Source organism: Triticum aestivum, chromosome 2A, assembly GCF_018294505.1.
Source record: "Triticum aestivum cultivar Chinese Spring chromosome 2A, IWGSC CS RefSeq v2.1, whole genome shotgun sequence".
Lineage (NCBI taxonomy): Eukaryota > Viridiplantae > Streptophyta > Magnoliopsida > Poales > Poaceae > Triticum > Triticum aestivum.
The window spans coordinates 19830376-19901433 of record NC_057797.1 but is presented as its reverse complement, the minus strand read 5'-3'; the positions used below and the strand labels follow the sequence as shown (position 1 = coordinate 19901433).

The following is a 71058-nucleotide window of genomic DNA, read 5'->3' as shown; positions in this document are numbered from 1 at the left end:
AGTGGTGCTTAGGCGAAGCCCTGCGTTGGTAACTTCATCATCACCGTCATTACACCGTCGTGCTGACGGAACTCTCCCTCGAAGCTCTACTGGATCGTGAGTTCATGGGACGTCACCGAGCTGAACGTGTGCTGATCGCGGAGGTGTCGTACGTTCGTGATAACCCACAAGTATAGGGGATCAATTGTAGCCTCTTTCGATAAGTAAGAGTGCCGAACCCAACGAGGAGCTAAAGGTAGAACAAATATTCCCTCAAGTTGTATCGACCACCGATACAACTCTACCTACGCTTGACGTTCGCTTTACCTAGAACAAGTATGAAACTAGAAGTACTTTGTAGGTGTTTTTGGATAAGTTTGCAAGAATATAAAGAGCACGTAAATAAAAAGTAGGGGCTGTTTAGATAAAGACACAACTAAATTAGTTTTAGTAGAGAGCTTTTTGTCACGAGAAAGTTATTTGTCCTTTGGCAATCGATAACTAGACCGGTAATCGTTATTGCAATTTTATTTGAGCGAGAGGCATAAGCTAACATACTTTCTCTACTTGGATCATATGCACTTATGATTGGAACTCTAGCACGCGTCCGCAACTACTAAAGATCATTAAGGTAAAACCCAACCATAGCATTATAAGGCATCAAGTCCTCTTTACTCCCTTACGCAAACAACCAAGCTACTTACTCGGGTATGTGCTTCTGTCACTCACGCAACACACCATAAGCAAATCATGAACATATTGCAAACTCTACAGCGGGGATCCCTCATGCTTGCGCGACACGGAGAGCACCATAGGACATCACCAATAATAAAACATGCAACTCATACCAATCACCAATAATAAACATCATAGGATAGCCATACATCATTGGGAAATAATATATAGCGTTGAGCACCATGTTTAAGTAGATATTACAGCGGGTAGAAGAGGGGTTACACCGCTGCATAGAGGGGGGAAGAGTTGGTGATGATGGCGGTGAAGTTCTTGGTGTAGATTGTAGTGATGATGATGGCCCCCAGCGGCGTTCCGGCGCCACCGGAAGCGAGGGGGAGAGAGCCCCCTCCTTCTCCTTCTTCCTTGGCCTTCTCCCTAGGTGGGAGAAGGGTTCTCCCTCTGGTCCTTGGTCTCCATGGCGTGGGAGGGGCCAGAGCCCCTCCGAGATTGGATCTTTCTCTCTGTCTCTCTCTGTTTCTACGCTCTGGATTCTACCCTTTCACCGTTTCTTATATATCCGGAGATCCGTAACTCCGATTGGATTGAAACCTTCGCCAAGATTATTTTTTTGAAAATTAGCTTTCTTGCGGCCAAAGAAGAGCAGCAACCGCCTTACGGGGTGCCCACGAGGGTCAGGGGCGCGTCCCCCTGCCTCGTGGCCCCCTCGGGCACCGTCTCGCGTTGATTCTTCTTCCCATATTTCACAAATATTCCAAAAATATTCTCCGTCCGTTTTTATCCCGTTTGGACTCCGTTTGATATGGGGTTTCTGCGAAACATAAAACATGCAACAAACAGGAACTGGCACTGGGCACTGGATCAATATGTTAGTCCCAAAAAAAAGTTGCCAAAAGTATATGAAAGTTGTAGAATATTGGCACGGAACAATAAAAAATTATAGATACGACGGAGATGTATCAGCATCCCCAAGGTTAATTCCTGCTCGTCCTCGAGTAGGTAAATGATAAAAAAGATAATTTTTGATGTGGAATGCTACCTAGCATAATCTTGATCATATATCCAATCATGGCCTGAATATTAAGACATGAGTGATTCAAAGCAATAGTCTATCATTTGACATAAAAACAATAATAGTCAGGCATCCCAATAAACAATCATGTCATTCAAAATATCAATGCTAAAGAACGCTATCCCTACAAAATCATATGGTCTTTTATGCTTCCTTTTCTTAACAAAAGGTACCCCTCATGCCCATCCCGGTGTCAGCCAAGCAATTGTTCATACTTTTTAACGCGCTTCAGCTTTTTCAACCCTCACGCAATACATGAGCGCAAGCCATGGATATAGCACTATAGGTGGAATAGAGTATGATGGTGGAGGTTGTGTGGAGAAGACAAAAAGGGAGAAAGTCTCACATCGACGCAGCTAATCAACGGGCTATGGAGATGCCCATCAATTGATGTCAATGCGAGGAGTAGGGATTGCCATGCAACGGATGCACTAGAGCTATAAGTGTATGAAAGATCAAACTGAAACTAAGTGGGTGTGCATCCAACTTGCTTGCTCATGAAGACCTCGGGCATTTGAGGAAGCCCATCATCGGAATATACAAGCCAAGTTCTATAATGAAAATTCCCACTAGTATATGAAAGTGATAACTCAAGAGACTCTCTATATGAAGAACATGGTGCTATTAGAAACACAAGTGTGGTAAAAGGATAGTAACATTGCCCCTTCTCTCTTTTTCTCTCATTTTTTTCTCTCTTTTTTTGGTGGGCATCTTTGGCCTCTTTTTTTTTATTTGGGCTTCTTTGGCCTCATTTATTTTTCACAAAGTCCGGAGACTCATCCCGACTTGTGGGGGAATCATAGTCTACATCATCCTTTCCTCACTGGAGCAATGCTCTAATAATGATGATCATCACACTTTTATTTACTTACAACTCAATATTACAACTCGATATCTAGAACAAAGATATGACTCTATATGAATGCCTCCAGTGGTGTACCGGGATGTGCAATGATCTAGCGTAGCAATGACATAAAAAAACGGACAAGCCATGAAAACATGATGCTAGCTATCTTACGATCATGCAAAGCAATATGACAATGAATGCTCAAGTCATGTATATGATGATGAGGGAAGTTGCATGGAAATATATCTCGGAATGGCTATGGAAATGCCATGATAGGTAGGTACGGTGGCTGTTTTGAGGAAGATATAAGGAGGCTTATGTGTGATAGAGCGTATCGTATCACGGGGTTTGGATGCACCGGCGAAGTTTGCACCAACTCTCGAGGTGAGAAAGGGCAATGCACGGTACTGAAGAGGCTAGCAATGATGGAAGGGTGAGAGTGCGTATAATCCATGGACTCACATTAGTCATAAAGAACTCATATACTTATTTGTAACATCCCAATTTTCAATTTGGATGTTTATAAATAGATCATTCATATGCATCCATGATTTATGCATTTTTGCCCCATTTGTTTGATTTGATTTTTGATCCAAGGAACTTTGAGCAACTCAAGGACCAAAAGAGAGAGTTGGAAGTTTCCCCAAAACTCACTTTTGAAATTTCAAAGTTGGGATATGGATCAAATTTGATTTCACCAAAAAATCATTTCCATTATATAAAAAATAAAATAAAGAGAGAAGATAAAATGACTTTTTCAAAAACAGAAGGAAAATATTGGAAATTGAATTTGGAATCAAAATATAATTGTTGGGTTTTATTTGCAATTTATTTTATCAGTTTAGCAAAAATATTTTTTAAAAAAACTTGCATTTTAGGCCGGATAAATGTTCACAAGGTCATATATAAGACCATATATATGTTGGAAATATGCCCTAGAGGCAATAATAAAAGCATTATTATTATATTTCCTTGTTAATGATAATTGTCTTTTATTCATGCTATAATTGTGTTATCCGGAAATCGTAATACATGTGTGAATACTAGACACCAACATGTCCCTAGTAAGCCTCTAGTTGACTAGCTCGTTGATCAATAGATAGTCATGGTTTCCTGGCTATGGACATTGAATGTCATTGATAACGAGATCACATCATTAGGAGAATGATGTGATGGACAAGACCCAATCCTGAGCATAGCACAAGATCGTGTTGTTCGTTTTGCTAGAGCTTTCCAATGTCGAGTATCTTTTCCTTAGACCATGAGATCGTGTAACTCCCGGATACCGTAGGAGTGCTTAGGGTGTACCAAACGTCACAATGTAACAGGGTGACTATAAAGGTGCACTACAGGTATCTCAGAAAGTGTCTATTGGGTTGACACGGATCGAGACTGGGATTTGTCACTCCGTATGACGGAGAGGTATCTCTGGGCCCACTCGGTAATGCATCATCATAATGAGCTCAAAGTGGCCAAGTGTTTGGTCACGAGATCATGCATTACGGTACGAGTAAAGTGACTTGCCGGTAACGAGACTAAACGAGGTATTGGGATACCGATGATCGAGTCTCGGGCAAGTAACGTACCGATTGACAAAGGGAATAGTATATGGGGCTGCTTGAACCCTCGACATCGTGGTTCATCCGATGACATCATCGAGGAGCATGTGGGAGCCAACATGGGTATCCAGATCCCGCTGTTGGTTACTGCCCGAGAGCCGTCTCGGTCATGTCTGCATGTCTCCCGAACCCGTAGGGTCTACACACTTAAGGTTCGGTGGCGCTAGGGTTATTAGGAAGACTTGTATGTGATTACCGAATGTTGTTCGGAGTCCCGGATGAGATCTCGGACGTCACGAGGAGTTCCGGAATGGTCCGGAGGTGAAGATTTATATATGGGAACTTGTCATACGGACACCGGAATGGTTCGGGGGCATATCGGTATTGTACCGGGGACACCGGAGGGGTTCCAGGGGTCCACCGGGAGGGGCCACCTTTCCCGGAGGGCCTTATGGGCTGTATGAGGAAGGGAACCAGCCCAAAGTGGGCTGGTGCGCCTTTCCCCAAGGGCCCATGCGCCTAGGGTTAAAGGGGAAACCCTGAGGGGGGCACCCCCCTTGCTTGGGGGGCAAGCCCCCTCCCCTTGGCCGCCCCCCCCCCTCTAGATCCCATCTAGAGGGGCCGGCCCCCCTTGCCCCTTCCCCTATAAATAGTGGGGGTGAGGGGAGGGCAGCAACACCATCCAAGGCGCAGCCCCTCCCCTCCCCAACACCTTTCCTCCTCCGTCACGCGCTTAGCGAAGCTCTGCCGGAGTACTTCTTCTCCACCACCACCACGTCGTCGTGCTGCTGTTGGAGACTTCTTCCTCAACCTCTCCTACCCCTTGCTGGATCAAGAAGGAGGAGACGTCGATCGTCCCGTACGTGTGTTGAACGCGGAGGTGCTGTCCGTTCGGCACTTGGTCATCGGTGATCTGAATCACGGCGAGTACGACTACGTCATCACGGCTCCCTGAACGCTTCCGTGCGCGATCTACAAAGTGGTATGTAGATGCAATCTCTCTCCCATGACTCGTTGCTTAGATGAACTCATAGATGGATCTTGGTGAAACCGTAGGAAATTTTTTTTTTTTTTTGGACGGGAGAAAATCAACGTGAAGAGATGGTGGTGCGAGGGGAGAAAAGGGAGCTCGCTGGTCGTGTTTTTTTTTGGACGGGAGAAAATCAACGTGAAGAGATGGTGGTGCGGTAGGACAAAAAAAACCTACGAAAAAACCAGCAAAAGTGGGAGGAGGGCGAAAATAAACCAGGGAGGTGGGACGAAAATTAAACGGAGGTGGGAGGATGACGAAAATAAACCAACGAAAATAAACCGCGCAGACTATTCACCAACTGCTCCATTAGGAGTAGAGACTCTGGTTTATCCACGCCTCACCAACAAGCCCCCTCCCCCCTCCCGCCAGATCAAAATGGGAGGAAATCATTCACTGAATCTGACTAAGATATAACACACTCCTCGACATAGAACTGGAAAGAGAAAGTGGCATCACCATTGCCCTGCCTCCTAGACGAATGGTCAACCGAACATACTATTTGAGCTACGAAACATTTCCAATAACAAAGATAAATAGTACGCAAAAGGGGTGCTTCCCCCCGAAATTGCCCCACATGACCACCCCACCAAGCCAAGGCAAAGGGCCTAGCCATACCGACAACCTCACGAGACACCACTAAACAGAACAAACATGATCTAGCAAAGAGGAGTACTCCTCGTCCATGCCTACAAAGAGGAGAAAGTCCCCCGCAAACACCATCATCGCCAGCATCGATCCGTAGAAGATTAAGCTGTAAATCATGTTAGAATGGATAACAAATGATGTGGAATAAAACATGGACTGACAATGTGATTCGCCGAACTGCACAAACTCGGGTACTCCAAGTTAAAGTGGTTATATAATACTCCCTCCGTTCCTAAATATAAGTCATCTTAGATATTCCACTATAGAGACTACATACGGACGTACCACTACTGGAATTTCTTTATATGCTGGGTTTCTGGCTCTTCCCAAGTGCCAATCCACGAGCATTCGGCAAACATACATACGCTGAGAGCTACACTCGGCAATTACGGGTTCACGGCAACTACATAATTTTGCTGACACAGCATCATGGCGAACCAAGCATAATCGGCAAACGACACAGACACCGAGAGCACCACACCGCAAAGACTAGCCACATGGCATGACCATTTGTAACTGCGGCTCCGTGACTTTCTGTTATGTATACCGAGAGCCCGGTCGGTAAAATACCTGTCAAAGAAACATTCTGACCTGACAGGTGGACCCACTGAACCCAGTTATCAGTGAAAAAATTATTTGTTAAATTTTCAAAAAGAATAATATGACGCGCTCTTTACCAATAGCTATCTGGTATCGCTCTGCATTAGACCGTTGACTCAAACCTTTGAACCTGACGTGTTGGCCCATGTGTCCCACATGGCAGTGGTACATATACCGAGTGTCACTGGTACTCCAGTGGTTAAAGTACTCAGGTGACCCCTTTTCTGAGAGAGGCCCTCGGAAAAGAATGGCACTCCAATACTTAAGTGATCAGGTGACCCCTTTTTGGAGCGCCCCGCTCGTGAAAAATGAGTGTTTCCGAGTGTTGTATGAGTGGGCTATTAAGTTGGCTACAAGTACCATGGCTACTTCATATAGCTGGTAGTTGGCTATACTCTAATAATTACAAGTTGAGGGGGACCGAGAGACGACAGAGGTCGGCGTCGAAGGGGGAATCTTCGGAGATGCCTCGGCCACGACGTGAACAGCTACGGGCAGCAGCCGCGTTCCCCCTACTTTTATCCCTGACGTAGGTACGCACGCCTCACCGATCCAAATCGGGTGCAGTCACAGGTAACCAAAACAAGCCTGAAAAAGAAAAGTTTATGATATCTCATCATAGGTTCATCTGGACAGTGCTACCCATCTATGGGCGACAAACACACGCCATCTCCGGACAACTATTTTTCAGCTCAAGTGGCTGCATTATTATGCCATTAGTGCTAAGCTAGCTCATGATTATTCCATAACTTCCGGTTTAAGCCCTAGTGTGTACACACAACAACACATAAAACAAAATCAAGGACTGGTGTATATCTAGAGAATGTTCTTTAGTCTCGCCCTTTTATGACATTTTGTTTATTTTCTCAACTGAACCATTTTCAAGGATGACCTGGTATCTCACTGGGCAGATAGGACATGTATCTTTCTTGGTGTCGTATTTTCCTTTTCCTAGTCTGTAATCTTTGCCCTTTCTTATCGCAATCAAAGCAATGCTACTTTATTTCGTCAAAAAGAAACTAAACTCAAATCTGATCAAACAACACCAAATGCTATTAGCCGGGCCCACATCGTGTCTAATACTCCCTCCGTCTCAAGTGTCATTGATTTAGTACTAAATTTGTACTAACTTGGTATTAAATTTGCGACACTTATTTTGGAACAGAGGAAGTATGATATTGGAAGGCAATCTATGCATGTACAAAAAAAAAAGATTCTTGGGGAACTAGAAATGGTCCGTTGAGTGCACACGTTGACTTCCTTGTTCTTGCTCCGTGAATTCTCTCTTGGTATGGCCAACGCTCAACGTTCTTGGTCACAAGGAGAAGAAATTCCCCATTCTTCATCTTTCTCCTACTCCTTTGAGATGAAGAACAAAAAAATAAAAAATTATAACCAAATATTCTTTGACCAACAAATGCAAAAGTATCATATAAATAACAGATTGCCCAAAAATACTTGCTCCCCTAGCCCTATTGGCCTCCGCCCATGTCCATCACGTTCAGAATTATTAAGACATGAAAAGGCAAAGACGACATGCCAGTGAACAGCAAAAACATGAATCTGGTATTTCATGCAAGTATGGATGCAAGCGGACTCGTCCGCATCGTTCATGACCGTCTGCGAGATCTAAAAGAAGCTAATCACTACTTCCTTAAAATATAAGCTAATACAAAAACCATCAATTCGAACGGTCACGGAGTTCGTGGAGGCATCAATTCAAACGGGAGAGATCGGAGTCGAAGGGAAGCTTCCGAGATGCATGCATGGCTGGGGTGGGGTGACGTTGAACAGCAGCCGCGCCTCTTCCTCCCTACTTTTCTCCCTGACGTAACGCACGTCCGATATTTTCCAGCCGCGCCGGTCCAAATCGAGTGCTGTCACAGCTAGCCAAAACTATCCTGAAAAACAAGGATTATGGTTTCTCATAGATCCAGCTGCCTGAAGCAATACAAGCAAGCGTGGCATATCGGGAGGGACAACTCCCTTTCAGGTGGGGCGGCTGCTGCATCATTCATTTAATTAGCTCATGATTATTCCAGTCAACTACTACTAGACTAACTTTAATATTCTGTTTATTAAACCCTGGTGTAGTTCGAACAGACAAAACACAAATTAAGGACTGGTTTATTTAGGGATGGTGGGCATCCACACCCTTTTTCTTGGAGTATTACTATATCGTATGGGTTTAAAGCATCTATAGTTAGACTTGGCAAATTAGACCACTCAAACGCCCACGGATGCTGATGGGGACATGTACTAAGGGTAGGGCAACATGCCTGACCTATAGATCCTACCCTAGGACACTATACTGGGCCCCAGGGCCAGACCAGCATCCAGATACTCTGCAACCAGATGATTCACTCGGAAGCTACCAACCACATGGAAGACAAGGTCTCACTTGACCAACCACATTCACTCGACCGAACTTGTCAGCACTCAGGCGATGAAGACCAGGAGTCCCCCCCCCCCCCCCGGAACCGCAACGTTCAGGACGTGCGTCCACCCTCATCAAATGTAATTAGTATGCCCGTTACCTATAACTGGCGCCCTTAAACTCCTCCTTAAACCCTTGGTAACGACAGCATTCATGGGGCGAGGGCAAACTCTATATAAGCCTCTCCCCCTGCTCCGTGGCAAGGGTTTGCATCTCTTATAAACCATACATTCAATCAAACAGCTCCAGAGCACCGAGACGTAGAGCTATTACCTCTACAGTGAGGGGCTTGACCTCGTAAATCCGAGTGTAACAACTGCGCCGTAGCTAGGCTCTGCCCTCTAATTCGTACCTCTATACACTATTGTCAGACCTACACCCACGACAGATGCGCCTGGCCGCGTCCGCGGACAGTGATCGGTCACGCCTCAAAAAATGCATCCCACATCCGGATACCTCAAATTAGAAACCTCAAACCCATATTATTACATGCAACATAGCGATCTTCAAGCGGAGCTCATCCGGTCACCGTGGCGATGTCCGGCGGCCGGCTGCGCTCCCCAGAGTGTTGGCCCGGTCGCCGGCAAGGTAGAGTAGGGCATGGGACATGAGCCGACTCATGGGACTCAAGGCACCACCGTCTCCCATGCCCTAATCTTCCTCATCGGAGCCCGGAACCCGTTGGGTGCCGGTGGATGTTAGATCGATGATGGATCCGTCCTGGGACGAGCCGCCTACGTCCATCACGATGCGGTTTCAGCCCCCGGATTGCAGCACCATACGGGACAACGGGGAATGCGACTCAACCTCGCTGACATCCACCGCTGCGAGGGCTGCCGCCGCATCCCGCGCCCGCTGCCTGCCACGGTGGGCACGTCGTGCCATGTTCTCATCGGACGAGGCCCATGGTGCGTCCCGATGCTCGCCGCGCCAATGGAGGGATTCCGAGTCCACCACCATGTTCGGACACTAGGCGGACCACACCACCTCCGGTGAGGCAGCGACGCAACGGATTCCCAACGAAAGGAGGCCCGTGCACTGGGAGTCCGAGCACTGTAGTGCACGGGCCTCCTCCCGGGCGCGGCGAAGCGCAAGCTGGACAACCATCTCCTCCTCGGGGCCGCGTGTGATGAGCTCGGGATTGACGGATCTGGAGGTGAGGGACTCGGATCCGCTACTCGCCATGCTGGAGACGGTCGAACGACGCCAGAGACGAGTTTGGGTGACGGAGGGGAGTGGAGTGGAGTAAAATGGCTAGGGTTTGGTCCGGCGAGCAGATGGGGAGGAATATATGTGGGGTCGGGTGGGCCAGTGTGGGCCGGGTCCGAAGTGGCGGGCGCACCCGGGCGCCCCCATATCCACCCCATATTTAGGCTGGATATGAGGGGTGCCGGTCAGCCTGGTCGTTTGAGGGCCATTTGAGGCAGCCGTCTCGGTTAAAATTTTGCGACTGGGCGGTCCGCCCGGGCGTATGATGCGGGTTTGAAGCACCCGGCTGTAGATGCTCTTATACATGCTGCCATGAACTGGACTGCATCTTATATACATACAAATGTGACTCTTGGTGAATTACAAATGTTCCGTTGAGTGCATATAATGACTTTCTTGTCCTTGCTCCATGAATTCTCTCTCGAGGCATAGTCAACGCTCAACATTCTTAGTCACATTCCCTGTTCTTCGTCTTGTTGTGCTCCTTTGAACCGAATAAACAAAATAATGATAACCGAATACAGATTTGGCCAACAAATTCAAAAATATGGCATGAAAAGGATTACACCCCTAACCCTATTAATTAGAATCCGCCCATTTCCATCGCGTCCATACACTACAAAATTGCATTTTCAGGTTTATTTATATGACGAGGAATGGAACCTGATATTCCATTTGTTTTTCTAGTTTCTTCATAACTACAAAACCAAAATTGAATATATATTATGTACCTCTGCTATTTCCTATCCTGGTGTCGCCTTACTACGTACGCTTCCACCAGACGGCACCATGGGCTTTTTATGACTGGTGGGCTACGGCCCTCCACGACTCCTCGGCAGGCCAGCACAAAGGACTAGCCTCTCTCATTGTGTTGACTGCATGGACCATATATGGAGGCATCGCAACGCTTGCATCTTCGACGGCGCAACACTTTCAACCACCCTCCTGATTCATGACATCAAGGAGGAAGCTCGCACGTGGGCCAACGCCGGTGCTCGAGGGCTTAGTTCGATCATTGGTGTAACCTGACTTAGTTGTTCGCGGGCTGAGCACCCCCCCCCCCCCTCCTCTGCTCATAGTGACCTCATAAGCGCCTCCCAGTGTATGCTTCATGAGGTCCGCCACTATATGTTCTCCCCTTTTATCAATGAAATGATACGCTCGGCGCGTATCCGTGAAAAAAAATCAACATCATTAATCAACAAGCTCCGCATGTACACAAAATTAGGAGGCGGTTGCTAGAAAAAGAACCTACCAGGTCAGTAACTTCTGACTTAAACTTTCCTCAACAGTTCCCCTACTCTGCTTTGATGGTTATAAAAGTTACAATTGTTCCCTCGCAGTACGCAGGCCACATTTCGAGTCGCTTATTAGGCTTACTGGTGTCGGCACCATATTCCGAGTGAGATACCCGATTCTGGAATTCGAATACGCAGAAGGCATTAATATCTTTTCATTGATAGAAGAATTTTTTTTTGATTTAGCTAGCGCTACATAACCAGTACACATAAGAGGCAACACAGCTGTGAACACAACCGAAGAGTGGATCGAAGAGGTTGCTTGGCCCAAGAAAAGAAAACTCGATGACCCCAATAGAAGGACCGTCAATCCCTTTGCATCTGCTCTTGCCCAGAAATGTGCCGATGGCCCTGTTTGGATACTCTAACTTGGTTAGAGGTTAGAGCTAGTTTTTAACTTGTGACTAATCCTGAACTAACTCTAGCTTTTGTGGTGTTTGGATGAGAGGGTTAGATTGACAATAAATGCACTTTCTCACTCATTTGGTCCTTTTTTCAGCCGGATTCGTTGTGGTCGGCTTTTGTGTGGCCTCCTCCCGCTCAGAAATGACATAAACAAATTATCTTTACAAATCAAGTATCAAAAACATGATAAATTTTATTTTGTCCATACAAAACATTATGGTCAGCTTGCAACCATCTATCTCAAATTAGGATATCTCATCGTTCCACTCAAAAAAAAAAATCATCGTAGCACGGCACAAAGTTAGTATATTACCAGTTACTAACGTAGACTTCGGACGGATTCAATCCAAAAATCATGTGAATAGCCTGTACTGAATAACCCACATTGCATGAGAGACGACTATCTGGAGCAACACACATGCAGATAAACAGAGATTGCTCACAGTAAAAAAACTAAGATGTGTTCAAAATAGAATACCAAAACTGTATAGCAGTAACTTATTTCCATCAGAGAGATACTACCCAAGACTTTATTTTGTAATCGCCGCCACGTCGATGCCCAGGCCCTTGAGCGTCTCCGGGACCCGCGCCGCCCTCGCGGGGTGCCCCAGCGCCGGGAGGAGCTGCGTGAGCGCGATGAGGCTACCCAGGCCCGCGCTGGCCATGAAGGCGAGGTAGAAGAACATGCGCACAGACCGGAAGGGGGACAGCACCTCGCTCCTTATCTTGCCATGGAGCTGCTGCTGCCGCCGCTGCAAGAATCGAACGAGGCCATCAACGACAGGCCCAGAGCCGAGAGCCGCTCGGCCCCCAATTCCAGAGGAATAAGAAAGACGACGGGGCGGCTACCTTACCTCGTTGCCCGGAGCGGCGGAAGGGGGAGGGGAGGGCTTGTTCGCCGCGGAGCATCGGGCGCCGCCGCGTGCTCTGCCGCTGGAGGATAAGGAGAAAGAGGCCGACGGCTTCCGAGAAATCGGCGGGAGAAAGAGACGGGCGGGGCAGAGGGATTGGGGCGGAGGGGCAGATGCAGGGGGCGGAGGTAAACCTGGGAATAGTTTGAAACCCAGACTGAATCCAGCCCAAACCAAGCAACTCTAGGTCATTAGTCCAAACCAATCCAATCCAAAACTTTATAGCTATAATCCAGACCAAACCAAATTATATGGATTTTTCACCCAAACCGATCCAAACTATTTCCCCTTTTTGGATTCAACCCGCTGTTTCAAACCGTGGATACTAGAAGCTGGCGTGCTGACGTCCGTATACGACTCCACGCCTAGTGCCTACCACGTGCACAAAAATGCTAGACATACAAAGACTTACACGCTTTTACATGCTCCTTCCATCTAACAACCAATCACAAACCTCTCCCCCCCTGATTTTCAGGGGGGTGGGCCGCCCCGCTCACCTATTGACCAATCAAGGTTAAGCATCATGTAAAAGCCTGTAAATCGTTTGTACGTGTAGCATTGCCAACCACGTGCATGATGCCCCAATCTGCCGCGGTCTCGCGCACGACGGCCAGGCAGGCGGAGCTGGCGGGGTCCTAGTGGGATGCGTCGAAACCGTCCACGGCAACGACGGGAAACTGCGGAGAGCCGGGCGGCCAGCTTGCCGTCGCCTAGTCGAAGGCGTCGCCCAGGCCCTAGCGCTCCTTCACCGGCCGCACGTACTCTGTCGGGATCGCGGACAGGCCGCTCATGCTCAGCGGCTTGATGCTTGGACTGGATTGAGCTAGGAACATGTATATGATAGGGATTGGTAGCTGGTCTCTTCCCGTACCGTTTGGTCGAGAGACTGGATTCTGTGCATGGATTGAAACCATTTGAAACTGAATGGTTAGTGTCCAGACCAAACCAATCTAATCCGATAGTTGATAAAACCCAAACCAGACTAGATTGATTTAGATTCCCAGACTATTTAAACCAACCCAACACAGTCCAATAGCAAAACCAACCTGAAACTAAGGTTTCAGTCCAAACTATTCCCAGGTCTAGGCGGAGGGCAGCGGCGGCGGCAGCGGGATGCGAACGGGAGGGAGGTGGGATGCGATGCAGGATGGATGCGGTGCGGGATCCAGGTGCGGGATAGATACTTTTTTAATGGGACCCACCACATCTAACCCCAAATAGCACCTCCCCACCGGGTTGGTTTTTTTGCTGGGTTAGATGCAAATAGCTCTACTCTAACCCACATGTTTGGATGTTTTAGGGTTATTTCTGCCTCAACTAACCCATACTAGCTCTAACCCCCTGATCCAAACAGGGCAAATATTCGATGATATGCACAAGGCGCCCCTCCTAAGGGCCCTTGACGTTGAAGACACAATTGTTTGATGTTTCCAAAGCCACTAGGTGAGGTAAGTTATACCTTTCTCGAGGCTGCTAGGAGCTAATAGGGTTGAAGTAGCCTAATCCAGAAAATCCTCATCGCCTTGTGGTAATATAGCAGTGAAGCGGCACCAAGAGAGCACCTCATGCCACACTCAAGGGCTGCGTTCGAGTTTTAGGTTGTTAGCTATCTCAATAATTTATGGGTGCAACAACGGGGTGGCGGCGGGAGTGTTCGTGGCACATTTGGCGGCGGTTGGTCAATGATGAATACCGACCCCCTCTGATCTGGCATACATGGATGTCAACAGTAGGTGGTAGTGCCTGGTCCTGTAGTGATAGCGAGAGTGGCATGTTAGCGGTGGACATAAGGTGTGCGGCAGCGATGATCAGTGCTAGTGTGTCACATGGATTCTCAGTTTTGTTCATGATGAAGATGTACACGAGGCATGAAGTAGAAGTTGGATGGCAAGTGTCGCACATGGTGGCAGACGGCGGGTGGTGGGGCCTGACGAGGCCTCCTTCTCAGTTTTGCCTACTTGAATGCTCGACGTTGTGTCGTGAGCTGCCACGGGATGACTTCAGTGAAGACGGGGAAAGGCTGCTGAATGGCACCATGTGGGCTCTTGGTGGCACTGATGCCTTTATGTTTCTATTTTGTATCCAATCACTGTGGAAGACCGGTGACAGGTTGGCCCATTGAGTGGGCTCTGGGCGACGTTAGTGACCTTGTTGATGCTAGCAGACATGCTCCGTTCTGCTCCTTGTATATGTGGTATGTCCGGTTGTGTGATGATGTCTACATCAGGTATGTGAGCATGTGCGACTACCGAGGCACCTTCATCTAAAAGTGGGGGTGACAAACATTGTGACTTAAATTTGGAGGTGCTCTTGAGCATAAGGTCTCGATCCCCAGAGTGGAAATTCTAGGTTGGACCTGCATTGGTGGTGGCACTATACCCTTGTTGGAGGCATTCTCTAGAGTTTGCAATGACATCTTCAAGGAAACCCAAGATCTAGCTTTCCTTGGATGGATCTGGCGATGTCAGCGAGTAATGCACATTGGTCCCTTCTTGAAGGCGTCACTGTTGAAGCACATTTCTTATCGCCCGGGTGTTGTCCTTGGTAGTGGTTCATGTCAATGGTTGCTGTTGTATGTTGCGTTTCGCTTGGACCGGTCATGTTTTTTGCCTTCTTCCTTGTGTGGGTTTATGTTTTCTGCATGAATACTACTCATGCAGATGTTGGGTATGTGCCTAAGGTATTTGTATTACTTTAATGCTGCACTACGAGTTAATAAAAAGTGTTATTTACAGAGAAAAACATTGAGGAAAGAAGGGGACCTGGTCAAGGGTGTACTAGGCAAAACCTCTCATTAATTCATCTCAGAAATGGACAAAACTCATGGGAACTGAAAAACAAGCCTGTAAATATTCACACAAGTACGCTGCCCATTGCCCAAGCTTAGCCACAGCCTTACGTCTAGTAACTCTTGATAGTGCTACTAGTAAGCTGTACCACACGTAATCCTGAGAAGCTCGTCCAGGTAGTCGGCGCCGAGGTCCTCCAGCTCCACGACGGACCGCTCTTGCATGGCCATCGTCTTGTTCTTGCTCATCCTGACCGTCGCCGCGTCGTTGGCTATCTCGGCTTTGTTGCGCCTCCGTCTTTTGGAGTGGCGCCGTTTGAGCGCCAGAACGGGCGATCCGTCCATGCCCGTGGACGTGGCGTCGAGGGCGCAGAGCGACTCCTGGACGCGCTTCAGAGGGAAGTTGAGCGCCGTGGCCGTGCCGCGCGAGGACAGGGCCGCCTGGTCATAGGCCATGGCGGCGGCCTCGGCGGTGCCGAAGGTGCCCAGCCAGACACGCACGCCGCCCCGCGTCGAGTCCCGGATCTCCGCCGCGAACCGACCCCACGGCCGCGCGCGCACGCCGATGTACGATGGCGCAGCCGAGGCTGCTCGCTTCTTGGGCCGAGGACTCGTTTCCGCACCAATAGTCTCGCCACTGCTCATGTCGAACGGAAACAAGTCGCAGGGCGAGAAGGAGGAGGGATTAGCAGCGGCGCCCATGCAGCCGGCCTGGAAATGATTCCAAGAAACTGGAGGGTTCTTCGGCCTTGTTTCAACCATCTCACTGCTGCTCAAATCGTCGGGTGGAAACGAGCCCATTGATGAGATTGAGGAGCAGGAAGGATCGGTGCAGCCGGTGCAGTAGTAGTACATATCGCCGTGGTTGTCCATGTATGTGTTGTCAGCCCGGCCGGTGGAAATGGTGGTGTGCTTCCTCACCTCTGTGGATTAATATAGAGAGAGAGAGAGAGAGTCGGAGAGGTGATGGAGCCTTGGGGTCTGACAAATTAGCTAGAAAGAAATTCTGTGCTGATAAATAGGAATAGCAGGACGGACGGTGCCACTCCAGCATCGGTCAGCTCTAAAAATGACAAATACTCCTAGTTGGGAATGCGTACGTGGGGGAGTCGTTTTCTCTAGAAAGTGTGTGTGCTCGATTTGGGATTTTGTGCCTGTGCCTGAAGTGGGAGGGGGCGTTGAATGACGTGGGGCGGCTGAGTAAGACAAACCTCATGGGTTGTGGAAGCTCCCCCCGAAGGTGGTGAAATATCTATCCCGCTAACTATTTGCCCCTTATTATGATCATTGTTTTTTTAACACTGTACATAAGCAGACTCTAACATACATGACGCACACTCACCCCCTATGACGCATGTATACACCCTACCCCTATAAACAACCCCGAGAGCATCGTGAGCTGATCTTCAGAATTGATGAAGTCATCAGTTACCACACATACGCCACGTAGTTAACGGAGACGTCATAGCACTGAAAGAAAAGCACTCAAATGCCCTGAAGAAATTTAGAAAAATGCGACCACTCATACCCGGTCTGTAACATGAACCCGGCTCAGCATGTGCCCATCTGAGCTAACCTCTGTTCGCGTGATGACTGTAGCTTGTGTTGCCTTCTCAATCCAGAGTTTTTCCTTTTTCAAGGACGCACATATTAATATTCGATTTAGATGAAAATCTACTCTACGGCTTCGAATGAAAGGCCCTGCCCCACTGGATGATGTCCCCTTAGACGGTGCCCAGTGACAGCATCGACCAGCTCTGAAAATGTCAAGTTGGGAGTGAGGGCATCTCCAGCCGTTGGCCCCCCCAGGGGGCGTCTAAAACCGCCGCCTGGGGGTGAGCCGGCGAAAAATATGGCACTGGGGCGAGTCGGTCCTCAGCCGTCGGCCCCCAGGGCCGCCCCCAGGCGTGTATGTTAAAAAAACAGAACGTTCGGCGAAGTTATGATAAAAACTAGTTAAATTTGGGCCAAACATTACAAATTTCGGCGAAATTCGGCCAAACATTACATTAACCTAATCTAAAAAAAAGAAAGGGGCTGAAGTCGTCGCCGCCGTCGCCGCCATCGTCGTCGTCGGCCTTCTCCTCCTTGACGCGGGCGCCCCTGCTGGACCCCTCCCCGGCGTCGCCATGGCGAGCAGGCGGCGGCGCGTCGTCGTCGTCGTCGCTGTCGCACACGACGACGACCCCGCCTTCCTCGCGGCCGCGTCGGCGCTCCTCGAACTGGCGTAGGGCGGCACGCTGGCGCTCCTTCTCCTTCTCGCGGCGCGCCTTCTCCATCGCAATGGAGTCCTGGCGCGCCCACTCGAGGGCGGCGTCGTCGTCGTCGTCGAACTCGGCCTTCACCGGCGCCAGCCCCGGCTCCATCTTCACCGGCGCTAGCCCCGGCTCCGTCTTTGGCTTGACGAAGCGCGGAGGAGCTGACGAGGGGGCGCGCCGGCCGCCCTCGTTGATGACGATGCCGGCGCTGCGAGTGCGCCGGCCGAGCGGCGTCTCCGCCGCGGGCTCGGCCTTGACGCCGAGCAGCGCCGGAGATCTGGAGGAGTGTGAAGAAGAACGGGATGAGGAGGAAGAAGAGGAGGCGCCGAACCTCCTTGGAGCCCATGGCCCGGCGCGTCGGTGCTGCGCCGGGGCGGCCACCCTCGCCAGGTACGCCAACGGCGGGTCGTTGCTGCCCTCGAGGTACGTGAGCACGCCCTCGATTGTGCGGCCGGGGACGCCCCACCAGAGGTGGCGTCCCTCGCTGTTCTGCCGGCCGCCGACCACCGGCGTGCCGTTGGTGGACGCCAAGCGCTGCTGTTGGCGGCGCTCGAAATACGCCGCCCAGGCCGCGTGGTTGTCAGCGGTGTACTGGGGGAGGGAGAGCTCGGCGTCGGTGAGGGACGTGCGCACGATCTCGACCTCCTCGGCGAAGTACCGCGGCTTCGCCATGGCGTCTGACAACGGGGGAATGGGTACTCCCCCGGCGCTGAGTCTCCACCCCGTCGGCCCGGCGCGCATGTCTGGCGGCGCCGGGAGGTTTGCCTGGAACAGGAGTCAGGACTCCTGTTCGCGGAGCGAACGGCGGCCGAAGCCGTTGGCCGCCGCCTCGTCTCCGAGGAAACATTCTGCCATGGCAACGGCGACGGGCTCGGGAGAGGTAGAGAGGGAGAGGGAGGGGCTGGGCGGCGGCGCTCGGGAGAGGTAAAGGGAGAGGGAGGGGCTGGGCAGCGATGAGGGGCGGCGGCTGGTGTGGGCGCAGGTGAGTGGAGGCCGCCGACTTTTATAGCCGGGCCGCGCCCGTGTGTACGCGTGTGAGGGAGTGGAGGCGTCGGCGCGCCGTCCCGTGACGCGCCGCCTGTGAGGAATCAATGGCAAGGTTGACCGGCGGCAGCCTTGCCATTGATTCCCCGCGGGAACCGAGGCCGTTGGGGGAAGACGAGGCGCCGAGTCGCTGACGCGGCTGGCCCGCGTCTTTTTCACGCCAAAACAGCTCGCCCCAGCGCCCCCGGGCGCCCCCAGCGCGCCGGGTTCGGCCTGGGTCCGCCGGCGCTGTTTTCGGCCCAAGCCGGCAAAAATCGGGCTCCTGGGGACGCGACTGGGCCGTTTTTTCGGCGCCGGCGCGAAATAATCGCCTGGGGAGGCCTTCCTGAGAGCGCGGCTGGAGATGCCCTGATGTGGGGGTTGTTTTCACCGGAAAGTGACTTCCTTGATTTTGGGGTGAGAGGGCCTACGTAGGGCGGCTGGATAATACAGACATCGTGTGCGTCACCACTCATCAATCCCTCTATGTTTATGTTTTTATAGGCGCTGAAATATCCTGGCTAAGTTGCTGGACGAGCACACCGGCCGGCCGAATCCAGCCTCGATTCCGGCAGACCTACATGCATGTGCATTATTTCTTCATCAAACAACATTATGGAGGATTTAGTTTGAGGTCACTCTCAGTCCAGCCATAAACTAACATATGGCCAGAAGGCCTTGAGAAGCTAGCAACTACCAGCTTTCTCCTTAGTTTGCACAGCTCAACTTAACCAAGACCTACTGAAAAAGTAACCTGACGGTGAACGATCGGTCTAGGGTCATAGAGACTGCCCACGACGGGTCGAAGTCGAGGAGACCAGAGAAGCTTCGGAGATGCTCGGTCCGGCTTCGGAGTGTGACGTGACCAGCCGCCGGCGGCAGCCCCCCTAGTTTTCTCCGTCACGACACTTGCCATTTCCCGGCCGCCCCGATCGAGCTACCAGTGCGGTCACCTCACCGGTAGCTAAAACCATCCTGAAGAAAATATACAATGCTATCTCCCAGATTCACCCGGACAGTGCCATTCCGGGGCAGCTCTTTTCTCACCAGGCTGCGCTTACTCGGTGTTAATTAAGGGATTATTCCAGTCAACTGGAGTATCTTGGAATTTGTTAAGCCCAACCTGTACTCGCAATAGATAAATAAATTATCAAATTCAAGGACTGTACTACGTTGATGTATCTGGTGAACGTTCTGCGCCCTTTCCCTGGACAGTAATTTTGTTTTTCAAACTGAGGCAAAAGGTTTGCCTCATACATTATTTAAGAAGAGAGTAGAGCTTCAATGTTTATGTTACCACACACCCTTGTTTAAAAAAATAATTACTCTCGCGGCATTATATATGGCACCAATTGCTTGGCGCCCGCGACGACCCATCGCGCCACCTCCCTCTTGATGTGTTGGAGAAAGATCATAGGAGAGGCACTCTTGTGTCGAAAGATTCACGCATTATATTCACTCCAAATTGTCCTGGATAGTAATATAATGTGCAAGTTGGATAGTTCGTTCATGTTGAATCGAAAGACATCTGTAATATATATTGAATTTTTTGTTCTTGCTCCTTGAATTCTTCCTCTGGGGTCAATGCTCAACGTTCTTAGTCAGAAAGGGGAGAAACCAACCCCACGCCACCTCAATGAATTATTCCCTCTGTAAAAAAAATATAAGGGCGTTTAGATCACATAGCGCAAGACGGGCATACATGCCCAACCGAACCACGTATGTAAGATCCAGCAGTGTTGATCTTGTTCTTAGACCAGAGATTAACATTTATGGGTGGATGTCTCATTTACATATCTGCCTGTGCTTTTCGAGCGATGGAGACGAACCGGATCAAGAACATTACAAACAGATGAATCTTATTTCAGTCCAGAAGAACAAGAAACCGTTAGAGATACCCCAAGCGTCCAAACTGTTTTCTATGTACTACTTCATTTACTTATTTGCTGCTACAACATCTCTGGTAAAATTATTTTCTCAGTTCCTACAACCTGGAGAAGGGTTTGCCGTATCTATATATCCCGAGTCCCGACCAATGGCAAACCTCTTACGTATTGATACTACATACTCATGATGTTTTAGCTGTTCAGGATGTCGTAAAATGTGGACGACCAATTCCTTCTTTTCAGGTAGAGCTCCTGAAAACAGGGGAAAATAATATCGATATGTAATGCTTGATGGTGCAGAAAAAAGGACTAAATGGAAAAAATGCTCGCATTAATAATGGTGATACCATTCAATAGTGCTTTTCGGATTCTGTGGACATGCTAAATTTACCATGTTTCCCGTAAAGGATTCGAAGTAATACTCACATCTATTGCATGCTGAAGCCATGCTCACTAAGCTAGCCTCACCCCATGGACAGCCTATCCGTTCCAAGCCTGTAGGAAGGCCCTGTTTGTCATGACCAACCCGAGTACATAACAGGTGTACCACACATTAGCAAATAATACTTTCTCGGCATGTTTTTGAGATATATTATGCCTAAATCATGAATGTTTCCCCATAATTATCTGTAAACCTTTTATTCGGTTTGTAATAACACCAAGTTGTTTCTGAATGTACACTAATAATCCTAAAATTTATTATTTCAGAATGCTAATTAGAAGATACAATAAATAATTGTCATGAGCTGTGACGCCACTTACAGGGACAACAATGGCAGACAAGCCAAGAAGGTTCCCGGCAAAATATAAATTGCATCAACTTAGCTGCAATAAAGAGACAAAATCGGAAACAAAAAGGTGTATTTGATTTCTGTAGAATAAAGTACCAATATCAAGCTTGCTAAGCGAACTGCTAAACTCATATAAACATTGAACTCCACTCATGTACTTCCACATTGCATACCCCTTTATACTATTAACTTCCAAATAGCTTGTTATATTACATTCCACATTGCATATATGAGAACTTGTAACTCCAGGCAGAGATGTTGAGCAATTAGAAAAGATAATTAAGCATAACTTTATTGTTGAAAACTTGAACATTGTTCATGCCACGTTCATTGCCATCTCCATCAAACTCCCTAACACCGGGTTGTTAATAAAACAAAGGTTCCAGGAACAGATTGATAGGGCACAACTAATTGAGACCCCAACCAAAGCACAGATTGGCAGCATGGACTAAAAATCCATTGAATATAGTTAAAAAACTAAATAATTAACCATTGACTCCAATCTAACAAATAACTCACAAAACGAGCTCATTCAATACATACACATGAGTTCGACTTCATCGATACATACACATAACTTAACCTAACTTAATCAAATCACCGTATGTTCAGTACCATCCATCACTGTCCTCTACTCTTTCTGTTCTCATTGTTATGCTTGCCTGTGGGCTTGCACTCCTTACTGTCTTTGTCCATGAGATTGTCTTTCTTGATACAAAGACTGAATTATCTTCTGAAGTTCATTCTCGAGCTCCTTCAACGTCTCCTAGACATGAGCAGTTGTCTTGACTGAGCGACCTCGAGAGGAGAGTAGCTCCAAGATGCTGGAAGAATTGAGGATGACAAAGCAAGCCTTTAACGATATCAATTTTTAAACAAAACAAAAATAGTACTTATTTTTATAATAAACATTTGTACTTATTTAAACTAGTTGTACAATATTATATCTTTAATTACTACGCTATTAATTCACATAGTTAACAAAATACAAAAGTTGCTAAATAATACTTATGATGTTCTCTGTTTGCTCTGCGGTTTTAATGTATATCACTAAGATTTTGTTTCTCCTAAACTAAAATTGTACTGATATAACAAAATTTCTCTTTGAGTTAATTTTTTTAAATTGTATAAACTATATAGTATATAAAGATATATTTTCATGTGTGTGTGCTCACATATAATAATAATATTAAATATCATGATATAGATTTTTAAATCATATAATCTAGAAAAAATATTAGTAGTGGTTTCTAGTGTATTATTAGGTAAGCTTATATAAACTTCTAGGGTATGTTAAATATGTCTTGCAACTTGGGTTCAATAATAAATTGACAACATGTGCTTGATTTGTACATGTCCTTCAAATAGAACAATTATTGTAATTATCAAAGAACAAAAAAAAATTGTAGACTTTGGTCATCTAGAATGTGTCTTGCAACTTTGCACACATAGGACTTGATATTTGATATGCACATCTAGAATGTGAGTAATTTAATTTGGTGTATAGTGGAGCGTCCACTAGTTTATAAAAGAGAAAAGTATGTTTTTGGTCCCTCAAGTTTCCGAAAAGTACGGACTTGGTCCCTCAAGATTTTTTGGTATACATTTGGTCCCTCAAGTCTTAAAACCGGACAAGTTTGGTCCTAAACCAGATTTTGACCCCGTTGACTGGATTTGACCGCCACAAAACCGCCCAATGAACAGTAAATTCGAGTTTATTTTAAAAAAATCTTCAAAAAATTCTGAAATTTTTTGGAGTCCAATATGCTTATATGCGTAAGGTGCGACCAAATTTTTGTGGTCTTTCGACACTCGAGGAGCTCGTGACAAAAAGAACAAAAATATCTGTCCGATGAATAGTAAATTCGAAAAAAATAAAAAAATCAAAAAATCCTGAATTTTTTTGGTGTCCAATATGGTTACATGCGCAAGGTGTGACCAAAATTTTGTCATGAAATGACGTAGGACGGGCTCTAGCAAAAAAAAACAAATTTTGGCTATTTGTGTGAGCGAAAATTTGTTTTTTTTTCTTTTTTTGCCACGAGCTCCTCGAGTGTCGAAAGACCACGGAAATTTGGTAGCACCTTGCGCATGTAAGCATATTGGACCCCAAAAAATTTCAGATTTTTTTGAAGTTTTTTTTGTTGTAAAAACTCGAATTTACTGTTCATCGGCGGTTTTGTGGCGGTCAACGGGGTCAAAATCTGGTTTAGGACCAAACTTGTCCGGTTTTGAGACTTGAGGGACCAAATGTATACCAAAAAATCTTGAGGGACCAACTCTATACTTTTTTGGAACTTGAGGGACGAAAAACATACTTTTCTCTTTATAAAATAAGAAGTTGAGAATTAATTTAAACATAGAAATCTAGTTAACATATATTCATTATGACGTGCATGACGTTCATTGAGAGACTATCAACCAAATTAAATCCAGCTTCAACACTATGAGATTGGTTTGTTCCATATAGTATGCACTATTAGTATGTAGTGTGAATTTGCCCCCATGTGAGTCTTCTCTTAGGTTTCAATAATTGTTCATACATAATATATAACTATATGGTAATTACTCTCATAATTTATTTTTTTGCGGCCTCTTGCTATCAGACCGAGGCAGTTGCCCTTTTTACCCGGTGCATGGATCGTCCCTGATAATGCTTCAGTTATATGGAATTGGAATTGAAACCTCTGGAAGACTTTTTGGGTGACCACCGTCTGCCGCCAGTCTAGCATGCAGCACCACGAGGTGTGACGGCCATGGCCAGCCGCACATGGGTTGGCGACCCCACTCGTATGCCAGATCTGGGCAGGGGCGGCTTCAGGCTATGCTCCCCGTCCATGGGCGGGACGAGATGGCCCTTGACCATCCTGGCCCCGTCCACCCCATCCTAGGTCGGTCAGCAAACCAGTGCCTACGGAGAATCAGCACTCAACATCATCACATCTGGCTAGGGTTGAAGAAGCACGAAGAGGAAAGGGGTGGAGGAAGAAGACGATCGACCCCGCCACCACCAGTAGTCGCACGGGGCTTTACCTGGCGACTCCGGCCGGCGGCGACCAGGAAGAGGAGCATGGACGAGGTGGCCTGGCGATGGAAGATGGAGGCGACGCCCAAGGAGAGCGACGCCAACGTAGGATACCTAGGTATGACAATCTTTGTAGGTGTTACCAACGTTTATGTAGCACTTCCCAGAAGGGTAGAAACACTAAGAATGTGTTTGGTTACCTGCATATACCTCAAGCAGGCCCATTGGATGCAGCTATTTTCGGTTTGGGGCTGTTTGGTTGTGTGCAAACAATAGTGGGCCTACACGAGTCCTTAAAGCATCACTAGGCCTGTATCGGTGGGAACGGCCAAGTCGACCGTTTCCAGCGAGCCAGGCCCAATCGATGCTCTCGAGAGCTTGCGGGTGGCTCTGCAGTAGGTGGGTGTAGGTGGATTGTAGCTATTTTCCTCTAATCACCTTCTTAATCTGCTTCATCCCTTCTACACAACCGTGCTTTGATTCAAGATAAGTTGTACACGAAACAGATGCACCTCGATGTTCTGATTCCATTCAGGTGACCGAATCATAGTTTCATTCACTGTATATGTTGAATTTCGTGTTCATATTGCATCCTTTTTCGATGAATTTTGACAAATTCGTGTCACGAGGTCGACCATTTGAAGTTTCCTTAAACGAGTAGTTTCACCTTACTGTTTGACACGATTTTTGTATTGCGTGTTTTCTCTTTCACAAATCATGGATGAGTAGATCTACATGTGACCAGTGTACTATAATATGCATGTCATGCTCCTAATCTCCTTCACTCCTAGTCCTGTTCACTAGTCTCTTCTGATCTACACAACTGTGCTTCGATTCGAAATAAATTGTACATGAAAAAGATGCACACTGACGTTTATTGAGTGTAAATTTCAATTTGGTGTTTATGTTTGAAGCTATTTTGGATGAATTTCGCCAAATACATCGGGCACGGCCAACAGTAGCTTCATCTCTTCGTTTCACACGACTTTCATATTATATTTATTATATTTTGATAGTCATAGACGAATACATATACATCTCACTAGTTCCTTCTAATCTTCCCAGTGTATTGTACAACGGTGCGTCGAACTTGTGAGAGTTCTGTCATGTATGTGCTGTTCATGTGAGCGTGTGCATGGGTGTGTTGTTCATGCAAAAGTGTGGGTGTGCTGGCACGTGTGCGTATGTTGTCCATGCAAACGTGTGGGTGTGCTTGCACGTATACGTGTGTTGGCCATGTAAACGTGTGTGTGTGTGTTTTGTCACGAGTGTGTCTGTTTTAATGTAACCTCTATGTTCAATTATACTTGTTAACTCCTAATCACAATGCATGTATACAACCAGACACTGGAGAGAAATTGCTTTCACGATGCAGGCAACCCATAAACAACATAAATTGACATGTATCTTCTCAACCAGGCTCTACTCAGCCTGTCTCGTTTTTTCATGCAATATCTGAAAATTGATGCAGATAATTAAACACATCCTTTAACTACGGAGAGCGAGAGAGGTTAGGGGTCGGAGGGAAGCTTCCGAGATGGCTCGGCTGAACAGCTGACTAGCAAAATACTTCCTCTGTTATGAAGCAACATAGTACTTTTCTCCCTGAGTGACGTACGTGCACTTGGTCCTAATAGTACTATTTTTCCAGCCGCGCCGGTCCAAAAACAAGTCTAGTCACAGCACAGGTAACCAAAACTATCCTGAAGCGACACAAGCAAGCGCGGCATATCGGGAGGGACAAACTCCTTTTCAGGTACGGTTGGGTGGCTGTTGCATCATTCATTTAAGGACGCGTCTAGCGGGCAAACGTGTGCCCGCTAGCGCACCCTGGCAGCCTCCTGTATTAGGTAAGTTCTGGTCCCCCTCAGTACAGATTTGGAAAGTAAAGGGCAGGCGTTCTCCCACGTCCCCGTCCATCCAGTTTCTCTTCTCATGTGCTTCTCTTTCACCTGTCGCCAGCGCCCTTCTCACCCAACTCTCAACTGCCACTGCGCCCATTGACCCCCTTCCTTCTTCCTTCTTCTCTTCCACCTGTCGCCACGCCCTTCTTCTCCCTCTTCTTTCTTCTTCCACCCAACGGAAGGACCTGCAATGGAAAACAGAAGAAATTGATCTACAAACCTCCAGCCAAAAATGAGATCAAGAGAGAAAAGTGTAATTTCTTCTCGCCTTTGTTCATCATGGTTCTAATCTCCTGCAATGTTTTGTACTGGGCCCTGTTGCAAGAAAAACACAGGGAGAGGGGGGAAAGGTGAGCAACTATAGTGCTTTTTGTAGGCAGGAATAATCTATCTTGCCAACTACTGGTTTTGTTGTACATCTAGAGAAACCCCTCTTGTTTTCCTTAGATTTGCTTTGAAACCAGAAGTGTGTTAGAATAGAAAAGCAGCAACTTGTAGGGCTTGTTTAAGCAAAAACCGTGTTATCAGCGAGCAAGTCATATGTTCTCCAGGGTGTTAAGTCTTAATGTGAAAAAAGGTTCGTGCAACTACTTGAGCACTTTTAAGCCCAAAAAAAACAAGTGGGCTGAAGTGATCAAATCATGTGTCCCCCGAAAAAAACTGTAGGAAGGTTGTGAAGTTGTTTAAGAAAATTCAGTGATGCCATTAAGCAAAAAATTGTAGATTGATTGTCATGTACTAACCTGACCACTCTTGTTTTTCCTTAGATTTGTTTTGAAACAAGAAGTGTGTTAGAAATTAAAAAGCAGCAAATTATAAGGGTTATTTAGGCAAAACAAGTGTTACCAATGAGCAACTCCGTGTGTGCTCATGGGTGCTAGAGAAATTTATGTGAAGAAATAAAAATATTGTGAGCGACTACTTGGGTACTTTTAAGCAAGAAATTGGGTTGATGTCAGCATATCATGTATCCCCCTAAAAAACTATAGGAAAGTAATGAGGTTGTTAGCAAATCCATTGCTACCATTAAGCCAAAATTATGTAGATTTTGTTGACATGTACGGACCTGCTCGGCTCTATAAAAGAAAACAGTGGGCGAAAGTAGTTGGTTTGTTCAAGGAAAAATCAGTGCTATGATTTAAAATCAAAAAATTGGTTAAATATGTTGTCATGTACTGACATGTTGGGCTCTAAAAATGGGAAACTGTAGGCGAAAGTAGTTTGTTTAACTAAAAGGAACTTATATATGGGATGCGGAAGTAACTTTTCGGGTTTATTTTAGGCAACTTACTGCACCCGTGTAAGCAAATTTGGTCATTTTTAAATTGGATGTGTTATATGGCTAACTACTCATGTTGATGGGTATGTTTTAGGCAACATGTTGCAACTATGTAAACAAAACTTTGTGGTGCAGACAAAGAAATTAAAAAGATGAAGTTCTGGAAAAGCAACTTTATATATGGATGACAAAGAGAAACTTGATGGGTACTCCCTCCGTAAAGAAATCTAGGTGGGCAGTTTTATGCAACTCCAATTCTGCCATTAAGCAACTTATGTGTGCTCGTGCGTGCTGGTAGTGAGCAAATGATTTCCTACCAATTAATGACATACTCCCTCTGTAAAGAAATATAAGAGTGTTTAGATCACTAAAGTAGTTATCTAAATTCTCTTATATTAGTTTATGGAAGGAGTAGTACACTCTTTAATTCAGTTTTATGTTCATCACTGAAAAGAAACTGTAGGGTAGTGTTGAGGTTTCTTAAGAAAGTTTAGTGCAATCAGTAATCACACACAATTGATTTCTCTCTAGATAGTAAGCAACTAATCTACAGGGGAACGGTATTAAAATTACCTGGAGAGTAGTGGTGGAGGTTTCTCACTTGGTTATTCCTTGGATAGCTTGAAATTTTTTAGGTGGGTTCTACAAAAAATGAAATGAAAATACAAAGTTGTTCGCCATGGTTTGTGTAGCAAACAAAGCTATGGTGGTCTTGTATGCGACTTGCTAGAAAACTGTGGGGGACTTGCTAGAGTTTTATGCGTGACTTGCCTGTTGTTTAGAAAAAAATTGTGAGTTTTCTGTTCCACATGCATAGATTATCTGTCGCCCTAATCCTCCTTCATACCCCCCCCCCCCTAAAATGTGTGCCTAAGTCACTTACTCGACTTTTCTATATTTGATTGACTTCAATTTCTTCAAGTTGCTTGATTTGTGAGTACCAATTGCCTGGCCTATCTATGTGGAATTGCCTAACCTTGATGTGCATATGTTTTCTGAACAATCAGTATAGTGGGAAAAACTGGTATTTTACTTCAATTGTATTAAGTTGCTTGATCTGTGTGTATCAATTGCCTGGTCTAGATGTGTGGAGTTGCCTTGTAGCAAATAATTTATCATTGAATATATAAATGAAACAAAAAGATGGCAAGTTTTGCACCATTTTGAGGCAACTTCAAAGCAATGGTTAGGCAAGTTGAAAAAAATGGACAAAACACAGAAAAGTCCATACTCCATGATAGGACAGAGATTCGGCAAAAAAACTCGTTTTGCAAAACAGGAACTAGACCCGCTCACATATAGCAACTATTAATGCTTGTTCCTTTTTTATTCCTATGCTTGTTCAACACCTTCGAATTATTGTATGGTTTTTACATCATTGTTTTCCTTTCTATGGTTTTTGTAGTGCACACTAGTTTTATTGTCATCACTGGAAAAATTGTAGGCAAGTTCTATGGTTGTGCGCTCGAAGCTATCAAAAAGTGTTGAGTTTATTACTTGCTTGACATTTGAACGCGACTTGCCTGTTTTGCATGTGTGATTTGCCTGACAAACAACCCCCTACCCCCTAGGGCTATGCCTAACATTTGTACGTGAACTAACATTTGTGTTTAACTTGCTTGTTTTGTATGTCCATTGCCTGGTCTAGTAGTGTGGACTTGCTTAACCCCTGATTTTTAGTCAAATGATTATGGGTGTGTTGTGTTTGTGAACTTCGATACATGTGTGAGGTGCCTCAAAAAAAACAATGGGGATGCTCAAATAAGGGGGAGAAAGTGCTTACCCGCAGCTTGCCCTCTATTTCTTGGTCTTCAATGATAATAAATGAATCATGGTCAAGAGCAGTCACGGGTTGTTCATGCCAATTGCATTTTTTTGCTCCTCCCAGCCATCTTTCCTACTACCTCTCTCTTAGTTACAGGGCATGCACGTACCCCTAGGTCGTCAATTTGACCAACCTAATACAAGTCATATATTACAAAAAATATACCAACATAAATCAGTGTTTCTACTTTCAAAAGGTATAATTTTTGTGTTATATAGTTTATATTGGGGTGATAAAATTGGCAACCTAGGTATACGCGCAGGACTTGTAAACTGAAACGGAGGTAGTACTAAAAAAAGAAAAAAAACATCACCATAAATGCATATCCAGGTGTCTTGTATGAAACGTCCAATACACTAACTAAAAATAACTAGCAAAATTCTGAACCATATGATGAAATGTGAAGGGAAATAGCACATGCGCAAAGTTCATGTGTTAACCAAGGCAACTACCTACATAGTGTTGGGCAAGTTTTGGCAAAAACCTCAAAGTCAGCTAAGTAATAAAACCATTAAAAGCAAATTATGAACCATGTTAGGAAACTAAGTAACAAACATTAGGCAAGTTTAGCTGTTTAGGATTGTTCATTATCTAAAGTATTTCACCAAGACACAGAAAGGCTCAACCTCCACTTGGGACCCAAAACAGCTACGCATTGTTTGGCCCCTAATTAAATATCCCAAATGCTAAGTTCAAAATGTCGATCAACGCATTAGTGTGTGCGAGTTTTTGTACTCTAATTAAGCAAGGTTGGAAGCATTGGCTAGTAACAATAACTGTGAGCAACTAGTGGTAACGCGCCTGTCTGCATCCGGAAAACTACCTATCGAACCATTGGGCCAAGTCAGAAAGCAAAATTGAGAAAAACTAGTATCCTTTGACCCTGGCAACTTCCAACATCCCACCCTCTCAAACTCGCCCCGGTGTCCCATACTGTCTACTTTGAGGAAAAAGCCAATGACCACTAACCCCAAAACCATCACGTCAAACTCATCATGCCTATTGTCCTCTCCTTATCCACACCATAACCACACCCCTCCTCTCCCGCTCGTCGCTTGCTACCCACCTCTGCCACTGGGCGTGCTGTGGGGGTTAGGCCCTGAAAATCGCACTACCACCCCGCAACCCCCACGAAAACCTTCACTGCCGCCAGACGACCAACGGAGAGGACCATGAAAACCATTGGGCAAGTCGAAAATTGAAAACAAGCAACTATTTATCAATTGTTATGCAAATTTTGTGAAAAGGGGGGAACCACACTAGGAGTTGTGCTGCACTCAACAGATAATTCCGGTATAGATAATGTATGAAATAGCAATATTTTTTCAAGTAACTGTTATTTGTTAAATGGTATTGCAAGAGTTCAACGGTAACCTGCTATATCAATGTATTTGGCTAGACCAGCTCAAGCAGTACAGCCGCTTAAGCATGTGTATAACGCTGCACCAAAAAAAACTCAAGGGAAAGGAGCTTGAGCTTCTTTTGGTAATCCTCCCTGACAACAATGGCTCGTTGTATGGTGAGGATGCCTCCTATTGTACAGTACTATGTTGCAAATATTTCATAGTCCTCTGCTCGTCATTTCTGCTATTCTCGCATATAATGAGTATTAATTTCAGGTGACATTAAGCACATTTGTGAAACCAAATTGGGATTAATATGACAGTGCTGTTTAGCAAAGCGTATATACTTGGCGAATGTCTCACTCAAAATCAACATTAAGGTAGTTATTAACTGAAAAAGGGGGGAATCACATTCCCTAGAGGATTACCAAAACCATTGACGATGGTGCTCCTGGCTTCGCCGCTAGGAGTAGCATTTCACCTAATATTGCGCCGGTGCCATGGGTGACTCGAGGATTTGATTTTATAACCGCCGGCCAGGATTCCTGTCCCAGCGCCGGCTCCTGGCTCCTCTCGTTGGAGATGGTTGGAGATGTCCTAAGCAAGTTGACAAACCCTATTAGGCAAAAACCATGACAATAACAGGCAACTAAGGAAGCAACAATTAGGCAAGTTCAGAAAGGAAAGTATAAACAGAGCGTAGTCAGAAAACAATACCAAGGATACCAAATATGTCAACAGCTATATTGAGGACTCAATACCAAAAATGTACAGTGATATATCTCGTACCTATCTCATACCTATCCCCAAAAATTCCCCCAAAAAACTAACAAATAGATCTGGAAAAAATCACAAGAGGGATCCTGGCAAATTAGCACTGCAAAACGAGCAGAAGTACTGCAAAAATCACAGTAGCTAAACACTTGAAGCCACAAACCCAACCCCTCCCTCATTCCTCGCGCATCTCGCACACCCGTAACCAAAATCTTGCACACACACATCCATCACCGAAAAATCGAGCAGCTCCACCATCCCTCATGTCTCCCGCATCTGGCATCCCCATAGCCAGACCCTTGCATGCAGATATCCACCCAAAAATAGAGTGCATCTCCTCCACGAGCAACAAACACAAGCATAATCGAGAAACAAGATGCTTACCAGAGATTTGCAGCCACGAAAACACTGCGCAGCCCGCGGAATCGACGGGAGGTAAGAACACGAAGTGGGGATAGTGTGGAATCGTGGAGCCTTGGCTTCTGCTTCTCTTCGCGCGGAAAAGCGTCGCACCTCGAATGACTCCCTCCACTCCTCCACTTCGCCGCACGACCATGGCTCTCCTCCACTTCTCCTCCTTCAAAAAATAACGCACGCCTCTGTTCGCCGCACGCCCCTGGCCGCCACACGTCCAAGGTCGCCACACGGCCCCGCGGAATCGGCCGCAGATTCGCCGATGACGCCTCGCCGGATTTGGGGGAAAATGGGATGGGGAGAAGAAACTGCCGAGGAGCGCTCTGCCTGTGGTTTCGATTGAAGAGTCGTAGTGTGTGGAGGGGGAGGGGCATGGAACGATGAGAGAGTAGTGGTGGGCCCTGGCACCGCCGCTCCCACCCAACGGGCCTCGAACCGACTGGGCAACACCTGAGCGCGTCGTCGCGATCCGACCGCGCGGCACCTGGGGCTGGCGATCGCGATCGAACGGTGCCGAAGGGTGTGTGCTCGGGACGTCTAAACAGCACGCGACCACTTTTTAGGTTTTAGGTTCATTTAATTAGTTCATGATTATTCCAGTCAACTAGATTAACTTAATTTTATGTTTGTTAAACCCTGGTGTAGTCGTAACAGACAAAACAAAAATCAAGGACTGCTTTATTTAGTGATCGTGTGAATGCACACCCTTTTCCTTTGAGTATTTCTATATCGTTTGGGTTTATATAGCCTATCTGTAGTGGCCTGCATCTACATACAGAAAGTGACTCTAGGTGAACTATAAGGGTTCGGTTGAGTGCATATATTGACTTCGTTGTTCTTGCTCCATGAATTCTCTCTCGAGGCATGGTCAATGCTCAACATTCTTAGTCAGAAAGAGAGGAAACTTGCCATTCTTCGTCTTGTTGTGCTCCTTTGAGATGAATAAGCAAAAGAATTATAACCAAATACTGTTTGACCAACAAATTCAGAGGTATGGCATGAAAAGAATTGCGCCCGGCCCTGGCCTATTAGGATCCGCCCATTTCCATCGCGTACATACTAAAGCAATTTACGATGCTACAAAATTGCAATTTCATGTTTATTTACACAACGAGAAATGAACCTGATACTCCATGTATGTCCCACATTTTGAATTATAAGATATTCTAACTTTTTTCTGAATCAGATGTATAGGATGCGCTTTGTATGTTTATTCACTCATTTTAGTATGTATGTAGTTCGTATTGAAATAAGTATTTTTCTAGTGACCTCATAACTACAAAACCACGACGATGGGAATATGATTTAAAAAATGCAACGAGTGACATCGATTTTATCACACAATCCACTTAACGTTGGATGTATTAAATTTTGTCGCTTAATCTTGGTCGTCTTTGATGGAAAGCCTTCTATCTTTAGCATGATACGATATGATCCCCTGGTGAACAATGAAACATATATTCTAGTTACAATATGACCCCCTGGTGATCAATGAAACATATATTCTAGTTATGATATGATACCAAATATAACCTGCTCATCCTTATTCTTTCCTAGCAACTTTGGCACAGCTGGATGCGGGCCCCGGAGTCCCTAGGTACTCTTCTCTCGACTCGCTCTATCCATGCCCTAAGTTATGTGCCTCCCCTAATTCAACATGATTCTTCTTTTTTTGCGAGGGTAAGAGAGTTTTATTCCATAATTAAAGGGTTACAATCGAGAGGCAAAAGATCCTCCACAAACGGTGGTCCTCTACCTAGCCATACAACAATAGTACTCTTCATACGATACAAAGCCAACCACAAGCTCCGCCCTTCCACGAAATTAAGAGGTGGTTGCCTGAAAGGTATCTATCAGGTTAGTAACTTCTGACTTAACCTTTACTCAACCGTCTCTCTATAGTCCTTTGATGGTTATAAAAGTTGGAATTGTTCCCTTGGGGTATGCAGACCACATTTCGAGTCGCTTATTAAGCTTACTGGTGTCGACACCATATTCCGAGTTTGATATCCTATTCTGGAATTCGAATACGCAAAAGGCACGAATATGTTTTCACTGATAGAAGGAAAATTTTAGATTTAGTCAACACTACACAACCACTACACATAAGAGGCAACACACTGTGAATGCAACCGAAGAGGTTTCTTGGCCCAAAAAAGTAAACCCGAAGACCGAACCAGAAGGATAGTCATTCCCTTTGCGTCTGCTCTTGCCCAGAAATGAACCTCCAATTGGATGATATGCACGAGGTGATCCTCCTAAGGGCGCTCACCGTTGAAGACGCAATTGTTTTGATGTTTCCACAGCCACTAGGTGAAGGAAGTTAGACCTTTCTCGAGCCTAGTAGGAGCTAATTGGGTTGAAGTAGCCACTAGTCGAGAAAATCCTCATCTCATCGTGGTAATGTAGCGGTAGAGTGGCACCAAGAGAGCACCTCATGCCACACTGAAGGGTCATGTTGCAGTTGTAGGTGGTCCGCTATCTCTACCATCTATGGGGGTAGCAGCGGGGTGGCAACAGGAGTGTTCGTGGCACATGCGGTAGTGATTGGTCGATGACCAAGGCCGGCCCCGTTTGATCTAGCCTGCATGGGTGGCAACAATCGCCCTAGATCTGGGGTTGTGGTGCCTGGTCGTGCAATGGTGGCGAGAGTGGCATATTAGCGGTGGACACAAGGTGTGCGACAGTCATGGGTCAATGTGTGTGTGGCACATGGATACTCGATTTTGTACACGATGACGATGGATACAAGGCATGCGGTAGAAATCGGATGATGCGAGTGCGAACGACGGGTGGTGGGGCCTGACGAGGCCTCCTTGTAATTTTCTTCAACATGAATGATCACTGACATGTCATGAGCTTCGCGGGATGACTTCATCAAGACGGGACAAGGCTGTCGAATGGCACCATGTGGGCTCTTGGCGGCACTAGCGCCTTCATGTTTGTATGTTGCATCCAATCACTGACCTGCTCCGTTTTACCCCTCGTATCTGTGGTATGTCCGGTTGAGTGGCGATGTCTACATCAGGTATGTGAGTGTGTACGACCACCGAGGCATGACAATCAGACTTGTAGCAATGACATCTTCATCTAAAAGTGAGGGTGACAATACATTGTGACTTAAGTTTGGTGGTGCTCTTAAGCGTGGGGTCTCGTACCCCAGCTTGAAAACTCTAGGTCTGACCTGTATTGGTGGTGTTCCACTATTCCCTTGTTGGAGGCATTCTCTAGAGTTTGCACATACTTCTTCAGGGAAACCCATGATCTAGCTTCCCTTGGAAGGATCTGGCGACGGCGACGAAAGCACATTGTTCCCTTCTTGAAGGCCTCTTTGTGCACATTTCTTGCCATCCGGGTGTTGTCCTTAGTAGTGGTTCATGTCAATGGTTGTTGTTGCATGTTGCAATTCGCTTTGACAGGACTTCTGAATGTCATGTTTTTTGTCTTCTTCCTTTTTTGTGTGGGTTTGCATGAATACTACTCATGCAGGGTGTGTGCTTAAGGTATTTGTATTACTTCAATGCGGCATTACGAGTTAATAAAACATTGCTCTTTTTTGAGAAAAAAAATGAAGGAGAAGGAGCTGATTAAGGGTGTACCAAGGCAAATCTTCTCATTAAATCATCTCAGACATGGACAAAAATCATGGAAATAGAAAAAACAAGAAATATTCACACAAGTACGCTTCCCAGGCTTAGCTAGAACAACCGTACGTGTAGTACTGTTGATAGTGTTATTGGTAAGCTGTATAACATGTAATCCTAAGAAGCTCGTCCAGGTAGTCGGCGCCGAGGTCCTCCAGCTCCACGACGGGACGCTCCTGCATGGCCATCGTCTTCTTCTTCCTCATCCTCGCCATCGCTACGTCGTTCGCTATCTCGACCTTGCTGCGCCTTCTTCTCTTGGAGTGGCGCCGTTTGAGCACCAGAACGGGCGATCCGTCCATGCCAGTGGACGTGGCGCCGAGGGCATGGAGCGACTCCTGGACGCGCTTCAGAGGGAAGTTGAGCGCCGTGGCCGTGCCCCGCGAGGAGAGCGCCGCCTGGTCATATGCCATCGCGGCGTCCTCCGCAGTGCCGAAGGTGCCCAGCCAGACCCGAGCACCGCCCCGCGTCGAGTCCCGGATCTCCGCCGCGAACCGCCCCCACGGCCGCGCGCGCACGCCGATGTACGACGGCGCAGCTGACGCTGCTCGCTTCTTGGGCCCAGGACTCGTTTCCGCGCCAACCGTCTCGCCGCTGCTCATGTCGGAGGGAAACGCGTCCCAGGACGAGAAGGAGGAGGAGGAGGAGCTGGAGGAGGGATTACTATTAGCAGCGGCGCCCATGCGTCCGGCCTGGAAATGATTCCAAGAAGCTGGAGCGGCGGCCAAGCCTGCTGAGTTCTTCAGCCTTGTTTCAGCCATCTCATCGCTGCTCAAGTCGTGGGATGGAAACGAGTCCAGCGATGAGATTGAGGAGCAGGAGGGGTCGGTGCAGCCGGTGCAGTAGTACATATCGCCGTGGTTGTCCGTGTATGTGTTGTCAGCCGGCCGGTGGAAATGGTGGTGTGCTTCCTCTCCTCTGTGGGCTAGCTAATCCGATGGGTAAATATATATAGATCGAGCTGACGAGCCTTGGGCTCTGAGAAATTAGAGGGAATTTTGTGTTGACAAATAGGAGTACCAGGACGGTGCCGCTTCCGCCAATGATCAGCTCTAAAAATGAGAAATACTCCTAGTTGGTAATGCGTACGTGGGGGAGTCGTTTTCTCTGGAAAGTGTGTGTTCGGTTTTGGGGCTGTGCCTCAACTGAAGTGAGAGGGGGCGCTGACTGACGTAGGGCGGCTGAGTAAGACAAGCCTCATGGGCGTCACCTCCTAGCGTTGACGTAGCTCCCTCGAACTGGTGGACACAGGCTCGATTCCGTGACACATGCATGTTTATTTTGAATGAAGCATACATCAAGCCACGCAACATCTATTCTAAATTCTGCAAGAGAATTTTGCCCCTAATCATGATCATGCAAAGTATTACTGGTGGGCGGTGCCACAGAGCGAGAGCGTTTGTGTATCTACAGACTTGGTGTATCCGACCTTGTGGAAATTAGGTTAATGTCCTCTCAAATTCGTTCATATATATGTATCTGATGAGTTTATGTTAGTGTTTTCTATCGCTTTTGTTGGTGTTATCCATTGTGATTTTGGATTGTGCTTTGGCGTTCTATTGAAGATCTTGTGGTTCTACGACATGTACTTTTAGGAGATATCCCCGTCCCGGGCATATTAAACCCTCATGCATGGCTTCCTGTTCGATGGGCGACTCGAGGGTTTCTGAAACCTATCAAGGTAGTCAAGTTTGTGCAGGTGTACGAGGGGCGGTGTTGTTGCTTCAATTTGACTGCACTCACTTTACTAAAGCCTTGGCATTATTTCATGTTGCAAAGATTGATACCATGGATAAGATGATTTTGAGAACTTCACTGTAATTCTTAGTTATAAGACTTACTTTGTAATTTCTTGGATCTATGACGTGAAGCATCGTACCTGTGATTTTCTTGAAAGTTAAATAAATTTATAGGTCATTCTCCAAAAAGAAAAAGAAACTAGGTCAAGCGGTCAACATCGTAGTTTTTCTTTACATAGATGCCTTTCAGTTGAGTAATGCCAATATAGTTTTGCCAATTCCACAACTACTTTACTGAGGTCGCTCTCACTCCAGCTATAACCAAGACTAAGACCTCCTGAAAATTAGACAAGACGAGGTCGACGAGAACCGGAGAAGCTTCGGAGATGGCTCGGGGTGATGTGGACAGCCGCCGCCGGCAGCCTCCCAACTTTTCGCTCTGACGACACACCCTATTTCCCGGCCGCCCCTAGTCGAGCCAGTGCCGTCACCGATGGCGTAAACCACCCTGGAGAAAACAAATAATGCTAGTACCATCTCTCTCAGGTTCACCCGGACAATGCTATACTGAACCGATACATTCTCATCAGCTGCTGATGGATTATTAATTCCAGCAGTCAACTAGAAGAACTTTGGAATTTGTTAAGCCCCAAGTGTACACCCAATACAGATAAACTAAAATCAAGGACTCTACTACGTTATTATATGGAAGTGCAAATTTCACCCTGCCTATTATGGGCTTGTATATATCCTACTTGCTCAACTGGAAGGCATCTGTGTAGAACCGTTGGTCAGCTATAAAAGTTTGGTTGATTGCACATATATATATTGACTTCCTTGTTCTTGCTCCATGAATCCTCTCTCTAGGTATAGTCAATTTCAATATTCTTAGTCAGAAAAAGAAGAAACTCCCCTTCTTCGTCTTGGTCATGCTCCTTTGACACAAAGAACAAAAACAGTTTGACCAACAAATTAAAAAATACGGCATGAATCGTCCGTTTATGCCTTTATCCCTTATAATTCTAATGGATTGCTAAAGAAAAAGAAAAACGTGCACCCTAGCCGTATTAGGCTCCTCCCACGTCCATCATATACATAGTAAAGCAATTTGCAATGTTGCGCATCAACCTGTGGTTGGATGGTTAGAAGGACGGTGGTATCCCCAACCCACAAGAGTTCAACTCAGTGGGAGGAGACGTTCCCGTCAACTGCAAGGCACCTACGGTGACTTTGTACTGTGAGCGACTTCGATTGTACTGTGTTGAAAAAAAAAGCAATTTGCAATGCTACAAAATTGCAATTCTAGGTTTATAACTGATAAACAAACAAAGGCGACATGGGTATTTTTTTCAAGATTGCACATGTGTAAAAGATGGATTGATAATGTAACTAATATAAGTCACCATTCAGGACTTTGCTCTGCAGTTCCGTCGAGGACTCAAGGGTTTTGTCGTGCTGCCACCATTTCCTTGCTCCCTTTCCCCTCGGTTCCCCGGAGGTTGCGATTAATGAGCCCGTATGCCCGCCGGTGAGGGTGGCAACAAGGTTTCAACCGCTCTGCAGCTAGTGCAGAGGGTTTTCATTTGGCTATGGCGTCCAAGCGGCAGGGGCCTCCGCAGGTGTTGGTCAATCTCCTTAGTCAAGCCAGTCATGAGGCAGCGATGGGAGTGGGCCTTTGTGTGCCTGTGTACTACTGCATGTTTTCGGTTTACTCGTCTGTGTACTACTGCAGTACTCAACTTCTCGTCAAGGGATGAACAAAAAGTAAACAAACAATTCTACTTTGAGCCAGTCATGCTACTGCAGTAGTACACAGAGTACCACTAGTAAAAATGAGCGGTGGAAGAAAGAAAACATGTTTTCGGTTTAATCGTCTTCGGTCCCGGGTTTTTCGGTGCGGTTTTCGGTCCTCAGTCTTTTTTGCCCACCCCTAGTTGTCGCCCTGGCTCAACCACTCTGCATCATATTCTTGATCGACCTCTTCCTGTAGCGTATCCTTTTTGGCATGGTTGTACATAGGCATCAGGAGAGTAGCTGACGAGGTGTGCTCATCGAGTTACGGTGATCATCCGCAGTTGTTCTGCATGGCGGCCACGAGGCATGTACCACTCCTAGTTATAGGGTGAGCGCCTACTTTGAGCTAGTCCTGGTCATATCCCAGGTCGGGCTTTAACCTAAGATCTCAAACCCGAGCCTAGATCAGCCCAAAAATGCAAGTAGTGTCATTTTTTTCTATTAAAATCATTATTTCAATCATTTTAGAATATATACATAATTGTGCCTATGTTTTTATCTTAAAAATCCTAGTGTTAGGTGTTTGGTCATCTATCGAGTTTTCGGGCTCACATTGTGGGCCAAAAACTAGTGCATGGGCCTGCCCCACCATCGCTCTTTCAGGCTGCCCATGCCCAAGCCTGCTTCAAGCCTAGATTATGAGGTCGTCGACAAGGGAAAAGCGAAATCCCTAATTGAGGAGTACTCCATCCAAAGATCACCCCCACCTCCCTAGATTATGACAAGTGGTGCGCTACTGCCACTTGTGGCAACCTATGAGTTTTCCTTTTTTCGTAGATTTATTTATTAAAAAAATATTTCTTAAACTGTATGTCAAAATCTCGAACCGTTTTCACCGTTGAATTTCTGGCGTCAAAATCTTCAAAACTAGATCTCGTGTTGATAGGTTTTGACGAAAAAAGGAACCGGGAGCATGTTTCTTTTTCCCTTTCCGGAAGCCGATTCCGAGAGGCACGGCCATGCCTCTCGCGGAAGCAAAAACGTATCTCTCACAAAAGGAAAAAAAACATATTTTTTTCGTTTTTGATGGACACGGCCGTGCTCCGCGGAAGCAAAACTATGTCTCTCACGGAAGAAAAAAAAGAAAAAAAAACGTATTTTTTCCCGTTTACGAGAGGCACGGCCGTGCCTCTCGCGGAAGCAAAACCATGCCTCTCGTAAAAGCAAAACTGTGTTCTAAGGAAGCAAAAAAACAATACGCATTTTTCCGCACAAAAAGATCAAAAAAATTTGTCAAAAAACTAAGAAAACCCGGTGAAAACCGAAAAGTTGAGAAAAAGGGAAAAAATCATCTAAAAAGCAGGAAACGCGTACGAAAAAAACAAAATTCAAAGAAAGCGCCCAGAACGCGACACGTGGCGGCGGCTGAAGTGGCGCGCTCTCAGTCCACCGCAAATGACCATTACGAGGCTGCCGAAAGGGCGCTCGTTAACTAGTTGTTCTTGGGAAAGCAAGGCTTGGTGTCTTCGTTCCCTGAAGCAAAGCAGGCGTCAGCGAGATCAACTTCAAAGTGGGTTGGCTGCTGCTTTGTAGTTGTATTTCTTTATTCTACGATGCCCAAGCGTGTAGGTTGTCGTCAAGTTGCACTTTGATTTTCTATCAGTTTGTTTGCTTGCTTCGTGCAAAGTGTTATAGCCTTATAGGGTTGTTTGTTCATCGTCCTTGTACATATCATTCGGCCTTTTGGGGCTATAATTGGCTTTAAAAAGTTGGGCGTTTATCACGTGTAGTTAATTCACCAATTAACTGCACAAAACCCAGGTGCTCCAACTTGAAATGACACCGCCTCAAAGCTAGCTGCAAGCCTACAACCGACGTACTCCGTAGAGAGTACGTAGTAACTAAGCTGTATTACACGTGATCCTGAGAAGCTCATCCAGGTAGTCGACGCCGAGGTCCTCCAGCTCCACGATGAACCGCTCCTGCGTGCACGTGGCCATCGTCTTGTTCTTCTTCCTCGTGCCTACCGCGGCATCGTTGGCCATCTCGGCCTTGCTGCGCCTCTTTCTCTTGGAGTGGCGCCGTTTGAGCGCCAGAACGGGCGATCCGCCCATGCCTGTTGCGGTCGCGCCTAGTGCCTGGAGTGACTCCTGGACGTGCTCGAGGGGGAAGTTGAGCGCCGTGGCCGCGCCCCGCGAGGAGAGCGCCGCCTGGTCGTATGCCATGGCGGCGGCCTCGGCCGTGGCGAACGTGCCTAACCACACCCGCGCGCCGCCTCGCGTCGAGTCCCGGATCTCCGCCGCAAACCGTCCCCACGGCCGCGCGCGCACGCCGATGAACACCGGGGCTGCCGGCTTCTTGCGCTGACTCCTTGTTTCCGTGTCGATCATCTCGCCGCTACTCAAGTCGGATGGAAATGAGTCCCAGGACGAACTCAAGTCGGATGGAAATGAGTCCCAGGACGAACTCAAGTCGGGTGGAAATGAGTCCCAGGACGAGAGGGAGGAGGAGGGGTCGGCCGCGGCGCCCATGCAGCCGGCGGTGTAGTAGCACATATCACCGTGGCTGTCCATGCGCGTGTTGTCAGCCCGGCCGGTACTACGCGGAGACGGTGGGTGTGGGTGTCATCAGTGGGCGTGCTCCCTGTGCAGGCACAATTAGCTATTGCCGTGGGGGTTTTCGTTCAGAAGCTGCGCGGGTGGGTCACAATATATAGGGCAGCTAGCCGATGGAGCCTGGCGGTTTGACAAGAGTAAAGTAAACCAAACTTTGTGCTGACAAATAGGAGTAGTAGTGTATGTATACTGGAGTAATACGTAGGGCGGCGGTGGCAGTGCCACCATCGGTAATTCGGTATCGATCAGCTCTATAAATGACAAGTTGCGCTAGCGGTACGTGAGATGGATTGGGGGTCGTTTTCGTGGCAAAAAGGGCCTTCATTTTGGGGTTGGGTAAATGGGTGAGAGGGCTCACGTAGGGCGGCTGGGTGGGCGTCGCCATCGGAATATCCTGCTAATTTGGAGCTCCTCCGTCGTAGTCTCGTGGAGACGGCGAGCGGTCGACACCTAGAGAAGCTTCGCAGATGGCTCCGGGGTGGTGTGACATATGACCAGCCGGCGGCGGCAGCCTGCCTTACAACTTTTCCCCCTCCGACGACCGCCCAGATCGAGCTAGCTAGCTAGTGCAGTCGCCTCACCTGTAGACAAAACCATTCAGATTAAAATCAAAGGCTGCTGGCTTGCAAAAACGTTTTATATTATAGAACGGAGGGGTGGTATCTGGTGAACGTTCTTTAGTTCGCAAACTTAACTTTGATGCTGAATTGGAAGCCATCTACTATGTAGAAGTGAACCAGAAAAAGATCAGTGTTACCCTCTGAAAAAGAAAAAAGAAAATGGGTTCAGGGTCGTCCACCACAGATTGACTTCCTTGTTCTCGCTCCTTGATTCTCTTTCTTTCTACGCGTGTATGGTCAATGCTCAACGTTCTCGGTCAGAAATAGAACAAGTCAACCCCTCTTCTTCGTCTTGATCCGTTTCTTTTAGTATCTACTAGGGCGTAGAAACAAAAACAATTACCAACATACGTTGTATTTAATACTAGTACCGTATGGATCGCCATGATAGGTTTCTTTAACAGAAAATACATGAAGCTGACATTTCACGAATTCATCTCTTCTAGTTCCATCGCAAGCAGCAAACGAAACCACAACCATGGGAAGTGCTTTTAAACACGAAATGAGCAGTGTAGATTTTATTTTGCGTCGCATAACCCGTTTCATTTTGGACCTATCTCATGTTTTTTATTGAGATACAAATTCACGATCCACTCGCGTTTTATATATCAGCTTTTTTTCGACAGCGCAAGGCTAGCGTACATGTACAACTACTGAACCCGGGTAGGTAAAATCCAACAATGCATCGAAAAATTCCTTCGCCCCGTTTTATATATAAAGCAATGACCAACAACGATTCGATACAAACTCACGCCGCACCAACTCACGCACACACCCAAGGCTGATACAATGACGGTGTCCGCAGCAACACCACCCTACCACTAGAAGAGCTACCGGGGTTCTCAACCGTGAAGACACCACCATGAAGAAACGAAGCCGCATATGACAAGCCATAAGCTCCAAAGCGGCGCCTTCAGGAAGGGTACGACAAGAATGTGCCGCCACCGCCCGATCCGAGGATTAAGGTTTCCCCTGAAGCAACACGATGGGCAATGAGGACCGTAGCGACACCTTCAAAAAGGGCACGAACATCGCCGCCGCCGGCCTGCCCGAAGGCAGAATAGGTTTTCACCCCGACCCACTGTTGGGGAACGTAGTAATTTCAAAAAAATTCCTACGCACACGCAAGATCATGGTGATGCATAGCAACGAGAGGGGAGAGTGTCGAACACGTACCCTCGTAGACCAAAAGAGGAAGCGTTATGACAACGCGGTTGATGTAGTCGTACATCTTCACGATCGATCGATCCTCAGTACCGAACGTACGGCACCTCCGTGTTCAGCACACGTTCAGCTCGGTGACGTCCTGCGAACTCACGATCCAGTAGAGCTCGAAGGAGAGTTTCGTCAGCACGACGGCGTGATAACGATGTTGATGAAGCTACCGTCGCAGGACTTCGCCTAAGCACCGCTACGATATGACCGAGGTGGATTATGGTGGAGGGGGGCACCGCACACGGCTGGGAGAGATCAATGATCAACTTGTGTGTCTATAGGATGCGCCCCTGCCCCCGTATATAAAGGAGCAAGGGGGAGGCCGGCCAGCCCCTGTAGGGCCGCCATGAGGAGTCCTCCTCCTCCTAGTAGGAGTAGGACTCCCCTTTCCTACTCCTACTAGGAGGAGGAAAGGAAGGAGGAGAGGGAGAAGGAAGGAGAGGGAGGAAAAGGAGGAAAGGGGGCCCGGTCCCCTAGTCCAATTCGGTTTGGGCTAGGGGGGCGCGCGCCCTGCCTCCTCTCTTCCACCACTTGGCCCATGAGGCCCATTTCTTCTTCCTCGTATTCCCGTAACTCCCCGGTACCCCGAAAAATACCTGAATCACTCGGAACCTTTCCGATGTTCGAATATAGTCGTCCAATATATCGGTCTTTACGTCTCGACCATTTCGAGACTCCTCGTCATGTCTTCGATCTCATCCGGGACTCCAAACTACCTTCGGTACATCAAATCACATAAACTCATAATACAGATCGTCATCGAACTTTAAGCGTGCGGACCCTACGGGTTTGAGAATTATGTAGACATGACCGAGACACGTCTCCGGTCAATAACCAATAGCGGAACCTGGATGCTCATATTGGCTCCCACATATTCTACGAAGATCTTTATCGGTCAAACCGCATAACAACATTCATTGTTTCCTTTGTCATCGGTATGTTACTTGCCCGAGATTCAATCGTCGGTATCTCAATACCTAGTTCAATCTCGTTACCAGCAAGTCTCTTTACTCGTTCCGTAATGCATCATCCCGCAACTAACTCATTAGTTACATTGCTTGCAAGGCTTATAGTGATGTGCATTACCGAGAGGGCCCAGAGATACCTCTCCGACAATCGGAGTGACAAATCCTAATCTTGATCTATGCCAACTCAACAAGTACCATCGGAAACACCTGTAGAGCACCTTTATAATCACCCAGTTACGTTGTGACGTTTGGTAGCACACAAAGTGTTCCTCCGGTATTCGGGAGTTGCATAATCTCATAGTCATAGGAACATGTATAAGTCATGAAGAAAGCAATAGCAACATACTAAACGATCAAGTGCTAAGCTAACGGAATGGGTCAAGTTAATCACATCATTCTCTAATGATGTGATCCCGTTAATCAAATGACAACTTATGACTATGGCTAGGAAACTTAACCATCTTTGATTCAACGAGCTAGTCAAGTAGAGGCATACTAGTGACACTCTGTCTATGTATCAACACATGTACTAAGTTTCCGGTTAATACAATTATAGCATGAATAATAAACATTTATCATGAAATAAAGAAATAAATAATAACTTTATTATTGCCTCTAGGGCATATTTCCTTCACCCACACACATTGCCCCCGGGATTGGTACGTATGCTGCACCACGCTACCGAACGTCACACCCCGGCCGCCACGCCGCCCACACGGCCATGGCCACCGGGCACCACCTGAGCAACAAGCTCCGCCCACGAGACCTGTGCTCCAACCACAAGAGCCGCTGCCCCGGCATCCAAGACCACCCCAACCCCCTCAACATGGTCCACTAACGCTATCACTGGAAAAGCAGGCCCTTTGGGTAAGTACGGGGCCCTGCTGGCCGAATAGGGTAGGGGGAGGCCACCGGCAGCTGCCGGCAATGCCGCAACCGTCGTGCCATTTCTCAAATTGGTGCCAGATCGTCGTCACCACCCCTGGCAACAACAAGACCCGGAGGCACCGCTGCCACCTCCCCGAAGCGCTGCTGCTACCGAGCGGGAGGACTCTGAGGCCCCGCCGGCGGCGACAGCTGGGCTTTGCCCGCCGTGCCTTCAGGCGGCAGCGAGGGAGGAGGAGTAAGGGGGGAGCAAAGGCCGGCACCGATTTAAGGTTGGCCCCCGACCGCCTCGCGGGAGCGGCGTGGGGACGGGGCGGCTCCTAGTTGTGTGTTGTGCTCTCACCAAATCCAACAACGTACTAACTCTCACTTTGACCAGAGATTATCATTTGTCAGTAATGGATATCCCAGTTACATCTCTTCCTCTGTTCGACTGACAGAGACGAGCCAGAACAAGAACATTACAAGCAGATGAATCGCAATCCGAAAGAACAAGCAAACCAGCAGAGATATCCCAAGCATCCAAACGATATCGCAACGCTCTTACATTTCTTTACGGAGGGAGTACCTCGCTTAATTAGCTTAATTATTTGTTGCTGCAATATCTCTGGTAGAATTATTTTCTCAGTTTACATAACCTGGACAAGGGTTTGCCGTCTCTATCCTGAGTCCTCACAAATGACAAATGACAAACCTCTTACATACTATTGATATTACATACTGATGATGCTTCAGGTCTTTAGGATGTCAAAGAATGTGGACGGACGATTCCTTCTCTTCAGGCAGAGCTCCTGAAAGCAGGGGTAATGTTCTCAATTTACGAGGGTTCAGAAGCAGACAAAGGCAGTACAAAATATTTGATGAAAATAATGTTCGCACTCGTAATGATGATCCTACTGAATACTGCTTTTCTGATTCCGTAGACATGCTAAATTTACCATGTTTCAGAAATTATCTGCATTAGCGTCTCTTCCCATTAAAAATGCCCCTAGACAGCATAGTAGTGTAGATAAAGTTTGACGGCTACCAAAAATCTCCCGCGACTAGGGTTCCGCCCCCGCCCCCCGCCGCCGCCGCCGGCCTTGCGCGCTCCGCCTCCCTCTCCTCCTCCCCCGCGTCCCCGTCCGCCTGCTCGCCACCCCGCGGGCGACGGGCGGGCTCCTGCGGCTCTTCCCCTCCGGCCCCCACTCCCCGTCCATCTCCCTCCCCGCCGCCGCCGGCTGGGTCTGCCGGGCCTTGCCCGCGCGGCGCCGGTGTCGGTGGGCCGTCCCTTCCCCGCTCGCTCATGGGGGGGGCCTCCCAATGGCGGCGGTGCATCTCGGCCGGCTGCGGTGTGGCTCGGCGGCGGGAGTCCGGAGAGCCTCGTGGTCCTTGGTGCGGTGGTGCGGCCGTTGGCCGCGGGGCGGCGTGGCGGTGCTGGTGGCTGGCGGCGCCCGCGCGGCCCAGATCTGGGCCCTTTCGGACTCCATCTGGGCTAAGGCGGGCCGATGACTCGGTGCGCGGCGATGCTGCTCCCTGGTTGGTGGCGAAGAGGCAGTGGTCTGCGGGCGGTGGCGGCTTCGTCGGCCGGCGAGCTGCAGCGTGACGGCAGAGGCTGTCCAGACTCTTTTGGGTCCGGCCGGGCCTCGGCGCCTGGTAAGCCCCTTGTCCGTGCGTCCGGCCGGCCCCGCGGTGGTGGTTGTCCCCTCACGTCGGCGATGTTGCAGATGCCCCCGAGGCCACTATCTCTTCTCCCGCCCTCCAGGTCTCGTGTCGGTGACCTTTGGGAGACGGCGAAGTTGATTCGGTGACCGTGGTGGCACATGTTGGTGGGCGGCGTGATGGGCGGTGCACGATGATTCGTCTGGGGTGGTGGTGGGAGTTTGAGTTGGGAGAAATCTCTGGCAGCTCGTCCGGACCCGATGCGGCGACACCTGTGGGTGCCGCCGGACCTTCCTGAAGGGCGTCGGGTACACCCCTTCCCCCCACTGCCCCCCGCGTGCCGGGGGAAATCCTAGGACTAGTCCGGGCAACAGCGGTGTCGTCGTCGCCTCCTTCTTGAAGGTGTTGCTTGGTAGGCGGCGCTTCAGAGTGCTGGGATCGTGGTGGTACTTCTCCGGAGGGTGCAGCGGTCGCCAGTCATCTTCGTTTCATTGATCTACTGTTGTTGGCAATTATTTCTCTTTCTTTCTTCTTTGTTTTTCTTTGGGCTTGTTTGTGCTGCGGCTCCAGCACCTATTGTTGGATGTATCGGTGGTTGCTTTGTAATATAGAGTGGAGGAAAACCCTTTTTCTTAGTAAATAAAGTTTTCCCAACGCCTGAGAAAACTGGCAAATGTTCATAGATTCGCTCGGGTTCATGCAGGTTTAAAAGGCACATAGACTCCTATCGAACAAGAGTGCATTCTCAGGTGGCAAATCAAAAATACAGAACATTTATGATGAATGTGAACAGTACCTCTACTGCCGAAGCCACCCTCAGTAAGCTAGCCTCACCCCATGGACGGCCTATCAGTTGCAAGCCGATAGGAAGGCCTTGCTTGTCATGACCAACCTGAGTACAGCACAGGAGTAGCAGCTCATATTAGAAAATAATACATTCCCTCCATGTTTTTAAGCTATATTATACTACCAAAATTCTGAATATTTTTCTATAATTATCTGTAAACCTTTCATTATGTTGGAAATAACACCATCGTTTCTGAATGTACATCAATAATGGTAAAGTTATTATTCCATACACAATCTCATAACGTTAACTAGAAGATACAATAAATATTCACCATGAGTTGTGACACCACTTACAGGAACAGTTATGGCAGGAAAGCCAAGAAGATTCCCCGCAACAATGAATTGCATCAACTTAGCTGCAATAGAGAGATAGAATAAGAAACAGAAAAAGGTGTATTTGATCTCCGTAGAAGTACCAACAGTTGTACTTGGCAAGTTGGCACCAAAAGAGGCATATATATATAGTTTGCTTTGCAAACTGCTGAACTCATACAAACTATTAGATTCGTGAACTCGTGAACACGTGAACATACATATTGCATAGCTACTTTATACTAGTATTAGATTCCAAAAGGAAGAAATGCCACTTGTATATATGACTCCAACAAGGTTCTAAATAGCTTGTGATATTCCGTTACAGCTTTGTGCCGTCCCACCACAAAACCATGAAACCCGTGATCTAAATAAGGAAATAGCTAGTGATAGCTCAGCTTTAGCTTTTTAGGATCTTCGCGGCTAAGGTGTGAAAATTGTGTTTATGACCTCAATCTCCCCTGCAAATTTCACATATAGAGCTGTCGTTATTTTATTTTTCTTATTACAAACATTTTTCAAAATACTAGACAAAGACAACAGTTGCTGTGTCAAATAACAATTGGTCCAAATCAAGATTTCAGTAGTTTTTATGCAGGATGTTAGCATGGTTCAGAGCTGAGTTTGTGATGAGTTGTATATCCACATGTTGAATGGCTAATGAAATGCATAACATAATATAGTGAAAGAATCTACCTGATACAATATAATCAGACTCTCCTTTCAGAGCACTTGGTGGTATTCTTGGTGCAGTAATGCTGGGAAAAACAACACATCTCCTTAGTTGTTATAACTGGTGCAACCTGGTAAAATTAGGTATGCGGCATTCTAGGGAGCAAAGATAAACAGACTTATATCAGTTGCTCCGTGTAATCCCAAATGTGAAATAGTATTGTCAATTCAGTAATTCACACATAGTATCTCGCATTTAATTCAGAAACCACTGAGACCTCCTAATTGGCATGTTCAGTGCTGATTAAGCTACTTGGCCCTCGCACGCCTCTCCCGGCTCCCGCATAGGCCAGACCAACAAACCGAGTGTCCCTTTCGTTTCCTCGGTTTTTTTCTTTTTTTGAACAGCTTGATCGTTCCATCAGTTCATCGGTCAACATATGCTCAATAAAATGTTGATCGTTCAACAGTTGACCAGTAGGCCTGGTTGACCATGACTAGTTAGTAGTTAACTGTTGAGTTTCCCAAAAAATCATCAACCTGGAAGAATAATAAAATCCAAAAGGGTTTACAAATTTCGAACAATTTAAAAAAGTTCATAAAATGTGAAAGAGTTCACGATTTTCAAAATTAATCAGAAATTTGAAAAAGTTCATGAATTTGAAAAATGTTCACAAATTTTAAAAATATCATGAATAAAAAATGTCCATGAATTTTAAAACTGTTCACAATTTTCAAAAAAGTTCATGATCTTAAAAAAGTTCATGAAATTTGGAAATGTTCCCAAAATTGGAAAAATTTCACGAATTCAAAAAAGTTCATGTATTCATAAAAGTTCACAAACAATAAAAGAATTTCGTAAATTTGAAAATTCTGACAAAATTTGGAAAAAGTTCTAGAATTTGAGGAAACTTCATGGCTTGGAAAAGTTCATAATTTGAAAAATCTTCACAAAAAGGAAAAGAGTTCACGAATTCGAAAAAATCTTAAACTTGAAAAAAGTTCACAACATTTTGAGAAGAGTTCGCGAATTTGAAAAGGTTCTCGCATATGAAAACAATGAAAAACGGATAAAACCAACAAAAACCTGTCTAGAAAACAAAAAAAAAATAGCTGGAAACTTCCAAAGCTTCCCAAAACTAGCCTGGGAAGCATCACAAAAACCGGGAGCGGAGGGGCCTTCTCGCTCGTCTTAGTTGGGCTGGCCCATTTATATAGTACAGAAGGGGAAGGGGTGGGGCGCCCCTATATTTCGCCTCCAGCGAGTCCACCTTCCAACTCGCTGAAGGGGCGAGCGAGACGGACCGGCCCACGCGCGGCAGGCCACAGCCTCATTTTTTATTTGTTTTCATATTTTCTGTTTTATTTTTTGCTTTATTTTTGTAAGTTTTATACTTTCAAATATTCTAAATATGTATGTTACAAAAACACTCCACAAACAATATTTGAAAAAGGTTAAATAAATATTTGAAAAATGTTGAACAAGCAATCAAAAAATGTGGAGTGTATATAGGAAAAATAGTGTTCATGTATTAAAAAATGATGAATTTTTTTATCATGTACATAAAAAAAAATAATCAATCATTTGAAAAAAAATGTTGAACAAGTATTTGAAAAGTGTTAATCAGGCATTTGGGAAATGTTAAATGTGTATAAAAAAATTGACCATGTATTAAAAAAATGATGAAAAACATTGTATATAAAAATGTTAATCAAGCATTTGAAAAAATGTTGAACAAGTATTTGAAAAAAATTAATGAAACATTTGGAAAATGTCAAATGTGATTAGAAAATATGTTGACCATGTATTAAAAAAGATGAAACTTTTTGATCATGTATATAAAAATATCAATCAAGCATTTAAAAAATATTGAACAAATGTTTCAAAAAATGTTAATCAAGCGTTTGGCAAATGTTAAATGTTTATAGAAAAAATGTTGATCATGTCATAAGAGAATGTTAATCTTTTTATGTCAGAACTTTTAGTTCAGCTCTTAAAAAACATATAAATTGAACTAAAAAATATTGACCATTTATTACAAAATGTTAATCTTTTATTTAAAAATTTTATTTAAGCATTTGAAAATGTTTAAAACGTCTATGCAGAAAATGTTGACCATGTATTGCCAAAATATTTAATTTTTATTGAAAAAATGTTAGACGTGTATTAGAAAATATTGTTGACATATATAAAAATGTAGAATAATAACCGAAATAACAAAGAAAACCAAAAAATAAACAAAAGAAAAATGAAAACGTAAAAAAGGAAGAACCAAAATGCAAAAAAGAATGAAAAAAAAAAGCGGAGAAGTGCCGACACCAGAGACCAAAGACCAGGCGCCTCTCTCTCGATCCCAACAATTAGAAAACTAGGTCACGTAGAACCACTAACCATCCACTGGAAGCTAGAAGGCAGAATTTTCCTCATGCACTAGCCTCTTTGACTAGACAAACACAAGTACCAAGTAGGAAGCATGCATATACACTATTAGCATAACTGACTAAGATGATATAAAGTGTCTATGAACCGATTGTAATAGACTTTAAAATCTTTTACCCGGTTGTAGGGGTTGCTATGACGTCAACCTTCCTGAAAGCTTCCGTGTGATAGTACATCATCCTTCTCCTATATAAGCCATGGATACGGTAAGCACACAACTGGCAGAACGTCTGCTGTGGGGAAAAGAAATATATACTTGATAGTCGCCAGTTCATATCCAGACTTAATTACATTTGTCATACAACAACCATGTGTCATGTGATTTATAACAACACCTCAATGCCCACAATTTGTGCAACAGCAAGCAGATCTAGGAAATTTTAGTAACTCAGTATATGTGACAAACTACAATGCCCAAATGGACTTCTCTAAAAATCATTTATGGAGTCTAGTCAAGACATGGTAGCTTTTAAAGAAAAGAATAAGAAATTTGAGTTAGCAGCACCTTCTGGTAGCAGATAAAGATAAAATTGAAGCTACACAACTTCTAGCAGCTACTGATGTATTGTTACTTAGTAAAAAAAATGTCCACACAGTTAGGTATGCTCTGTAATGCATGTCCTTTTTGTACTTGTCTATAATCTCCAATTTATTTTCAAAATAAAATGATAAAGAAAGAACTAACTAAAATAAGGCATATATAGGATACATCATATTAGAATAATTTAGTTAGATGGAATTGTAATTTAATTTGTAATTTAGCAATAACTACGGTTAATTATACTAGAAATAACAGATATTGTCAAATTAAATCCAACAAAAATGCACTGGATAAGGGCTTGTGGAAACCTGTGGGATCATTAGATACATTCGTTTCTTATTAGCTTGGTTGGTCATCTCTCTGTGTTACCTGGAAAAATTCTTACCATCTAAATAGATTTTATTTTATCTTTCTTATCTACAATAACAGTCAACATGGTTCTAAAAGAACTTCCAAGATCTGAATGAGACTGCATGACGAAAAAAAACTACATCATACTCATGAACGAGTGCTCTAATGGAAATCATAAATGGATCAGCTACATTTATACTCATATTCACCTCAGGCGTTGAGAAGCAACATAATCTGCTGAAGTGAATGACCCAAAAAGTGCCAAACTTCCTCGAGTATCTAATGTCATTTCAGTTCGCCTCCTGGAAGATAGTATAGTGAGATTGATAGTACGGAATAGTAAAGACTAAATAAAAATAATATTTCCAGTCTCTCAGGGACCAAAAATTTCAAGTTCTGCCTCCTATTGAAAGAAAAAAAAATTGATAACTCATGCTAATAGCAGTATGGAGAATCCGATATTTGTGTTGATAGATATAGATAGGTACCCTTCTTGGTAATGAGCATTCAGCTGGCAGAATCCTTCTGAGCCAATAGTGACAAGATGGGCAGTACGCATCTCCAAAAGCTCTGGTAATATTATCTCTTCTATCTTGAAAAATGTTAAACAATACTAGTCAGTTGAGATGTCAAAAAACAGCAAAATATGCATATATATAGTAGATCCCACGTCATCAGAAAAGGCGTCTCGTCATAATCATTTAGCAGCTGGGAGAAATTAAGCTTAACTATTACTGCTTGTTGGATGTCTAAAAGCTCTAAATGATACAGATCAGTTAAAACTTACAGGAATTGTTAACAATAGTAAGATGGACATTTTTCTAATTAACACTTCACAATTGTTTTGACACAACCATCAACAGAACTATGGTAGTAGTTTTTGGTGAGCACAGAAGCATTCACCTTACACATGGAAATCGTATTAATGAGAAAATGCCTTCATCTAAATAAGAGATTGTACATTCAAAGGTACAGCACCTAAACAGTTGATATAAATAAACATAAGAATAATACAATAATAAAGATGTGCTGCGGTATAAATGGCCCTACCTGACATCCGAAGGTGTTGCGCAGGAGGCTAAGTGCATCCTCACATGTATTTGAGATCTCAATATCAGAAACATCATGAAACCACTGAAAAGGCCAAGTTTATATAAGAAAAATTACATATGTACAAAGATAATATTTCATGTTAAAAATTGTACCTCTGTATATTTTCCCACTTTCACTGATTGCAGGATATCGTTGTTCTCAGAGGACACCAAGTTAGGAACACACAGCGGCAACTGTACAGCAAAAAAGGGAAAGAGATGTAGAAGTTGTGAGCCTGATAGGATGCAATAAGGTTAGATTTAGATCATAAGTTATGATCCATCCTGGGTAATAATGGAGAAGGTTAACATATGACTGTTGCTATATTATGATTACCGTACTGTGGAGCTTCAAATTTTACTTTTCATTTCAGAAACAATAATCACATTCTTGTTTCACACAATTCATTAATGCTGACATTTGTACTGCTTCACATTTTAAAAAAACCGACTAGTATAGTGCAATGACGTAGAAGTGACATGAAAGACATTTTAGAGTTTGTTCAACATGCACTTCAATGTTTCTCGTACTTGACAGATGGGAAGTGTTAAAACAGGAAATATCTTACAGGTCTCAGAGTAAGCTTATCCATAGGTCTACAGCCAGCAAGTGCAGAATACCTGAAATGCCATACGACTAGGTGTAACACTGTAAGTAGTAAACACATAACTTACAAGCAGAGAGTGTTCACTGTTGAGTATTCATAAATGACAAGTATTCAGTTGTACCCACTACCCATGAGGTAGTTAAATTTATATCTCATATCATTAACGTAAATAAGAGAGTTGACAAACTTCGACGTTGCCAACAAGATGGCTAAACAGGTTTATGCAACCTCACGATCTCATTTAGCAAGCCAAACTACTTACACTAGCATAGAATCCTCCACCGATGCTGTAAGAGGTGAAGCAACTTCAGAAGTCCCACAATCGCAAAGCACCCTGCAAATAAGATATATAATTATGCATACTCACAATCTATCTATTATTTATATACTAAAACAAAAGGCAAATGCCAACACATTCGTCCACATAGGCTAAAAATATATAATGGTTGATATTAAAAGGTGTAAAGTTACTGAGAACAACATCACATACGAATTTTGTCACCCGACACGTACAAGATGCAACCACAAATAACATGTATGTATTAGTATTTGATACAAGCACAACAAACCAATCAGAAAAAACATGCATACTTGTATCCGATACGAGCCTCTCAAACCAATCATAGCTAGCAGTTTGGGCTGGCTTTGGGCACTCAAATGCAGGAGGAGAGAAAAACAGAAAAATGACGTTGGTATGGCTTTGGGCACTCAAACGCAGTTTGGGCCCAAGCAATACGGTTTGAGCTACCTAATGGGCACGTCCAACACCATATGGGTTGAGAAATTAAACATGCTGGGCATTTGAGTGTATGGGAGGATAGTGCAAATGACATTGCAAAAATTAAACTAAAATAAACCTATAAAAGATGACTAAGCCATGTAATTTACATGGGCTGTAACAAGATCAAATAAAACACAAATATCTATTATTAATCCTAATAGCAAGTCAAATAAATCCAGTGATCAAAACGTATTCCATTCATATTATCCTAATTTGAAAAAACATGTAACACGCATGTAAAAAATAGCCACGCAAATGTGCAGGGCAACACACATCTTTGGCCCTTAGTAGTATATGTAAAAAATATTTGCATTGGTCATGTAAAAATAATATCACTTTATTCAAACTATACTAATACTTTATAATTTTATATTAAAACACATTTTTATTAAAAGTAATTGCCAAAGGTATGCATCGAAGATCATGTCAAAATCTAAAACGACAAATTTAATAATACATAGGAAACAACCGAATAAAAAAGTCAATGTATTTTTATATGAAACTCAAAATAATAAATAAGGAAAATAGATTTTGTGAAACACCCCATAGAGTCAATAAATGACTATTTGATAATAACATTTAAATAGAAATTAGCACTTGGGTTCATTATATGAAATTAAACAAGTTGGCATTTTAAGTTAAAAAAAACAAGTTGGCATTTTGATTTACATCTGATGACTTGAAATATTTAGGCCTTATACAATGGAGATGCTTAGGGAGGTGCTTAGAAAAATAAACCGGGTTTTTCTGAAGCACCGGTGCCTATTTCTATAGGAGAGACGCTTAGTTAAGCGTCTACCCTGTACAAATAAGCACCGGTGCTTAAGGAAATCCTGGTTTATTTCTCTAAGCACCTCTCCTAAGCACCTCCCATTGTATAAGGCCTTAGCGACCGGGTTAACAAGCTCAAGATATTTTCTAAAATTTGGCTTTAATTTATGAAAAATATCTGGTTTGATCAAACTAAAACAATATCATTTTATCCATCACGGATACTTTTCACAGTACTGTAACATATAATTTATGCAAGCATGGGTGGTCTGTTAAGTGTATATGTAGATTGTCTAGCCCTTTTCATCAGTTCGGACTTTCGATTGTGTTGCCTAGTGCATGAAGCTTAACATAGTATCAGAGTGGCAAAGCAAGTGCTAGTAGTACATATCAAGTAGGAACTTCTCTTAGTTACCCAGTCATATCTGTGCGCCCGAATGTTGTCTTCAAACCAACAATGCCACATAGGGAGGATGGTATTCGAACTGAGCCTGTAAGAAAGAAAAAGTCCCAGTAAGAGACTAGTACTGAAAAGAATGTAGTGTCAATGAATGTCACAGCTCTATATGTACAAACCTCCGGCGTCTGTTCCAATCGCTGCTGAGCATAACCCTGATGAGACAAGTGCAGCTGGACCAGATGAAGAAGCACCGGTATATCTATCGATTGAATGTGGATTTCTTACTGTCCTGCAATAAATAGTTATGAAATTACGAAGATAAAGTAGCAAACATCAGAACATAAGTAGACTGGATGAACAAACTGCAAATTCCAAATCTGTTTTCCATTTCTTTTTCATAATGTGATGGTTTCTGATGATACTGCTAGAGCATAATGTTTGTAGGCATCTGAGAGTTCTGATTCCTTGTCAAGCTTTACAATTACTTAGCTAAGTTTGCTTCTAGGAAAGAGCAAACAAATATTGTAGTTCTCCTTTTCCTTTACAAAACTTTAGGGAAAGCAAAAGAATCACCTAGACATTATTGGACATTCATGTTTGCAGCATTTCAAAAAAAAGGAGAAAAGAAATTTAATCTGGCAACACTCGAGTTCCACCAGGTCAACATAGATGAAAACATGACTTAAGTTTTAGCACCTCCAATAAAACTAGACTCCATGTATGTAAGCATTTCGAACAGAACTAGCAGCCGCTCAATTATTAACCATGAGACATACCCATAGTTTGGATTGTTCCCGGTGACCCCAATGCCTAGCTCGTGCATATTTGCTTTCCCGATAAAAATCACTCCACATTTCCGTAAACGAGCAACTAAGACTGCGTCTTTCTCCACAGGGCGGATTTTGTCGAAAAATGTGGTACCACCTGAATTCAAAAAGAGGAACATGATATAGAACATGCTTCTCGGACACAGCAAAAAAAAAAGGCTACTTCAGTCGAGTGAGCTAACTCTTTGATGGATATGGGAAGCAGTCAATGTCATCCTTAACGGCGAAAAAGATCCCATCCAGAACGGAAATCGGGCTTCCTGTGCACAAGAGGCAACACATATCAAGAAAACAGGATAGAGGTAAATGGAGTTTCCACCTGATGTCTGGTCATTTCAACAATGATTGAATGAAGCAGCAAAGATAGGTTCGGCGTAAACCTTGCTCAAATCTCTTTGTGGAAGCATGAGCTTGCTTCCTCAGGTCATCAGCATCAAAATAGATCAGCATTGGCATCGGAGGCTTCTTATTGTTCCACTCTTCCACGCCCGCAATGACATGCTCCGCAACCTAGCCAGAGGCCTGGTTAACACCACAAATGCAAGCAGAGCAAGCAATGTTCTGTACAAATAGAATACATTCCAGTGGGCTACTCACAGCTGAGGGTGTCGTGATCCCAGACCGGTACGCATGTGCAAAGTCACGGATCTTCCAGTATAGAAAGGGGTTTTTCTCATCCGACGATGTGAAATGCGTAGACGGGTCATACGGAGCGAGGCACTGCAGTGTTTCCTCCACTCTCTCCACAGGGTCCCTATCTTCCCCCAGGATCACAACCCCTTTCTCCGGCTCTGGCAAATTGGGAGCAGCAGCAGTTAACAATAATACAGCTTTTTTTTATTTTGTTCACCGTGTGCATATAACTTTCACATGATTAAAAAAGCTGCAGTAGGAAATTGTCTTGCTGTCTCCAGTCAAAAAATATATAAAAACAGGGTGGTGTAACTGAATTAAGCAAATTATTTTTCAGATGAAACTGAGCGAATTATTCAGGTGTGGTTGTGCTTCTGCAGCATACATTCATGTTCTCTGCCTTTTTTCAGTTTCAGGAGAATTTTTTCTCTCTTTTTTTTTTTTTTTTGCGAAAAGTTTCAGTAGAACCTGACTGAATGAAAGTAGTAGAACATCTATCTCTGAGTTCTCAACTATACAAAATTCAAGAAGACCAAAATTCAGTAGAACCTGACTGAATGAAAAGTTTCCCGTAGCTGCTTTTGCTTGTACACACTACACACACAGAGACAGAGGATATGAGTGTCGTACGTACCCTGCGGCGGGAACTCCGGGAAGAACATGGGCCGGTCGGGGATCACCGTGTGCTGCAGCATCTGCTCCGCTCGTCCCCCGGCAAGACGAGAACTGTGGTGAGTGCAACCGAAGCAAAATAATCTCAAACGAAACAGAAACTGGCATGGGAAGGGAGGACCTGCGTCATGTTGTTCTGCTTCTTGAGGACGGAGGTGACGAGGGGCCCAAGGAGCGGGGACTCGAGGAGCCAGACGAAGGCCCGGAGCGGGAACCCCGTGAGGCGCGGCGCCCGCAGCACCAGCGGCTCGTACCGCGCGGCGGCGACGTCCACCTCCTCCACCGGCGCCATCGCCTTCACCTTCCCGCCCATCTCGTCCGCTTCCCTCTCTCCGGAGCAGAGGCAGATGCAGAGGCAGTGGGTTTTATGGGGGGAGGACGGGAGGTGGCCGTGGGGGTTGGAGACGACGACGACGACGAAGGAAGGGGAGGGTGGCGAGAAAATAATGGGGCGTTGTTGCCAGCCGGGGTCGGGGTACGTACGTAGCACTGAAGTAGTACTAGCTAGGACTGTGCACACGTAAATGTGCCAGCGATTCAGTGGACTCCGGCGACAAGATGATAAATTTTGCCTCCAGGACCGCCCAGGATCTCTGACATCAGCTAAATAAATTTTTCCCCCAGATTCTACGTTAGGGCAACTCCAATGCGGATCACCGAAGCAGATACTCCCTCCGTTCCAAACAGTAGTGCATATAGATTTTTTTGAAAAGTCAAACCTCATAAAATTTAGCCAAGTTTGTGGAGAAATACATATGCATCATTAGATTCATCATAAGATGTAGTTTCATATTTTATATATTTCGTACTCCCTCCATTTGTGTATACAAGGCCACAAACCCATATTACAGGTACCAAGCCAAAAGTAAATGTGTGCTTAAGTCAATATTGCTAGCTAACTTGTCTCCTTGTTTGTCGTGTTAATTAATGCTTCTTTTTTTGTTCCACCCACAACAAGCCGATGCTCTCACTCTTTTTGGTTGATTAATGAGGCGCATGCAAGCCAACCTTCTCACTCTTTTTGGTTGTTTTTCATCACATGTTCAGATTCCAAGGTGCAATTAAATTATTGCATGCAAGTACTAAGAGAAATTTGACCAATGCATGTAATTTATGCATGCATGCATTGCAATTAATGCATTGGTAAACATACTTTTTTGAAAAAAACAAGAGCATTAATTGGATGCTTTTGCAAACTACAAAAAGTATTCCACCACTCACCATCTACCTTGGTTGGTGAGAATTTTGAATTGAGCCTTATAAACCGGAAGTGTTAGTGGCCTTGTATAGCTGCAAATCGTAATTTTGATAGTGGCCTTGTATATAAAAATGGAGAGAGTATTATAGATATAAAAGGATCTCCTGTAAACTTGGTCAAAGTTTGCACAATTCGACTTTATAAAAAATCTATACGCACTATGTTATGAAATAGATGATCATCAAACGTGTCCATGGCCCGAAAGCTATTGGGGCACTGGCCATCCAACGAATTCACCACATATCGGGGCACCAACATAAAGCTATGTTGTAGTGTCTGATGAACGTTCTTTAGTCGCACACACTTAAATTTGATGCTGAATTGGAAGGCCTCTACATAACGGTGAACTACAAAAGTTCAGGTTCAGGGTTCTGCATGCATAGGTTCACTTCCTTGTTCTTGCTCACTAAATTCTCTTTCTTTCTGTGTATGGTCAGTGCTCAACGTCAGTCTGAACTGATGCAGAGATCTGAGGTGATGCAGAGAGACAGGCAATATATTTCAACAAATTGTACCGTATGGATCACCAAGGTAGATTCCCTTTGGTTAGCCCTATCAGGCTCCGGCCATGTCCATCGCATACCGTAGCAGCTGCTACGTACTCCACATGAAGAAACAAAGACCAGGGGCATGGCGATAAACGGCAAAGCACATGCATGAACCTGATATTTCTCGAATTCATCTCGTCTAGTTTCTTCGCACCGACAAACGGAACCACAAAACGATGGGAAGTGCTATTAAACACAAAATGAGTGGTGTAGATTTTGTTTTGCGTCACATAAGTACTCCACTTCATTTTGGACCTATCATCAAGTTTTTTTTTATCGAGATACAAATTCATAATTCACTCACATTTGTCAGTAATGGATATCTCGGTTACATCTCTGTCTCCACTTTCTCGACGGGCAGAGACGGGCCAAATCAAGAACATTACTAACAGATGAATCGCAACAAGAAGAAAACCAGAAGAGATATCCCAAACGTCCGAACGATTTTTTTATATACTACTGTACCTCACTTGCTTATTGCTGCTACAATATCTCTGGTAAAATTATTTTCTCAGTTTTTTATAAACTGGGGAAGGGTTTGCTGTGTCTATCCTGAGTCCTGACAAATGACAAACCTCTCACATACTATTGATATACTGACGATGTTTCAGGTCTTCAGGATGTCGTAAAATGTGGATGGCCGATTTCTTCTCTTCAGGCAGAGCTCCTGAAAGCAGGGGAAAATAGGGTCACGTTTTAAATTCATAACGAGGGTCCAGAAGGAGACGAAGACGGTACAAAAGACTTGATGAAAATAATGCTCGCACTCATAATGGTGGTGATGCCACTGAACAGTGCTTTTCAGATTCTGTAGACAAGCCAATTTGTGCCAAATTTATGATATTTCATAAATTACTACTCATTTCTTCCCTAACATTTTTATTTGCCTCAGCATATTTTCCCGTTAAAAATCACTCAAAGTAATCTGCAGCTTAAGTGTACTTATGCCACGATATAAATAAATGCCCGTAAACAACTAGTGGTGTAAATAAAGTCTCCCCGATGCCTAATGCTAATGGATCAAAATTGGCGAATGTTCAGAGATTCACTCGGGTTCATACAGAATGCGGCCTTAAAAAGCACATGGACTCTTATTAAATATGAGCACATTCTCAGATGGCAAAACGCAAATACAGAGCATTTATGATGAATGCAAACAGTACCTCTACTGCCGAAGCCACCCTCAATAAGCTAGCCTCGCCCCACGGACGGCCTATCAGTTGCAAGCCGATAGGAAGGCCTTGCTTGTCATGACCAACCTGAGTACAGGACAGGAGTAGCAGCACATATTAGTAATTAAATACTTTCCCTGAATTTTTTTGAGCTAAATTGTAACAAAATCCTGAATGTTTCCTATAATTATTGCTAACTACTCCCTCTATAAACTAATATAAGACGTTTTAGGTCACTATAAAGTAGTGACCTCAAACGTCTTACATTAATCTACAGAGGGAGTAGAAGATACAATTAATACTCGTTATGAGTTGTGACACCACACTTACAGGAACAGAAATGGCAGGCAAGCCAAGCAGGTTCCCGGCAAAAATGAATTGCATCACCTTGGCTGCAATAAAAGGAGAATCAGGAACAGAAAAGGTGTAATTGATCTCTGTAGAACAAAGTACCAACAATTGTACTTGGCAGGTTGGTGTCAAAACAGGCATTAAAATAGCTTGCTTAGCAAACTGCTAAACTCATAAACTATGAATACAACTCGTGTACCTCCATATTGCATAGCTACTTTATGCTATTGGATTCCAAATAGGAAGAAATGCCCCCTGTATATCTGATTCCAACAAGGTTCTAAATAGCTTGTGATATTCTGTTATAGCTTTGTGCGTTCCCACCGCAAAAGCGTGATATCCATGATCTAAATAAGGAAATAGCTAGTGATAGCTGAGCCATAGTTTTTTAGTATCTTTGCTGCTAAGGCATGAAAACCGTGTTTAAAACTTCGATCTCCCCTACAAATTTCTAGAGCTGTCATTATTTTATTTTTCTTATTACAAACTTTTTCTCAAGACAAGAAAATGACAGCAGTTGTTGTGTCAACTAAGAGTTGTTCGCATCAAGATTTCAGCAGGTTTTATCCAAGATGTTAGCATGGCTCAAAGTTGAGTTTGAGATAAGATGCAAATCCACGTGTTCAAAAGCTAATGAAAATGCACAACATAATGTAGTGAAGAATCTACCTGATACAACATAATCAGACTCTCCTTTCAGAGCACTTGGTGGTATTTTTGGCGCGGTCATGCTGGAAAAAAACAGCACATCTCCTTAGTTGTTATAGCAACAGATAATACATATGATAAGAAGCACGAGTACACCATAATTTCTTGAAAACTGGTGCAAACAGGTAAAATTAGGTATGCATCATTCTAGGGAGCATAGATGAACAGAGTTATGTCAGCTGCTCCATGCAATCCCAAATGTGAATTAGTATTGTCAATTCGGTAATTTACAGATATTATCTCGTATTCGAGTCAGAAACCGACATGCTTGTGTAGCCCTATATACCCTGAAACTATTAGAAAAATATGTGTCGCCTAGAACTACAACCCATCTACTGGAAGCTAGAAAGCAGAACTTTCCTCATGCATGAGGAAGCATGCATACACACAATTAGCAGAAACAAGTAAGATGATACATAAAACATGGACAGACTGCAGTAAACTTCAAAATCTTTTACCCAGTTGTAGGGGTTGCTATGACGTCAACCTTCTTGAAAGCTTCCATGTGATAGTACATTATCCTTCTCCTATAAAAGCCACAGATACCGTAAGCACACAACTGCCAGAACATCTGCCGTGGGAGAAAGAAATACACACTTCACAGTTCACAGTTCAGATTTCAGACTTAATTGTATTTGTTATACAACAACTATGTGGCATGTGATTAATTTTATATGTAGGATAATAATCAGAATTGAATTTTTATATTTAGTAATAACTAGGGTTGTTACTAGAAATAACTGATATTATAGAATCAATCTAAATAAGATGCACTGGATAAGCTTGTGGAAACCTGTGGGATCATAAGAATAGGCATGTTTCCTTTCTTATTAGCTTGATTGGTCATCTTTTGTGTTACCTGAAACAATCTTACAATTTAAATAGGTTTTCATTTATCTTTCCTATCTACAATCACACTCAAGGTGGTTCCCATAACCAAATGAAACTGCAGAACGAAAAAACCTACTCCCTCCGTCCCATAATATAAGAGTGTTTTTGGCACTGGGATGGAGGAAGTACTTCATATGAATGAAGTGCTGTAATGGAAACACAAATGCCTCAGCTACTTTATACTCATATTCACCTCAGACATTGAGCAGCAACATAATCTGCTGAAGTGAATGACTTAAAAAGTGCCAAACTTGCTCGAGTATCTAACGTCATTTCAGTTCGCCTCCTGGAAGATAGTAGTATTGTGAGATTGATATTACAGAATAGTAAATATTAGCTAAAAAAATACTTCCAGTCTCTCGGGGACCAGAAATTTCAAGTTCTATCTCGTCTTCAAAGGAATTTTTTTATATAACTCATGCTGAGAGCAATATTGATAATCTGATGGTGATATTTGTGTGAATATATAGATAGATAGATAGGTACCCTGCTTGGTAATGAGCATTCATGTCTGAGAATGCTTCTGAGCCAATAGAGACAAGATGGGCTGTACGCATCTCCTCAAGCTCTGGTAAGATTATCTCTTCTATCTTGAAAAATATTAAACAATACTAGTCAGCTGAGATGTCAAAAAACAATAGAATATGCATATATAGTAGATACCACACTAACAGAAAAGGCATCTCGTCATAATCATTTAGCAGCTGGGAAAAAATAAGCTTAACTAATACTGCTTGTTGGATAGCTAGAAGCTCCAAATGATGCTCATCAATAATCAATTACAACTTACAGGAGTTGTCAAGATGGACATTTTTCTAATTAACACTTCACAATTGTTTTGACGTAACCATCAACAGAACTATGGTTGCAGTTATTGGAGAGCACAGAAGCATACACCTTACACACGGAAAATCTGATTAACGATCAAATGCTTTCATCTAAAAAAAGAGATTGTACATTTAAAGGTACAAGACCTAGATAGGTGTGATAATAACATATGTTTGCGACATAAATGGCTATACCTGACATCCAAAGGTGTTGCATAGGAGGTTAAGTGCATCTTCACATGTATTTGAGACCTCATTATCAGGGACATCATGAAACCACTGCAGAAGCCAATTTTATCTAAGAAAAGGCACATGTGTACAAAAATAATATTTCACGTGAAAATGTGTACCTCTGTATATTTTCCCACTTTCACTGATTGCAGGATCTTGCTATTCTCGGAGGACACCAAGTTAGGAACACATAGCGGGGACTGTACAGAGGAAAAGGGAAAGAGATGCAGAAGCTATGAGGCTGATAGGATGCAATAAGGCCAGCTATAGATCATAGGTTATGATCAATCCTGGGTAATAATGGAGAAGATTAACATGTGACTGTTGCTGTATTGTGATTACCGTACTGTTGGAGTCTAAAATTTTACATTTCATTTTAGAAAAACAATCATAATCTTTTTTTTTCCTACAATTCAGTAATGACTGACATCCGTACTGTTTCCAATTTAAGAAAAAAAAACTGACTAGTATAGTGCAATGATGTAGAAGTGATACAAAAGATATTTTAGGGGTTTTTTAACAGACATTCAGTGCTTCTGGTATTTACCAGATGGGAAGTGCTAAAAGAAGAAATATCTTACAGGTCTCAGCGTAAGTTTGTCCATAGGTCTAGAGCCTGCTAGTGCAGAATACCTGAAATGCCATAAGACACGGTGTAAGACAGTAAGTAGTAAATACATAACTTACAAGCAGAGGGTATTGACTGTTGAGTGTTCATAAATGACAAGTATTCAGTTGTACCTACCCAACCAGATAGTTAGATATATAACTTATATCATTAAGGGAAATAAGAGAGTTGACAAACTTCCAACTTTAACAAAGATAGCTAAGCAGACTCATGCAACTTCACGGTCTCATCTAGCAAGCCAAAATGCTTACAATAGCACAGAATCCTCCACTGATGATGTAAGAGGTGAAGCAACTTCAACTGTCCCAGCATCACAAACGACCCTGCAAATAAGATATAAAATTATGCGTACTCACAATCTATTATATTATTATTAAAACAAAAGGCAACCAAGCCATCTTGGGTCGCAATTACTATCTTGCTAGGTTTAGTTGTCATAGCTGTTCGGAATCCACAAAGCATCCTGACCAACGGTCAGAATTTTTGAACATGTCCTTCAGTTTATTCGAGACTTGAGCAAAACTCAGATGGGAGAAGAATATGGTCCCTGGGTTCCCTTTATTGGAACTATGTTCCTTCTTATTTTTGTTTCGAATTGGTGGTGCTCTTTATATTTGTACATTAAATTTAAACCAAAATCCTGAACAGGGTACCAGTAAATCCGGTAACCGGTGTTTCCCTGGTTTGAGAACATATGGAGTGTTAAAGAAAGGCTACGCGCGCTTACTTAAATGGCTTAAAAAGGTTATCCTGATCCAAGTAAATTATGAAACCCAAAAGAAATGTAACCGTAAAATCACAAAACTACAGGTATTTTGCACAGACTATTCAAAACCATGGATTTATGCATCTATTGCACATAGCTGCAAGAAGCTTTCACATAGCAAAACCCCATATTTAAAGTTGAACCGTCACATGCAACAATATTGATCAACACATTGCAACCCGTACGCCCTTGCTGAAACCTCCATTACAGGTAGGTACTAGGCCAAGAGGCTGACAGGTGGGCCAGTTACATGCGGAGCAGCCTTAGATGGTGACAGTGACAGTGACTTGATCGGATATGTACTTTTATCTGTAGAAAAGCAAATGCTAGTAGTACATATCAAGTAGGAACTTCTCTTAGTTACCCAGTCATATCTGTGCGCCCGAATGTTGTCTTCAAACCAACAATGCCACATAGGGAGGATGGTATTCGAACTGAGCCTGTAAGAAAGAAAAAGTCCCAATTAGAGACTAGTACTGAAAAGAATGTAGCGTCAATGAATGTCACAGCTTTATATGTACAAACCTCCGCCGTCTGTTCCGATCGCTCCTGAGCATAACCCTGATGAGACAAGTGCAGCTGGACCAGATGAAGAACCACCAGTATATCTATCGACTGAATGTGGATTTCTTACTGTCCTGCAATAAATAATTATGAAAATATGAAGATAAAGTGACAAACATCATAAAATAAGTAGACTAGATAAACAACATAGGATGACTTCAAATTCCAAATTCATTTTCCATTTCCTTTTCGTAATGTGATGGTTTCCGATGATACTGCTAGAGCATAATGTTTGTAGGCATCCGAAAGTTCTGATTCGTTGTCAAGCTTTATAATTACTCAGCTGAGTTTGCTTCTAGGAAATAGCTAACAAATATCTTCCCCTTTTCCATTGCAAGACTTTAGGCAAGGCAAAAGAATGACATAGATGTTGTTAGACCTTCATGTTTGCAGCGTGTCAAAAAAAGGGAGTACAAAATTTTAACCGGGTAACACTCGAGTTACACCATGTCAACATAGATGTGTCCCTAGACTCCATGTAAGTCAGCATTTCAGACAGAATCAGCAGAAGCTCAATTATTAACCGTACCCATAGTTTGGATTGTTTCCAGTGACCCCAAGGCCTAGCTCGTGCATATTTGCTTTCCCAATAAAGATCACTCCACATTTCCGTAACCGAGAAACAGCAACAGCGTCTTTCTCCACAGGGCGGATTTCGTCAAAAAATGTGGTGGCACCTGAATTCAAAAAAGAGTAACATGATATAGAATGTGCTTCTCAGACACAGTAAAAAAAATGGCTACTGCGGTCGAGTGAACTAACTCTTCGATGGGTATGGTAAGCAGTCAATGTCGTCCTTAACAGCGAAAAAGATTCCGTCCAAAACAGAAATTGGACTTCCTGGGCACAAGAAGTAACACATATCAAGGAAACAGGATAGAGGTAAATGGAGTTTCCACCTGATGATGTCTGTTCATTTCAACAATGATGAAATAAAGCAGCAAAGCCGGGTTGGGCGTAAACCTTTCTCAAATCTCTTTGTGGAAGCATCAGCTTGCTTCCTGAGATCATCCGCTTTAAAAAAGATCAGCATTGGCATCGGAGGCTTCTTGTTGTTCCACTCCTCCACGCCCGCTATGACAAGCTCTGCAACCTACGCAGCGGTCAAGGTTTAACACCACAGATGCAAGGAGAGCAAGCAGCGTTGTTCTGTACAATACATTCCAGTGAGCTACTCACAGCTGACGGCGTCGTGATCCCAGACCGGTATGCATACGCAAAGTCGCGGATCTTCCAGTAGAGGAAGGGGTTTTTCCCATCGGTCGACGTGAAACGCCCCGACGGGTCATACGGAGCAAGGCAACTCAGTGCCTCCTCAACTCTGTCCACAGGGTCCCTGTCTTCCTCCAGGGTCACAACCCCTCGTTCAGGCTCTGGTAAATCGGGAGCAACAGCAATTAAGAACAGTAAATCGGGTGCCACCACAATAAATGTTTTGAAGCACCCCTTTTTTTTACCTTGTACATATAACTTTCGCATGATTTAAAAAAGCTGTGATAGGGAATTTTCTTTCTGTTTCCAGTCAGAAAAGATGCAGGAGGCCCAAAAACAGGGGTGCTTCAAAACATCGCAGCGGCATCTGAATAACTGAATTGACAGATTATTTGTATAGACCAAATTAAGCAAACATTTATGTTTCTGTGCCTTTTTCAGTTCCAGCAGCAGAATTTATTTTTTCGGCGACAATTCCAGCTGAACTTGACTGAATCAAAACAAGTACTAGAACATTCATTATTAAAAAAAGTCAATTAGTGTTTGTTTGTTTTTGTCCTGTCTGCTTCCTTGCTTGTGGAGATGAACAACGACCAGCGACAATTTCAAAGGAACAGACAGAGACAGGGGATAGGATCAGAGAAGAGAACGTACCCTGTGGCGGGTACTCCGGGTAGAACATGGGCCGCTCCGGGATCACCGTGTGCTGCAGCATCTGCTCCGCCCCCGAACAAGACCGAAAACCGCGATGAGCGCAACGGAATCGCCGGGTAAAAAACGAAAATTGGGGAAGGGGGTGACGGGCGGACCTGCGTCATGTTGTTCTGCTTCTTGAGGATGGAGGTGACGAGGGGGCCGAGGAGCGGGGACTCGAGGAGCCAGACGAAGGCCCGGAGCGGGAAGCCCGTGAGGTGCGGCGCCTGCAGCTCCGCCGGCTTGTACCGCACGGCGGCGACGTCCACCTCCTCCACCGGCGCCATCGCGCGCGGCATCCCCTTGCCCCTGCCGCCGGATCCGCCGCCCATCCGATCGATCCCGGGTCGGTTTCTTTGCCTCTCTCCGCGGGCGGGGGCGGGGGCGGAGTGAATGCGGAGCTGCGAGCGCGCGGCGGGAACTAATGCGCGGCCGCGGGCGCCGGCGAGTGGGGTTTTATGGGGGAGGGGTGGAGAGGATGACCGGGGACGGGGGGATGGATTGGATGGATGGCGAGGAAATAATGGCCGTTGCAGCTGCCACTTGCGGCCAGCCGAGGTAGGAGTAGCGGTGCTGCGGACTGATTACAGCTTTGTCCGGCCAGAATTAGGGTGGCTCACGCACATGTAAATGTACCAGCGACCCAGTCTGACTCCACGACAAGGCGATCAATTCTCCTCTAGGACCACCAAAGTTCGTGGCATCAGCTATAGGTACAAGAAAAATTTACAGACTCTTTTCTTAGAGCATCTCCAACAGCCGCGCTACGCGCCGCGCCCAAAAATCACATTTGCCGCGCGCTTCGGCTGGTTTGCCGCGCCGCGTCGCGCTGGCTCCAGCGGCTGCTGTAAAATGCAGCGCGCGCGCTCCGCTCCAACAGCGTGCAAAGCGCGCGTCGCTACAGCAGCGCCAAATATGGCATTTGGACACAAAATAAAATAAAGTTCATCCATAATAAAAATGTTCAATCAAAATGCAATGAACATGAAGTTGATGAATACATAAAAAGTCAGGCCCACAAGTTCATCCAACCAAGTCCAAATGCAAACCAAGTTCAAAATACAAGTGCAAGCAACAAAGTTCAAGACATATAAAACACATCAACCATCTTGCTCGTCTTCTTCCTCTTCTTCCGCCGACGATTCTTCCTCTTCTTCCGCCGATGAATCTTCCTCTTCATCACGCACCGCATCACTTGTAGCTCCGACGGTCTTGGCAAGTTCTTCAACGGCATTTGCTCGGGTATGTGTGTGAGGCACATCGAAAGGCATGGCCGGAGGTGCACCCATGCCTCCCATGGCGACCGGAGGTGCACCCATGCCTCCCATGAGAGAAGCAAAACTCATGCCACCCATGCCTCCCATAACGTTGGAGGGTGCTCCAAAGCCACCCATGGCTCCCATAGCATTGGAGGGTGCTCGAAAGCCACCCATGCCTCCCATGGCGGCCGGAGGTGCACCCATGCCTCCCATGGCGGCCGGAGGTGCACCCATGCCTCCGAAGCCACCCAAGCCTCCAATGATGCCGAGGCCCATGCCTCCCATGCCGCCTAGGCCACCGCCACCCATGCCGCCGAGGCCACCGCCACCCATGCCGCTACCCATTGTGTTGATCATGGCTCTTTTTTGAATCAATACTTCTTGACGGGCAAGGTTGACATATTCCATTTGCGCTTCATTGAACAAAGATGTGTCCACGAAGAACAAGTATTTTTCCCATTCCAACAACCTAGTTCGCTCCTCCATGGCAACCTTCCTCTCCTCCAATGCCACTTTCCTCTCCTCGGCGGCCACCCTCCTCTCCTCGGCCGCCAACCTCCTCTCCTCGGCCGCGGCATCTTGGTTCCTTGCCATCTTCCTCACCTCGATCGCTTCTTTTCTTGCCTTCACAATAGCTTCCATAGCATTTGTGAGATCATCATCTCCTTTCCTCTTCTTCTTTTCGGTTTTGTCCTTCTTGCACCCATCCGGTCGTTTTGGTTTCGAGTATGAAACCGAGTTGGGTGTGGGGCTTCTCTTGCCGTCCTCACTTGAGGCATCATCCTCCTCATCATCATCATTCAACTCAATTGTGCGCTTGCGTTTGTTGCTCAAATGCAAATCATCCAAATCTTCACGCTTCCTCCATTTCTCATCATCCTTCAACACTTCATAGCAATGAGGCAAGGTAAAGATCTTTCCTTTCTTGATCTTCCCCTTCTTGGTCGTCCTCGTCTCTTCTCTGAACAAGTTTTGTGCAATGTTGTACTACAAGAAAAACAAAACAAGTTAGCACTTCGGACACCAAAAAAAAGTATGATGAACATGTATGAGATGCCACTTACTCTATCATCCTCATTTGTCCCACTTGGGTTAAGCTTGTCAACTGCCTTTTGTGCGGCCGCCCACTTTTGACATTCCGAGTTGATTGTCGACCATCGGGACCGAAGTGATCTCTCGGAGCGGTCAATTCCACTCATGTTCTGAGCATCAAAGTGTTCTTTCATTCGCCCCCAATAAGCATCTCTACTTTGATCACCTCCAACAGATGGATCCCTCGACACTTGCAACCAAGTATTGCATAGTAATTTGTCATCATTGATGGTGTAATTGCCCGCTCTTCCTTTCGGCGCCTCGACAATGCCCTCACCCTCCTCGTCCACCTCAAACTCATGGTCGTCCAAATGGGTTTCATTGGTTTGAGACCAATGCGAATTGTTGGACCCAACACCCATAGTTGACATGTATGCATCATCGTTGAGACTACAAATGCAAATATAAGCTATCTATATGATGATGCATTGAACAAATAACAAGAAAATAAAAGTTGGAATTTTTTTTCACCTTGTGGGCATCTCGTCGAGCACGTGGTGCGCGTCGGCCGCCGGCTCAACTATTGAGCTCGCCGGCGCTTCGGTAGACGCCGGAGCCGTCCGCCGCCCTGCAAGCTTCTTCTTCTTCGAGGTGCCGGAACCGTCCGCCGCCTTCTTCTTCGCGGATATTTTTCTTTTCTTCGCCTCTGACGCATTTGGGAGCTTTGACGGTGCGGCGGTAGCACGGGACGGCGCCGGCGCAACGCCGCTCGTCGGCGTGGTCATCCGCGGCGGCAAGAAGAGGCTGCGCGCGAGGCCGACCGATGGCGGAGCTCCGGTGGCGGCGGCAGCGCCAGCGCCAACGCTCGCCGCGCTAGGGTTTTCGGCGGCGGCGGCGGCGGCGGGGGCGCG

General features: G+C 45.1%; 5 protein-coding genes across 6 annotated transcripts; all 5 read right to left on the bottom strand.

Annotated features, from left to right (window-relative positions):
* Positions 1-15611: 15611 nt before the first annotated feature.
* LOC123184357 (ethylene-response factor C3-like) lies at positions 15612-16349 on the bottom strand. The gene has a single exon (XM_044596502.1). The coding sequence runs from the start codon at positions 16347-16349 to the stop codon at positions 15612-15614; it is 738 nt and encodes a 245-aa protein (XP_044452437.1).
* Positions 16350-35731: 19382 nt separating this feature from the next.
* On the bottom strand, positions 35732-37516 carry LOC123191360 (ethylene-responsive transcription factor 1B-like). Its single transcript, XM_044604131.1, has 2 exons — positions 37484-37516; positions 35732-36571 (listed from the first exon to the last, which is right to left on the bottom strand). The coding sequence occupies exons 1-2, from the start codon at positions 37514-37516 to the stop codon at positions 35732-35734; spliced, it is 873 nt and encodes a 290-aa protein (XP_044460066.1).
* A 3500-nt stretch (positions 37517-41016) lies between these two features.
* On the bottom strand, positions 41017-41688 carry LOC123184356 (ethylene-response factor C3-like). The gene has a single exon (XM_044596501.1). The coding sequence runs from the start codon at positions 41686-41688 to the stop codon at positions 41017-41019; it is 672 nt and encodes a 223-aa protein (XP_044452436.1).
* Positions 41689-45935: 4247 nt separating this feature from the next.
* On the bottom strand, positions 45936-58475 carry LOC123187092 (fatty acid amide hydrolase). Of its 2 annotated transcripts, XM_044598860.1 has the most exons (19): positions 58129-58474; positions 57970-58030; positions 57300-57493; positions 57083-57212; positions 56885-56962; positions 56652-56799; positions 56052-56164; positions 55891-55966; positions 54186-54257; positions 53885-53936; positions 53430-53510; positions 53275-53358; positions 52713-52816; positions 52434-52526; positions 51450-51518; positions 48917-48978; positions 48203-48264; positions 47856-47951; positions 45936-46209 (listed from the first exon to the last, which is right to left on the bottom strand). In XM_044598860.1, the coding sequence occupies exons 1-19, from the start codon at positions 58318-58320 to the stop codon at positions 46150-46152; spliced, it is 1827 nt and encodes a 608-aa protein (XP_044454795.1). In that variant the 5' UTR covers positions 58321-58474; the 3' UTR covers positions 45936-46149. The 2 variants fall into 2 exon arrangements, with proteins under 2 accessions (XP_044454795.1, XP_044454796.1); XM_044598861.1 differs by lacking the exons at positions 45936-46209; positions 47856-47951; positions 48203-48264 and adding an exon at positions 48303-48681 and having other exon boundaries at positions 58129-58475.
* Positions 58476-60069: 1594 nt separating this feature from the next.
* Positions 60070-68400, bottom strand: LOC123187091 (fatty acid amide hydrolase). The gene is made up of 19 exons (XM_044598859.1): positions 67973-68400; positions 67818-67878; positions 67131-67324; positions 66915-67044; positions 66714-66791; positions 66481-66628; positions 65913-66025; positions 65752-65827; positions 64873-64944; positions 64575-64626; positions 64113-64193; positions 63958-64041; positions 63422-63525; positions 63129-63221; positions 62503-62571; positions 62006-62067; positions 61316-61377; positions 60977-61072; positions 60070-60480 (listed from the first exon to the last, which is right to left on the bottom strand). The coding sequence occupies exons 1-19, from the start codon at positions 68186-68188 to the stop codon at positions 60421-60423; spliced, it is 1851 nt and encodes a 616-aa protein (XP_044454794.1). The 5' UTR covers positions 68189-68400; the 3' UTR covers positions 60070-60420.
* Positions 68401-71058: the final 2658 nt, after the last annotated feature.

Coding starts and splice junctions, on each gene's coding strand:
- LOC123184357 (XM_044596502.1), bottom strand. CDS start 16,349: ATGGACAACCACGGCGATATGTACTACTACTGCACCGGCTGCACCGAT.
- LOC123191360 (XM_044604131.1), bottom strand. CDS start 37,516: ATGCTTCACGTCATAGATCCAAGAAATTACAAA. Junction 36,572..37,483: donor TAGATCCAAGAAATTACAAA/GTAAGTCTTATA, acceptor CCATCGGATTAG/CTAGCCCACAGAGGAGAGGA.
- LOC123184356 (XM_044596501.1), bottom strand. CDS start 41,688: ATGGACAGCCACGGTGATATGTGCTACTACACCGCCGGCTGCATGGGC.
- LOC123187092 (XM_044598860.1), bottom strand. CDS start 58,320: ATGGGCGGGAAGGTGAAGGCGATGGCGCCGGTGGAGGAGGTGGACGTC. Junction 53,511..53,884: donor ATAAGCTTACTCTGAGACCT/GTAAGATATTTC, acceptor TTTGCTGTACAG/TTGCCGCTGTGTGTTCCTAA. Junction 48,265..48,916: donor GTCTGATTATATTGTATCAG/GTAGATTCTTTC, acceptor TCTCTATTGCAG/CTAAGTTGATGCAATTCATT.
- LOC123187091 (XM_044598859.1), bottom strand. CDS start 68,188: ATGGGCGGCGGATCCGGCGGCAGGGGCAAGGGGATGCCGCGCGCGATG. Junction 62,068..62,502: donor ATAGCAACCCCTACAACTGG/GTAAAAGATTTT, acceptor GTTTTTTTCCAG/CATGACCGCGCCAAAAATAC. Junction 61,073..61,315: donor TGCCTGCCATTTCTGTTCCT/GTAAGTGTGGTG, acceptor TCCTGTACTCAG/GTTGGTCATGACAAGCAAGG.